General features: G+C 43.0%; 1 protein-coding gene across 1 annotated transcript; it reads left to right on the plus strand.

The window, feature by feature from the left end:
- The first annotated feature begins 21,850 nt into the window (after positions 1–21,850).
- trim71 (tripartite motif containing 71, E3 ubiquitin protein ligase) lies at positions 21,851–48,691 on the plus strand. The gene is made up of 7 exons (XM_071914921.2): positions 21,851–22,591; positions 37,955–38,122; positions 42,066–42,200; positions 46,623–46,865; positions 47,153–47,650; positions 47,830–47,970; positions 48,119–48,691. Exons 1-7 carry the CDS (start codon positions 21,851–21,853, stop codon positions 48,689–48,691), a joined length of 2,499 nt encoding a protein of 832 aa, XP_071771022.1.
- The last annotated feature ends 23,398 nt before the right edge of the window (positions 48,692–72,089 follow it).

Raw genomic sequence — 72,089 nt, forward strand, 5'->3', positions numbered from 1 at the left:
CAGTAGTACAACCATGAGAATTTGGCATGAAGTTATGGAAAAGTTTAGGAATTTAATTGTAAAATAAGTGTGAGAACCCTAAACCTTCTTTTCACTTTGATAGAGCACTTGGTGTAGCTCTCAGATAAAAACAAATCACAAATGATTGCATTTTTGAATTGTAGCACAATTTAAAATGTAAAAAAAATCTGGGGTTACCAGCTTGTAACCATGGTGGTGTCTGGTGTGTGTGTGTGTGTGTGCACGCATGCAGGGTCGGAGGGTGGTGGAGGTGCTGTCCAGGTCAAAGGTCGGCTACTCGAAGCTGAAGGGTTTGTTCGGGAACGAGGACAGAGCGTCACGCTGCTCCCTGGTCACCGTCGCTACCGAGCTCTTCCTCCTGAGCGGCAGAGTGGAGGGTGCTCTGCACACACTCCGAGGTAACAGCTCTCACCTTGAGGCAAATAGACAAGAAGTGCTGATGAAAGGAATGAAAGCAAATGTAGTGCCAGCTGTAGATATGTCTGTGAGAGACTGACAACGAGTGCTAGCAACAATACAATATATACTTACATTAGGGGTGTAACGGTACACAAAAATCACGGTTCGGTACGTACCTCGGTTTTGAAGTCACGGTTCGGTTCATTTTCGGTACAGTAAGGGGAAAAAATGCAAAACATAAAATTGCTTGTCGTTTATTATGAACTTTTGTAAACATCAACAGTTTATCATTTTTTTTTATAAAATTTTAAATGAAACATAATAAAAAATAAAATATATAAAAATAAAATAGAATAAAAAATAGAATACTGCTGCAAACTACTACTAATAAGTTCTCCAATAAATAAAATATTCTCAAATAAATTAAACAAAATATAAAATATAATAAGAAATATATAAAATATAATAAAAAATATAAATAACTATAATAATCTTTTCTTTTTTTAGGAAATGAACTTTTCCACATTGACTAAAGTGCAGCATTTGTTATTGCTTTGGCCTGATCTGAATTACCAGCGAAAGGCTGCTTAAATGACGAAGGGAGCAGCGTTTGCACTACGCTCGTTTTTTTCCTTGCAGCAGTGATATTCACACTCGCATGGTGCCGTTTCAAATGAGTTATCAAGTTTTAACGTGTTGCCAGAAACATACCCGATCACTACTGAACAAAGGAGACCTTAACAGTAAGGGAGGGTTTTCAAGCTCTGGCTTATCGTTTGCATTGGCCATGACGTTTGCTAGCCAGAGGCTAGGCTAGGCTAGGCTAGGCTAAGCTAAGCGTGCTGTCTGTGTAGTGCGCTCAAAGTGCGAGGCGGAGACTAAACAAACTTCCGGTCCGCCACTTAATATGTTCGTGTGGGAACTCTGAAGTATGTTCCGCACGCAAAACAAGCCTACTAAGATTGCATTCGGTACACATCTGCACCGTACCGAAAGTCCTGTACCGAAACGGTCCGGTACGAATACGTGTACCGTTACACCCCTAACTTACATACATTAACTTACAAACTGCATAAATACAAAAACATGGCATATTTAAAACGTGGTTTACATTTGTCTTGGCTCCAAAATAACAAATTGGTTGATTGCAATAACCGTTTCACAACATCAATAGTGAAAGTATGGCAAGCAAGCAGGCAATCAATCTTTCGAGCCTGAGCCTGAGACCTATACTGTTATTTGGGCGGGAGATCTTGTAAGCAATGGCATAAGAATCTTTTTTCAAAAAGGTGCCTAGACAAATTGTGTGTGTGTGTGTCTGCGTGTTCGTTCAGATAACGAGTGGTTCCTGAGTTCGTACTCGTGGCCGTGTGAGCCTGGTGATCTGCAGCGGAGGAGTCATGTGTTGATGCGTCTGTCTGAGAAAACTTCTCACCGAGACACACTGGAGGTCCTCTCTAACCTCCCCGGACTCAAAGAGCCAAGCGGTGAGAAAACACAAACTATGCATAGAAACGGAGTAGAGTTCCAACCAGTGTCCGAAATTAACTTTTTGACTCACCGGCCAAGGTGGCTGGTGGATGAAAAAATCCACCGGCCAAGCATATTTTTTACCGGCCAAAATAATAAATTGCCTTTTTGTGTCACATATTCACATAGATATAGATATATATATATATATATATATGTATATACACATTCATTTCAGTACATTTCATTGAGATAATAAGGTATTATGTTGAATACAAACGTAAAGAAGAGGCCAGAGCAAAATTTGAAGCAAAATTATTTTAATATATTGATCAATGGTTAATCAATTGAATACAACTCATACTGAAGTATTTGCTATTAAATGTACTTAAGGATCAAACATAAAAGTAAATTTGAAGGTTTTGTAAACCTATCGGATGCTTAATCATTTTAATCAACTTAAACCTCCTCATCAGACTCCTCACTCTCTACCCTCTTTGCACGGTCCATGAAGTCTGGCCTCCTGCTCCTGGTGCCACAGCATCACAGCTTTTGTGGGATCATACTCCCTGATCTCTGGAGAGGACAGCTGGACCATAAGGAGATCTGACAGTGTATCAGGCCTTAGGTTGGACCGCCAATCGGTTTTCACTCTTTACTCCTTGTAAATATCGCCACATAATAGCTATTTAGTTAGCCTAACGGTAGCTAGCAGCAGACCGGCGGCAAGTGACAGTGGAGTAGCTGATGTCCTGTACGGTAAACAGTGCTGCTAAACTAGGAGAGCTTGAGACGGTCTGTGGCTGCCGCTCCTGTGTGTGTGTGTGTGTGTGTGTGTGTGTGTGTGTGTGTGTGTGGGAGCTCAGCCCTGCCCTTGTGAAACTCCGACGCAGACGTGATCTCTCACTCTCTCTCTCTCGCTTGCTCTCTCTGCGTGCCCAACACCAAAACGCGGTAGAGACTCTCAGCATAGTTTTTTTATTACATGACCATTTTGGTACAAACATTTACCCGCCGGAAGCAAATAGCCTTCCGAGATTTACTCGTCAAACGGAAAATCTACCCGCATTTGGCGCTTGGCGACTGTTAATTTCGGACCCTGGTTCCAACCCAGAAGCAAGGGAAAGCGTTTCCATCATTGCCAGTAATGTTAAGAAGCCCACTTTGTGTCACCTTCAACTCAGTATGCCATCAGGTTCAGTGAAACATATACTGTAGCACAATGCAAGTGTTGTCGGTGACATAACTTTCTGTTTCTGTTGTCAGACAAGTGCAGGACCATTTAAAAAAAGTGATTTGCCTCAGGGTCATAAAAGGCTAGCAGGCCAGGAATTATGTCACATGGTTGAGAGAAAAACAAACTGATAAAGCTAACATTAGCATCCAGTAACATTGTGAGTTTTTGTAATTTTGAAAAATGCCAGAGTTTTTATTTACCTTTCTGCACTACAAATACTAGCAAAACTCTAAAAACAGCGTGGGAAATGTATGCCCACATCACAATGTGCGACCAGCTTTGTGTTGGCTGCTGTTAGCCACTTAGCATTTTAGTGGTTTAAGAATTGAGGATTCCAACAAAACCGAGGACAAGACAGATGTACTTGTCCGAATGCAGGAAACATTGACGGCTTCATTCTAAAGAGACAGAAAACATGAATTTTAACATTGGTTTTATGGTGCATCTCCTTATTTTGTTGTCTTTCCTGTTCTTTTCCTCCATTTAATCAATAGCAACAACTTTTAGGTTTGTTCACGGTAGGTGTCACAAAGAGAATATGATAGAAGCAAGTGTGTGTGTTTTTCTTCTCAGATTTGGTAGATGTCTCCAAGTACAGTCTTCTGTTTAACTCTCACCTGCAAGTGTGTGTGGACAGACAGACCCTCCCTGTAGCCTCAGACACATTGGACTTCATGCTCTCGAAGAACCTGGCAGTCGACCTCACTCTGCTGCAGACGCTCCTCCACAAACTGGGCAAGCAAAACCTATGGCTCCGGGCACGGGAAGTCTTCAAACGTAAGTATTGCTCCCTGGTTTATCGGCTGCTCCACTCTAATAAATATGGATCGTAAACACAATAATTTCCCATAAAAAGAAATGACTAGCTCTTTACCCAAGTGTTGGATCATTAAGTAGTAAGCCACGCGAGGTCGTGCTTTACAGTGATTTTAAAACGGCTGAGAGGCATTAAACACAAAGCAGAACGGCACTAACAGTATTATTATTTAAAAGAATGCAGATGTTAAATCAATTTTATTTGTAATCAGTAATAATTAAATACTTCTAGTAATGGTATGAGTGGTTCATGTCAGCCTTCAGGTAGTAAATACAACTTTGGAATGTTTTGCAATGGTTCTCAATTTCTAGGGCTGGCCCGAATACCATTTTTTGGGCTCCGGAGCTTCGGTAGTAGTCAACAGCGAATATTCAAAGCTTTGGTGGGGGGGTGGGTGTGTGTCTTTATTGTCATTTCTCAGTACTCGCATACATTGAAACGAAATTTGTCCTCTGCATTTAACCCATCCTATACACTAGGAGCAGTGGGCAGCCGCAGTGCAGCGCCCGGGGACCAACTCCAGTTCCAAATTCGTCAGCTATTAGCCTAAGTCTATAACGTTTTACAACCTGAACCTAACAAGAGTCAAACAAAGATACAAAACACACATATTTCTGTTATAACAACAATACTTTTAATAAGATAGCCGTAACAGTAGGCCTAACAGTATAATACTCCGACATTTTTCTGACAAAGAAATCACAAATCACTCAGAAATACAATTATTATTATTTTTACCAATTACCGACACAGTAAAGGGTATTTAAATAAACGAAGAACGAAAAATAAATGAACGAACTGTAATAAATAGAACAAGGTAGCGCAATTATAATAACAGCAGCACACATTTCAATAAACAAACAATTTAAATGAAAATAAATGAATGGCCTTATATAGAATAAAACGAACTGTAATAAATAGAACAAGGTAGGTAGCGCAATTACCGCAGTTATAATAACAGCAGCACAGCACACATTTCAATAAACGAACAATTTCTTTACAATCTTTCAAATAAACAAATAAATCACAATCAGGTTGCAAGCTTCATTTGACTAAGCCGTAAGCCTATCTACACTCTCTTCATGTTGTGTGCGAGGAAGATGAGTTTGTACACATATTCAGGTAAAAGGGAACTTCTGGTCTTGTTCACGACGTAGCCAACCTTTGAGAAAATGCGCTCTGATGGGGTTGAAGTGGCCGGAATGCAAAGGCAGTGTTTGGCTGCAAATGCCAGTTTAGGGTAGCGGTCGCTATTTTGCTTCCACCATGCAAGTGGACCAGACTGGACTTTAGTCATGTCTCTCAAATATTGCTCCATCTCTTTCTTTGCGCTGTCTCCATCGTGTTCTTCTTCCTCTTCATCATCGGACTCATGCATCAGCATTGAAAAAATCTCCTGCTGTTTCTTTTTGTTTGGTGGTGGCGCGGCAGTCTCCTCTTCTCCATGGCTTGCTGCCGGCTCTTCTTCCACCTCCCGAACGGTCTGTTGCTGGTGCAGATGTTCAGCCAGGCGGACAACCTTAAAATCATAGCCATCTGCTGTCGATCTCCGTGACGAGGGTCTTCTTCACTTCTCTGATGGCAGGGCTGTCATCCTCCTCCGGTGACAGGTGCCGTTTCTTCAGGTTGAAGAGCATTGGCACTGTTGCAGACGACGACAAGTTCTCCTCCTGTGATAGCAGTTCTGTGAGCGTGATTAGGGGCCCCAGCACTTCTGCTGTCTCCTGTGCCAGTTTCCACTGGTCTGCTGTCAGGTCCAGGGTGCGATCTCCTTTCTTCGTGATGCTGGGATCTGACAAAACAGCTGTCACTGGCCATCGTTGCTCCACCAGTCAGTCAAGCATTTCTGCTCTCTGTCCTGTTTTAGAGCTGTATTTATGCACAGCTGTGGCTTGTGTCCTGAGCAGTAGACCCCTTGAACGTTGCCCCATTTCTCCGGTTCTTTCTTCAGCGTCTCCGTACACAGCTTCATATTGCTGGCATTGTCGTGAACAACGGCTACTCACTTGTAATTTGGAATGGCGAAGGCGTCCACCGCTTCTCCAAGCTGTTGTGCAATGTTGACTCCCGTATGGCTCACCTCCATTAATTTGGTTTCCAATACGAAGGCACAGAGTTCCCACTCCTGAGTTATAAAGTGACAGGTGACAGCCATGTACGCCTCCATACTCACCGAGGTCCAAATGTCCATTGTGAAACTTAAGGCAGTTGAGTTTTCAACGAGAGTTAAAATTTGGTCTCGCAGATCGCTGTACTTCAGAGACAGGGCGTGTGAAATACTGGAGCGTTTGGTGACAGTGTAGTCGGGCTCCATCTCCTTCATTAATTTTCTGAAGCCTTCGCCTTCGACTACGTTAATGGGTCTCATATCCATAGCGATGAACTCTACTATGGCATCTGTTATCTCTCTCTTTCTTTTCTCCGTTATCGGTTTTTGGAACTGTAGGGTCTACTGTGTGGTTGAGGATGTTGATGGCTGCGATGCCTGGGGATGCACCTATGGACAGGGTTATTATTAGGCTGGGTTACTCTACGTTTTTTATGCCAATAATTGCCTTAGCCCCAGATGTTCCCACATTACTCCTTATGTTTTATTTTAACTATTCGAATCACTTGCAACTATTTTCCAAGCAAAGTAAGTGCACGTTTTTAGCATGTGTAACGTTACTGTTTAAACGGCGGATAAAAGCAGCTTCATCATGGCGACTGGACAACACACATTAAGCTAAGTTTGCTAGCTAGTATGGTCTCGGTTTTTTACACCGTCAAACAATAGCCTACTACTTACAGCATTCAGGTGATTTTTCATGCTTGTCGTGCCACCGTGGTAGGCCAGTTTCAAATTGCATATTTGGCACACTGCCTTTGTCTTGTCATCGCTCAATTTAAAGTGTTCACACACAGCTGAGGTCTTCGGCATTTTGTCTTCCCTTTAACGGCCAAGGTGAACTGAAGCGTGACGTTCACTGCTGTGAGTGAGAGGGATGTCAGGCACCCAAGCTGAGATGGTATATATTTCCACATTTTAACAGTGCAATTAAAAAGTATAAATATAGTACAAGAATGTGCTGACAAAATGTATTTTGCAGTTCGCCTTTATTGATAGCCTACATTTAGCAAAAAAAAACCTACCCAACGAATGAATAGTCGAATATTCGTGTCCAGCCCTATCAATTTCCCTGAAATTTCTTTTAATTTTGAAGTCACCAGCAAGGAAATGGCTGTAGTCAAGTATAGGGAATGATATACTGTTACAGTAAATGTGGAAAAATGTGATATCTATATTTACTGAAAAACAAACACTTACCCATAGACTGTAAAAAAAGATGGACTTAGTGAGTGTGACGTTTTGAAGCCTGGAGATTGGGTTTACAATCGGTGGCGTGTTGACATGTTTTGGAGCCAGCGCAGCCAGAGCGAAGCTGAGGGTCGTCCACAGGGCCGCAACGCCGCCTACTATTGGCCCGTAATCAGCGACCTGTTGATCACTGGACAGACGACCTGTCAATCACTAGGAAAACAACCCTGTTTTATATCCATTATATCCCGTTAATGACACAATTATTTTGAAAATCGCCACAAGGACACCCGTTAGTGTGTGAAATTAGCTACTGAGACCATAACCTCTTGTTGAAAAAATGTTTTGACTTTATATTTTGAGTGAGAAGTTGGGTTGTAGTCCCATTGACTTGCATGGAGTTGGGCGGGGTTTGGAGTCTTTTTGGAGCTGGTCTTTTGATTAATTTAGGAGTTTAGGATATCCACCAAAAAGTATTGGTTGTGGTACAGTCTTATTAACAGGTTATTGGCCTCATGGAGTTATGTTACAGTATATTCTTTAAAATCACATTTAAAGAATTTAAGAGGCTAGCGTGTTTTGTGTTTTGTGTAGGCTAGTGCATCCACTATTGGACTAAAATCCCAAATCAACCAGGCATCTATTTCCTGGCCAAACTATATTTATGTTGAATACATAGGCTATTAACATGGAAACATCTGTCTACCAAAAATTAAAAGGCACACACACCAATGCCAGTTTGGCAAAAGAAAAATTTGCCTCAGATGTGCTCCATCCTCACTCCATGTTGTGGGTCAGCCGGGATGGCATGCATGAAAACATAGTCTTTGGCAGTTTTCCGATGTTGTAGTGTCACATGAATGAATCTTCCACACCTCACAGATCTCAGTTTACTACTGAAGCCAACCCAAAGATGTAGTTTGACCACGTGGCACGTCGCACCCACAACAAAATGTATTGACAGAACTGTAAGTTCTAAGACTGGTGTTTTCCACTCACATTAAGCAGGAAATGTTTACATTTACTGAATTTACCTAGGTAAATGTTTGCATTTACCGCCCCTCTGGTACATGAATACATTTACCATTTTCCCAAATTTACCATAACATATATAAATCTGGTCTAGGCAAGACTTCTATGTAAAAATGCACCCTTCTTATTCGCCGAAATCACTGGGCTGCAACAGAGGAGCCCCACTCATTGAGACCCTGTAGGTGGCCTTGTATTATAGTAGTAAATTAATAGTAAGGGTGCTCCGATCAGGATTTTTGGGGCCGATCGCTGGAAGCAGTATCGGCCGATACCGATCACGGGGTCTATTTGAAGCCTTCTATTCATCGTGTAGCATTATTTATTTATTTAACTATTCTTAACAACATTGTATATTAAGTATTAAAATTAAGAGATGAGAAAGTATCATGAATTGACAACTGTTTATTGGCAGGCAACATGTGCAACATATTCCACTCTCTCTCTCTTAGAGACACAACTTAAACCATAGCAGCCTACGCTTGGTTATTGGGAGCAGCTAAGAGCTTAACAAATATAGTTTCCTGTGGAATAAAATAAATACAATTTTATAAAATAAAAATTGGAGAGAGCGAGAGACAGACTGCACAAAGAGACTACTTCTGTTTGGATCTCTTCCCAACTCGTCTCTCCCTAACATTTTTGCAGATTTATTGTCTTTTTCAGACAGCTGGTAGAACTGCCAGACCGGTGAAGCCATTTTAGCGGCGTGTAGAGAAATTGTCTTGTGTGTTTTGCGTCATCTGATCGGCGCTTCTGATCGGCCTTTATAGAGACCACCGATCAAACTATTTAGAACGAATATTGGCCGATAATGATCGGTGGCCGATCGATCGGAGCACCCTTAATTAATAGTAGTTGAACCTGCTGCGAAAGTCTTTTCTTCAACATCTCCATGGACCCTAAAGATTCAAAGTTATCTCTCGCTACCACTTGGGGCCGCCAAAATGTGACGTTTCAGTGTCTAGTGCAGCTTCAAAATAAAATGAACAAAATGAATGCATAAGTCATCATGCAAATCATTCTGTGATAACAGTTCTTAAAATGCTGTGGCAGGACGCATCTATAGCTGGATTTTCTTTTGTGTGTGCTTGACAGTGTGTGATACATTTAAGTTCATGTTTGACAGCAAACCAAACATTGCAATAAGTAGATGTGTGTGTTAGGTCTGAAACAGATGATCAGGAGCAGCCAAAGTTTACAGATAACTTCAACCTTGACAGCTTCAAATGAGTTTGGACGCATAAACACTTCCAAGTTGTTACTTTTAACAGTCAAGTGGTTCCAGCGGTTATTCCCATATGACATGAATGCAGTATGAAAATGTGCTCCCTTGTATGGCTATGCCAACGTGTGTTAATCAGATTCCCTGAGCGTGGGGTACTTCCCGGGTGTATTGGCTCCCCCCGGCTTCCTGGCGCTGACCGTCCCCTGTCGACTGGGAGAGATCGAGCTGGCTCTCACCTTCGAGATGTTCATCACTGTCAACGCAACGGTCATACTCAACCTTAGAGATGCCACCTGCTGTCTCAGCATCACTCTCAAAAGGTAACGTGTGTGTGTAAAAACAAAGGCCTGGTGCATTCCTGTATGTGATCTGTATGTACATGACGCTCTCCCCCCCCCTTCCAGGACTCAGAACTGTGAGAGAGAGTACCTCTCCGCTGGCAGCCGCCTCCTCTCTGCAGCATGTATCCCCCAACCCAAACTAACTGTGCACTTCACAGCAGTTAACTCGTCGCGGGAGCAAGTGTTCACACTGGACACTTCCTCGGCTCGACGCTGGCTCCGCCACAACCACTTATGGGCCAACGAGGTGTGGACACACTCCAAGCAGTCATCCCTCCCCACAACCCCATGAAATACGTCATGTTTCAGTCTTTGGAAATGGTGTGGAATACTACCAATGAAATCAGGAAAACTGACATACATATGTATGTGTTTATGTGAGCACTTGGCTGTATATTTGTAACACGTTGCAAAATGGCATAGCTGTCAGCGGAGAAGCCATTTAAAAAAGACTGATACCAGAACTTACTTTTACAGTATTTGTTAAGCTATAATTTAATTTGTATTTATTTTGAAATCCGTGTTAAAGGATAAGTTATTTTTGTTAAGCTTTATTATTGTTGTTGCTTCATCAGGAGTTCTTTTAGCTCACCTGTTTTGACCTCCACTTTGTTTGACTGATGTCACTCAGTGTTGGTGTGAGATTAGGTTTTACGGTTTTGTACAATAATAAGTCTGTTCAGAAACATAGTCCAATCATAAGGGTTGTTCTCAAATTTTCTTGTTTGCTTTTTTTGTAAAGAATTAGCGTGTATATATATATATATATGTATAATGGTGTTAATTCTTTGACAGTATTATGTTAATATGTGATTGTCAAAAACTCAATTGTTGCCAGTTCCATATTAGTGACTCGCATTTCTTTGTATGGTGTTTTTTATAAATGCATTGTTCTACTAGAACAAGTTTGGCTGTGTAGTGTTTCTTGGAAAAATAACCACTATCACTGAATTGAACCACAGATTTTCCTAACTGAAATAACTGCATAGCTATTTCCACATGCTTTGACTGACATGGCATGTTGTCTTTCTGTGACAGCCTGTAGTTTCTTAATTGTCCACTAGGGGGCGTAAATCATCTGTTTGTCATCTCCACAGTAGAATTCAGTCATTTGCTAATGAGACAGTATCTTGAAAAGCTTGATGGATTAGATGAAGCTTGTGTGAAGAGAGTAACATACAGATTAGACAATTGAGTAGTGAAGATAACACAAGTAATAAAACCAACTGAACATAGTGAAAATGATTACAGCAGGCAGATAAATACAGATAGTGTCCTCACTGACAGGTTTACAGGTTGAAGCAGATGTGAAAGTGTGCATCGCTTGCTGTTCCTGTAGCTATTCACATGATCAGATTTACAGGAGGTAGCATATGTACCTACCTATGATATGTACACAAATAGGCCTATGTGCAGGGCATGCCTCAGGTTTATAGATGGAGGTAACATATGTACAGAAATGAGTCAGAACGTGCAAATATGCATTGTTCATATAATATTTATGGTTTATCATAAAGTTGTATATACAAATCCCGGCACCTATTGCACTCTCAGCCGTGCGGTGAGGGATCTCTCTTTGACTGGTTTCTTCCATTTTTATTCATTCCATTCCTTCCATTTTTATTAGGTTTCATTGGAAGGGTCTAGGCTCGGTGATGCCGGGTAGGTTAGGCTATGTAGAGTAGGTATGCTGTTATGTCTTGTTAAATTTAAGTGCATTTTTGTTGTTTAGGGATTATTTAATGACGATTAGATGGATGTAATGAGCAATTCTACTGTCAGGTGGGACCAGGGCTACATAACAGCCAACTATAATACATATACATTACATCACATGCACTGAAAGTGAGGACATGTTTGACACTGGAACAGCAGCCCTGCTCTTCTACATGACTTACTACTCGGGGCTCATGATCTTATAAGGCTGATGACCTGATCCCAAACTGATCAAGGCCTTGGCAACACTCTGTTGCTGCTTTACAAGCCTGAACACTTCCCTCTGCAGCTGTGCCAGGTAGATGATGGCTAAATACACAGTGACATGACAGGACTGAACGGTGCTATTTTTAAGGTTTACCATTTTCATCAGGGTTTATCGCTTATTTGGATATTTTATGACGACTTGAAAATTTATTTATTCCAACAACTACATTTCATTGTATCTGCCAGAAATTTAATGCTTTACCCATTTAAATGACATCTACCTGGTTTGGACAGAATATCAGAAAAAGGACATTCATTTTGAAGTAACTAAATAACAATTACAAAGGCAGCTGCACCAGTGAGTCACATTAAGTTGAATACCACTTAGTACTGTATGTGTCAGCCAGGGGCGTAGCCATAATTTCAGAAGTGAGGGGGACAGATTGTTCAGGAGTAAGACGATTTTTATTGAATTATTTATTGAAAGATCCTCTCCCATTCGATTTTCACAAACATAAATCAACAGATTTCAAATAACTCACAGTATTATAGGCCTATTCATCATAACATAGTATATACACAAACTAAAAGTCTACAGCCCGTCTTATTAGTTGAGCATAATATTCATGGCCATGATCTAGCCTAAGTGAAGCACCCAAACGTGTTTCTGCGCCTCTCCTTAGTGTCAGCAAAGAGAAAGTTGCACGCTCCAGAGAAGAGCGTGCAACTTTTCTTTTTTTAATATTAAGGTAATAGTCTGAATAATCTGCCAATGAGGCTTAAATTGTAAATGTTTAAGTCGTTTAAACCCTGCGATCTAATGACTGCATTATGCTGTGTAGATGACTGTCACTTTGATCTTAGACCGGTTCCAGAGACAGTTCCAGCAGAGCTATCCTATGCGCAAAATGATAAGACATGCTTTGCCGTGCGCAATCAGCAGGTGTTAACGGCCACCGCCTCTTGATAAATCACGTCCACTACCAATTTCCATAAATCCCTCCCTTTATTTTGCGCCTCAGCCTTGGTACACCCACAAATGCATATGCAATTAGACCACACCGCAAAAAATGGCCGTCTTAGGAGATCAGAAAACAAGGTTTTAGCACCCGCAATGCGATTTGCGGTGGCGCAAACCTTTAGTAGATCCAGGCCTAAAGCAGTTATAGGACTATAGGACTGAGTTATTATAGAAATACTGTAAGCGCACTTATTATTGGAAATGACTTAATGATATTAGAAATGGCAGTGTGAGTGCGATTTGTAAAGAAAACAGAGGGGGAAAGGAGGAATGAAATTGACAAATACAAGTGCAAACCGTACAATCATACAAGTATTATTGTTTCCCTTAAGAAAAGAGAGAGAGAGAGAGAATTCTGAGTAGGAATCCTACTATAGAATGAGGAACACTGTCCGTCCGTCTGTCCGCATCCATTTTGCTCCTCAACGGGTTGGCCAATCAATCTCGAACTGCACATGGGCATTGAGCATTGGCATAGGCAGGGACTGACGGAGCTGATTTTTCCATTTTCCCAAATTTACGCTGTTTATGCGCCTTTTTGGCAAGTCTGCGCCGAGTTGTGGCGCGCGCATCCCCGAAAGTCTGCATGTAGTTGTGGCGCGCGCATCCCCGGGTATGGACCATCCATGGTATGGACTAGTTAGCGCTGAATTTTGGAATAAAGTGCGGGGGACAGAGGGGACAGATACGGGAACTGCGTGGGACGTGTCCCACGCGTACCCCGTGTCCGCTACGCCCATGGTGTCAGCTTTAAAAGAGGTCTGAGTCGTCTGCCAATCACCATTTTTCACCAATTTACAGAGGTACAAAGAGGCCAGATAGTGGTGGCCTGAATTCCTGGTGCATCTGCCGCAAACACTGAAAATTATGTAATCTGGCGAGGAGGAGAAGTCTCAAAAATCATGACCACATACAGGGGTTAAAGTGGGATTTGGCAGGTGGGGGAACCCTGTTTCGGGGGGGGAATACATAATTGGTTGGGGGGTCAGAAAAAATTTCCTGCATTTCTACACCACCTAACCTCTTGGATTAAGTCAAGAAACAGCAACCCTGTATAATGTTAACCAAAAATGTTAAATTTTGTTATATTACTAGATTTCAGCATTTAGGTGCTTACATTCATGATTTTGCATAGGCATACTAACCTAAAAACCTATTATTGGGAATCTTGAGAAAGTTTCAGAGCGACAGACAGAGCGTCCCCGTAACCATAGCAACTCACTCTCACTCCTGCCTGCGTGCGCACGGCGCGAGAGGAGAGGGAGAGACGCAGAAGAGCCGCTGACTGAGATTACTCTGAGCACCATGCATGAGAATAAATTGCAATATAATAGATTTGTGTATATTTCTCGCTATTCAGATGGTCTGAATAACTCGCTGCTGCACGGTGCTGCTCTGTCTCGTCTCGTGCGCTGTCAGCGTCCCTTTTCACGCCGCGATGTTATCAGTTATGAATTTGTTTTTCACTGCGTGAGAAAATGGACTTGTGGCGTGAGAGCGTGTGAAAAATGTCAATTGCGTGAGTCTCACGGTCAATGCGTGAGCGTTGGCAGCCCTGTGAACAAGCTTGACATTATTATGTATGAAACTGCCAATCAGAATTATTTACTTATTAATCGAAGGTGCCGGAACGCCGTTCCGGATCGTTCCGGCCCACTTTAACCCCTGACCACATATGCGAAATACAGGCAAACTGCACTGGTAAAGAGGAGCAGTGGTCACAAGTAGACCCTCACCAACACTAACGGAAGGACACTTAACAGGATATTCACTAAACCAGAGGTTCTCAATTGTTTTTCAGCCAAGGACCCCTTACAAGATAGAGAATATACCGGGGACCCCCTCATTCTGATTTGTGATTTTGGGCTACATAAATAAAAATTGACTTGACATGTACAGTATGTCCCTTGGAATTATCTGACGTAGTCTATTTTTTACACTTCTATAGTCTTATCTATGTGAAAGAACAACACAAGAGAAATGTATTAGAAAGATATTAGATATGTATTAAAAATATTTGCACCATCTCAACACAGAATACCCATAAAACAATCAATCAATTAGCTGCAAGTAACACTGTACCTAAACAAAATATCAAAGGGAAATCAAGAGAAAAGTGCTAATTTGAAGTGCATTTCAGAACACACACACACACACACACACACACACACACACACACACACATCAAGATAAAAGTGTTTCACTCTTAGTTAGTACGTAATGATTGATAAAAGTCTAATCATAAAATAAATGCAGGCTATAACAAACTGAACACATGCCTGCATTGCAACATATGTATCCAGTAGATTGCAAAACATCTGCAACATTGCTACAATCCCAAACCACTACTTTGTCACCATCCGTTGTTGTTGCTGACGGTAGTCCTCGCCCTTCCTCTCAGAAAAAGACTGCTCTTTTTTTACATAATCTGGATGCTTGGTCTCGAGGTGCCTCTTCAATTTGGCAGGCTTCATCGCCTCATTGGCAAGACACTGCAGGCATATAAGACATTTCGGCCTCCCTTCCACTTCAATAAATCCATATTGGAGATACTCCTCATCGTATTTCCTTACTTTTGTTTTTTGTTTTTCATTTACTTCATTTGTAGCAGTAACCGGTCGTTTTAAAAATCTGTCCATCTTCGTAGCATGCTAGCTGCCGGAGGCGCTCTCTGACTGAGTACCAGTTATTGTTGTCTTTTAAATTTATAGATTTGTTAGATTAGAACGTAATTTATGAACTATTTTAGATTTAAAAAAGAAAATATTATTCGTTGAACTATGAAGCCTTTTGTAAAAAAAAACAACACTTTTTTTTTATATCATGATAATTTAAATGAATGAATCTGAAAACTTTTCACGGACCCCCTGGCAGAGTGCCACGGGCCCCTGGGGGTCCCCCAGTTTGAGAACCACTGCACTAAACAACACCACAAACTACAGCCTCAAAAATTACCATAGTGTTGAATCAACACCTCTGCATCTGTCTTTACAAAAACTGAACATTATGAGCTGCACAAAGCTGGTATTTATTTAATGGCTATTGTATTCTATTGTATTATATAGTAAGGTGTTTCTGTTATTTTATATATATAAATAACAGAATATGTTATTGTAGTCAGTGTATTGATTTATAAAGGTGATCAGAGACATTTTCACTGGAACTACTTACCAACGTATTCGCCAAGGCCAGAATAAATAAAATCCCACTGCTAGTGTAACTAGCCTACTACTGCTCCTCCAGCTTCTCCATTTGCTTACAGATAGCGCACACATTTTCTCCAGAAGTTTATGTAATTAATTGTTTATTTAGTGTTGGTGTTGAAGTCCTCTGGTTTTTGATGGACTGTCAGTCTTCGGCTCGGCCACAGCAGCGAGAAAAGGCCCTCGCCACCCTGGAGAAAAATCTGCAAATTTTCTTCACAGGCTTGAACCTTTTTCTTCTTCTTGTGACTGGAGACAGTTGAAGCTCCTTCAACAGGAACAGTGTTGACTTCATCTCCATCAGCAGGACCAGTGGTGGCTGAAGCTGCTTCACATGGCACAGCACTGGCTGAAGCTCCTTCAGCGGGTGCAGCGGTGGCTGAAGCTCCTTCAGCGGGTGCAGCGGGGGCTACAACCACATCAATAGACTCAGTGGACACTGCATCCTCGTTATTAGAGTCAGTGAAGGTTGCCTCCTTGTCATTAGACTCAGCGGGAGCTGATTTCTCATCATTAGACTTCATGGATGCTGCCTCCTGGTCTTTACACTCTGGATGCTGAAGAGCTGGCATCAGAGATGCTGTTCCCGTCGCTGGACTCTTCGTCAGTCTGGCTCTGGATGTCACTTCCATCAGTGAGTCCTCCCGCATGCAGACGCACATAGCCTGGAGTGAGGCCTGCACACTAGATGAAACATGACAATCAGTTAATCAATCCATCAATCAATCAATTAATCCATCCATCTATCAATTAATTATTCAGTTAGTCAATCAGTCAATCAATCAATCAATCAATCAATCAATCAATCAATCCATCCATCTATCCATTCGTCCATGCAAACAAGCATCTATCCAAACTCATGTGTTATCTAGCCTAATAACTGCATTAAAACACACACACACAAACACGCACGGATACTTACTGAGCGCTGTCGTCCATGTTGTCTGCCAGGTGGCTCATTGTAATGAAACTGTGATTCAGAGCTTCACTGGGTCCTTGGTGAAAAAACAGCTGGTTTTTGTTCCAGCGTTCAGCAGCTCCTCCTTTGGCAGACGCAGAGTCACAGCGATGAACCTCACGATGTCATACTCGCACCGCCCGGGGTAGAGGTGGTAGCCGATGCTCAAGGCTGCCATGACGCAGCCCAGGGCCCACATATCGATGGCCTCCGTTATTGGGAGGCCCAGGAGGATTTCCGGAGACTTATAACCAAGAGCCTGGAATTTGCTTCCCGGCTTCACTTCAGAGGCAGGAATAGCCAAGCCAAAGTCAATGAGCTTGACTCTGAATGGCTCTTTGGCCTGGTTAACCAGCATTACATATATACATATCTGGGTTTAGGTCGGTATGGATGATACCAATGCTTTTAAGAGCCTTGAATGCTGTGGCCAGCTGCTGAATGATTGGCAGAATCTCATGTAGAGACAGCGGCTCTAAATTTCTCTCAATCACGTAGTCCTGAAGACTCTTGTCGAGCATCTCGAATGCCAGACAGGTGTGTCCTTTGTGCACGAAGCATTCTTGCCAGCGGACCAATTTATTCCTGTCTGGATCCAGAATGCTGCTACATAAAACAGGGTTCATTTTTATTTTATTTCAATGTTAATTTGATGTTAAATCGATTGAATAACATTGGTTGAAATAACATTGAACACTGATTTGGATCAACACTTCAAGGTGCAATATTGATGTTGAATCACTGCTGTGTTTCAACGTTGATTAGATGATAGTTTGCTATACGGGATGATATTTATGATTCAGTTATCAATTACAAAGATCCACATGGTCTGGATACAATGAATCTCTGTTTACATGTCATGTCATCTCTGGGGCTGTCAGCGTCCACAACATGCAGTCAGATGATGCACTGCTATTAGGACAAGACACAGACGCCTGTGCTGCTGGTGTCATCCAAGGACAGAGAGACTCGTAACACAGAGCTGTTTGTATGAATTTACTTCCGTGCAGCGCTCTTAATCATATACACTCTGCCCCTCCCTCCACCCCCACCACCTTCTAAAGCCTCCTCCCATCAGCCTTCACTGCCCTGGAGACCTTGGCCAGGGTCATCTCGGGGCTGAGACCGTGTGGACGCTCTGAAAGGACAAACTGTTCCTCAAACCTTGTCAACAAATAGTAAACACATTGATTCTCCAAACCAGCGTCATATGGAAATCGTCCGCTGCACGCGCGGCTGTCTGAAAGGCCCGTGTGGAACATAATGCTCTACGGGGTGCTCCGTCTGGAGGAGTGTTTTCTCACTTTGACATATTAACGTAACCTCTGCCATGTTTCCAAGCCATTCACCCCTTCATCCCCGCTCGCTTGCTTTGATCACCTGGCGAGGTTGCTGTAAATCAACTCACCATCTCCCTGTTTGTCCATGTTACTGTTGTTCTTTCATTTACCCCGGAGATAAATGGAGTAACTTTTGTGACCTGTGTCAAATTAAGTTAGTTAAGTGTCTCATATGATCCCATTTAGATAATAAAGAGTCTACCCCCACAGTTTTGTCCTCCTCGGTAGATTTTCCTGCTCCACTAACTTACTGTACTTGCATTACTTATGTTAGCCTGTGTTTTTGTTATTAACCTTTTCCCTCACTTCATCCTCCTTAACTCTCTGCTCAGATTTTCCTTTTTGTGACTTATTGGCTATAGATTTTTAGTATACATTCAGACAACTATACCTGTTTCCAGCTTATGATTGTAAAATATACATTATATTTTACAATCATCACAAGCCTAATATAAAGGGTTTAGGGAGCATCAATTTAACCAAAAGGGGGAAATATTGGATAAAGAGTGATATGACCCAAATTAGTGTAAAGGCCTGGGGGTTTGTGTCATAGAAGTTTAGATTAAACCAAGTAAAAGAAATGGAGAAGCTTGACGGTGAAAGCAGCAGAGGAAAAAATATTGGCCAAGAGGATAGAGAAACAGGCTTTTGAGCAGAAAGGTTGCTGGTTACAGAAGTAGAAGACTGTGGTTGTGCTGGGCAGCTCTCAGCTGTGAATGTGTGAAACTGTATGAACGTGAAGCAGGTTGTTCCTGAAAAAGGGCATGGTGCTCAATGGGCTTTTCCTGATATGCTAAAGTGCATGTAGAGGAATGTTGGTGATGGAGTTAAGAGCAGGCTGGGGAAAATGGACATCTGATGGCTGTTATGGAATGATAGCCTGGAGAGAAGGGTTTGCATATTTGTGATTAAAGCTGTAGAACAAATGGCTTGGGGTGTGTTTCAGTAAGATCAGTAAATAAGAGTCCAATTGTAGTGTTTACCCTAAAAGGGAAAACCACTTCATTTCAATAGTCAAATATGTTTTTATAGACTTTGGACTTTAGTTAAGTTTGTATTGGTAACATTTGTAACTGTATTCTGCAGCCAGAAAGGAGAAAGAAGAGTTTGTCCTGCCCGAGTCTGTAATGAAGTATGGCTCCTTTGAGGCTGAATCAGAAATGTATGAAAAAGATGATTGTGAGGACATGTGAGTACATGTTCTGGTTCAGATGGATTTATTAGTGCTATAAAGTGCAGCTTGTTGTAAAAGCTCAAACAAAGTCAATCTCTCCTAAGTCAATCGTCCATTCATTGATTCATACATATACTGTCAGCTGCCGCTTAAAATGTCTCCCAAAGGCTCGCTAGCATACACAGACATTATCCTCTCCACAAAGTCTGTAACATGATTGCTTGACATGTGCCTAATCAAATGCTTTGCTTCTAAGATGTGAGATGGCTGGACCATTAACTGGGAGAAAAACACAACTTCTAGAGTGATATATTAGAATGATGTATATTGATGCAAAATAAATCCTTCCTTATGCCTTACTGTAGATCTTTTTCATAAGGGATCTACTGACAAAAAATAAAACCTGTCCCAGTTTTCCTCTCTTTGTTATTGTAAGCAAGTCATTTAGCCCAGTGGGATCCAGCAAAATGAGGGATAGTTTAATTTTGATTTGTGAGGTTAGCACTGGGAGATAATGTATAAGAATGACTGGTGTGATGAGAGGTTTCACTCTCTCCACTGCTATCTCCCCACCTACAGTGCAGACCAACAACAATACTCTTCTCAGATGGGGGTTCCTCGGGACAAAACCTTTATCAGATGGGGGTCTGTAGTCAGTAAGTGTATCTGCCTGGGGGTCCTTGACCAGAAAAGGTTTGGGAACCCATGATTTAGCCACAGGGGCTAAAGTACTAAAGTATAGTGAAGTCCCCGCATCTAATATCATTTGCCACCAAAACTTCCAGTTATATGAACTAGATTTCCAGGGACAAAGTGGAGCAATGACTGTTGACTGAGAAGATATTATTATTTGGTCAGTGTGATAAATTATTAGAGGCGTGTCACCAAACTATCAGCAGAGGGAATGTGATTTTATTCTAGATAAAATTGTGATAAAATCCAAATTGTGCAATGGGGCCGCATGATGGCGTAGTGACTGGGGTTCAATTCCCTGTGTGGCCATACCTGCTGATGTACCTTTGAGCAAGATACTCAACCCCTTGGGAGATCAATCCCACACACACACACACACACACACACACACACACACACACACACACACACACACACACACACACACACACAATCGGGGACGAGCCTTGGGCGCACACCCCCTCCTCCTCCCCAGGGCGGAAGTGGGTCCATTTTTTTCTCAGTCGGATAAGAGCGGCTGGAGGAGCTGCAGCCCGAGCAACACGCGCCCACCGAGACGGGAGAGCAGCGCTCACGAGAGCGCACACCGCATGTTTATGTTTCTATCACCGAGTGAAAACAACAGCAACAACAACGGAATAGGGGACGTAAAGATAGACCTATTTGGTCGTCGCAGACCGGGGGTTTCCGTTTAGAGGACGCCGTTTTTTCCATGCTGCAGGAGCTAAAACCCCTTGCATTCCTCCGCGCACAGAGCCAGAGAGACCAGCCGAGAGACTGAACGGGGAGGGAGAGCTGGGAAGCGGCCTCTTTACAACCGGGGGGGCCGGTGACCTCGCATGTAGAAGCTTGTTTGGCGGTGTGACGGTTGTTTTCGTTTAATCTCAGGCTCCCGGTGTTTGTTTTTGACGCCATACGGACCCAGGGCATACGATGAGATCGGTGCTTTGATGAATAATTTACGGTATCTCAGCCCGAGGCTAGCGCTGCTACTACCGAGCGACCGTTGGCTGCGCCTGACGCCGCCTGAACGGGCCCCGATGGTGGACTAGAGCGAAAAACCACGACGCAGACCAAATTGGAGGAGAGAAAATAACAATTGGGACATTTTTCGTTACTCGGTGGGGTCCCGTTTAGAAACGCGGAGCCCCGTAGTCATGTTGAGTCCGTGGGGGAGGAGAGACGGAGCTCCCAGTACTTCGACACCGATCCAGTGTCACTCCAGTTTCGGGTTTATTTTATGAGCCTCTGCCTCAGCAAGACACCAACGGACACTTTTCTCCACAGAGGCGCTTATACTGGGCTTGGTGGCTCATTCTCATCAAGTTGGTCTTATTTGAAAGAATGGCGAGGATGCTTACCCCTTATACGCCTTACACAACTGAATTGATATGATCTTTGCAGACTAAGTATAGTTGTTGTTTTTTTTTTACCTCTGAAATAATCTTCAAGTTATTGTTTTGAAGAACTGGCTACCTCCTTATTTTGCATCAGGTCAGTGTTATATTTACAGAAAAAAGAACCGTGAAGCCGATGAGCGCCGTTTTCACTGTTGAACTGACTTTAATGCCTCATGTATCTACCTCAAACACCAGATAATTTTCTACAGAACACAACAAACCGATGTGTCCCCAAATGAATACCTCAACCTCATTGCAGCGCATGTTGTAAACTGAGCCTGTGTTTGTAGCGCTGCAGATGGCTTCCTTTCCAGACTCGGACCTGCAGACGTGCCCGCTCTGCAAAGAGCTGTGCGGCTCCTCCGCTCCCATTTCCTCCAACTCTTCTACCTCTTCCTCTTCCTCCCATACCTCATCCTCCTCCAGCCAGACCTCCAGGAGGCTCCACGTCCTCCCCTGCCTCCATGCCTTCTGCAGGCAGTGCCTAGAGGGCCAGCGCAGCCCCGGGGACCCGCTGAAGCTGCGGTGCCCCACCTGCGACCAGAAGGTGTCCATCACTGAGGCCGGGGTGGACTCCTTGCCCTCCTCCAACTTCCTCTTCAGCAATCTACTGGACGTGGTGGTGAGCTCCGAGGAGCAGATCCAGAACAAGAACGGCCACCACCACCGGGGAGGCGTGGGTGGCGGGGGCTCCTCCGGCTTCCACCACCCCCATGGAGGCCTGCTGCGCCCGCACCACCTGGGAGAGCCCCAGTGCAGCTCCTGTGACGAGGAGAACCCGGCCAGCTCCCACTGCCTTGACTGCCAGGAGTACCTGTGTGACAACTGCGTGCGGGCCCACCAGAGGGTGCGGCTAACCAAGGACCACTTCATCGAGCGCCTGGGGGAGAGCCTCCACCTGGGAGGACGGGCCAACGCCAACAGCAACCCGGGCCAGCCAGGGGTGTCGGTGTCCCTGGCCCAGTCCCTGCAGAACAACTTTGCCCTGCTCTCCCTCTTCCAGGATCGCATGAGCTTCTGCCAGCACCACGATAGTGAGGTGAGTTCGGCATAAAAGAAAGCAGAAAAAAGCATATGCATATGAACACAGAAGGGCTGCATACGTGTCGTAGTATGATGAACAAATTGTGGAAATGATTGGGAAATGTCCATTGTTGGCATGCCACAAACAAACACTTTAACTGGTTTGCAGGCTGCAGTCTTTCCCATTGTGCCAACTCATTTAGCGGCGGCATCTAAACTTGCCCTACTGGTCCTGTAGCGTTGGTGGTGTAATAGCATTATTTGTGTTGTGCAATGTGCGCTCACATATACATACACACACAGTCCTATAGTGTAATAGCATTATGTGTGTAGTATAGAACCATACTGGGGGCCATATGGCCTTAAGTTCAAAGGGAGCTGAGTGGCTCTTCACCTAGTTCCCTGGAGACGACCAGGCACGTGTGCTGAGCTGGATTTACACACACCCCCACATGCACGCACACACACATATGCATAGACACACGCAGAGTCTGGTTAATCTGTACCACACCATCCATCCAGGGCAGAGAGAGGCCCCTCTAGTAACTGCACACATGTTTCTATGACTGTTAGAAGTCCTATCCATGGAGATATTATGGAGGTCTAGTATTTCTCTGATAATGGGAGAGACAAGTTGGAGCTCGGGCCCAAAGTTCTTTTTTTTTTTGTCCATGTGATCTGGGCAGAGTAACTACAAAGGCCTTTAAAACAGGAAACCAACGTTTTTTTTTCTTGGTTTAGTCATATGGTCAGGAAAAATAACAAATGGCATTAGTAGGGGGTCTTGGAATGTCGTTTTTGTACCACTCCTGGTTTCTATTCAGAAACTCCAGGAAGTTCCCTGTGCCGCTTGAGAATACAGCACTCCACTGTTAAAACTAAAATGAGAAAATAATAATTTAGTCAAAGTAGTCCATCAAAAGGGCCTGGGAAATGGCTGGCGTCTGTAGGCGTGGCTCAGTCCTACAGCTTTGCTAACTCATGGCAGTAAATGTCCAGGGTTTCCACACAGAGCGATCACCAATATCATCGTAAACAGAAATTCAGCCGGGTCAGTAAATGAGTAATTCTGTCTGCGGTTTTCAAAACATTCATTTAGCCCTCGCTCACAAAAGATTTCAATTTCAGTTTTTTTTGTGGGGGGTGGGCTTCCCTCCCCTCCTCCCCCTGCCCATTGCCAGTAAATAGGTGGGTTCACTTTTCCAGTAAGGGCTCCATTTCCCAGTAATGCCTCACTCCTGCCCTGGGGGAGGGAATGACACAGGAGAAGGCTAGGCTTTCTCTACCTGTGAGCACTGAGTCATTGTCCTCCCACAGCCAGTCGTATGCGTGGTTAAACTGGTCTGTGGTTCCTTATATACCCGGTCACTCTGATGGATAGACCAGTTTTGGCCTGTCTGCTCCTATCTAGGCGTTTCATGTTTAGTAATGGCATGTCCAAGGATGCCGTCGAGGGAAAACCCACTCCAACTCAGTTTACCCACTTTTTTGTTTGTGGAAAGCATTCACACACTTTTTCAAGCTAAGTGAGTCTTACATAAATGCACAGAATTCATTATATGTATGAGTATGAGTATAAGTATAAGTATGTTTGAGACATATGATAATGAGATGTATGTTTAATTTCCTGGGGACAGTTTCGAGGAATTTATGAAAATCACACGTTTTCTAGAATGTACAATAGCATTTTTTTAAATATATAATTCATAATTTATCCACCTTTGTATTTTTATTTACCACGACATCTGTCTGTCGCCTCCTGTTGACACTCTGGAGGTCGGAGCATTCACTGCAGTGCTTTTCATCCTCCACTCTCTGAAGTCTGTTGAGGGTTGACACACACTGAAAGACTGTGGTCGTATTTAGCCCCAATTAGGCCATCCCACTCAAATTTACTAGATACACAAAATCCCACATCTTAGTTTTTCTTGGAGGCTTTCCCAGAACCTGATGGCTTAGACGGCAACTTGGCATTTCCTCAAGTTTGTGCGCACCCTGGGTGTTGATGGTGTTTTTGTTTTAGCCACAAAAGTCCACATTGTCTTATACAATTGCGTGAGGGGTAAAAAAAAAAAGACCTTGTAACTAATAAAGGCTGTTGCCTGCAAAGCCCCTGCCAGATATTCTTGTCATCAAGTTTTGCGAGTTGTGGGAACTGGTTACTGCAGAGGACAACAGAGGCTTTTTTCTGTGAGAAGTAGTTTATCGCACACAGTAAGGGATATCATCAAAGCGGTGTTTCTTTTTCAGTGCTGCAGTGTGACTTAAGCGTAGAATAATGGAGGTTTTCTTTTCTTCTATAACAATGTGACATTTTGTCTGCATCTGGTTTCAGGCCTGTAGCTGTTGTTGTTTCACTTGCTGACTCTGGCATCACTAGCTGAGTTTCCATCCCACCATCAAACAAATTTTGTGTGAAATGTCTCAAAGAGTAAAATATCCATCAGCTGGTTTGAAGCAAATCAATAGTTACTGAGTGTAGAATAGAGCTGCTTCAGAAAAAACACATCCGTGACAAAATGGAAAGAGTCTTTCAAGAATCGATTAGTTTTGGACAAGTTGTTATTGTTCTTTGGTGTCAGCTAATGTTGGTCATATTTCACGTTATCTGAAGACGAAAATAAATAAATCTACATGGCAATATTCCAATGCCCCAACTAGGCTAATGGTCATTCATCCAGGGCAGGTGCCTTTTTATAAGTAGGAGTAACAGCATTTAGGAAAGGAGGACAGATATTTTACAGACAAACATTACAGCATAATTATTTATTATGCATTTACATCTATCTATTAATGTCTTTATGGGCAAAAAACGTTTCTGCCTCAAGCAAGTGGGGGGGGGGAACATTTTTGCAAAAGTATAGACATTTTATAGATATTTGCCATTTCATTCATCATTTCTAATTCGATACATGATATACATGATACATAAAAATACCTGGATGGAAACACAGCTACTGAGTTTTCCCTCTATAACTTGGTGACATGTACCAGATGGTAGGCTATGACAGACTAAACAGATGTTCTTGGATGCTAAAGAAAGACAACGTCAACTACCACAGTTGTAAAAAATGATGTGCCCCCACCCGCGCTCCCTCCCAATACTGGGGACTGCGTTGTGCGAGTTAAAGAGCTGAATTTTCCAGGAGCTGGGGTCTCTCCCCTCGGTACTGTTACGTAACTCTTCCGAGGAATTCCTCCTCGATGCCGCTGCAGTGGGTCAGGACAGGAGACTGGTGGTGATGATGGCTAACACTCAAACATCTATGTAGTAGGTACGCAGCAGAAAGACGTTTGTGTGTCTTGTGGAAATGGACTGTTCTGTCTGTTGTGTGCAAAAGGGACACACGCACATGTGAGAAACAAAAGATATTTAGTCAACAGTTTTCTAATTAAAAGGCTATTCACTTCCTCCTCCTGTAGTGAGGCTCTGGTTGGACCGCAAACACATAGTCTCCCATAAATGTGGGTGGGTGGGTGGGTGTGCGGTGATGGTCATGATGGGGGAAGGGGTGCTGCAAGGAGAAATGTAGACGGTGTGGAGGTCACAGGGGAAAGCTGCCCTGGCTGCTGGATCCCTTTCCTCTCACAAGCATTCCTACTGGAGCCAGGGAGTGAACACACATACACATATGCATACATGCATGCAAACTCACAGTACATATATACATACATTCATTTATATCTCTCTGTTAGGGAGTGTTAACCCTCCCTTGAACCAAGAGATGCATGTAAAGAGAGGCACATAGGTATTGGAAAAAGAGGGCTAGTGATACTTTTGCACAGGGGGACATGTAAAATCCCCTGTTTCGGGTGCAGTTTCATCAACTGTAACAGAGAAGGAGGTTGTGTTTTTCCTTTATGGAGGCAGCTGGAATGAATATCGCACTTATTTACCTTGGCTTGAGTTTTCTCCCAATTCTGTACGCATAATCCAATAATTCGCAGCTAATTTACCATTAAGGTGCACATTCCAGTTGAGGTCCATTTGGGAATAGAAGGTAAGAATTCATATTCTTGCGTAACTCTCAGATTGATTTGCAAATGATGGAACCGGAAACATATAATTTTTAGAATTTTTTTGTCCACTGTGGCCAGATTGCTGGTGAAACTAAGGGTTTCAGTTGGAAGATAAGGCTTTGTGGGCTGAAAAGGGAGTAGGCTACATACTGATAAGGGTATGTGTGTACAAACATGAGTGAATATGTCGGGCCTACGTGCACAGCGTAAATGTCAGTTGTCTCTGGCAGTCACAGCGGGTCTCATGCTGTGTGTGTGAAGTGGAAATGGAAAATTGGATTACATCAAAGGAGTGCCCTCCACTCACTGTGATGTCACCCCTCCTACAAACAAATCCATACACAGCTCCATCTAAGAGACGGACAAGGGTCTCGCTAATGATATGATAATCCTGCAAAATGTGACTCGGCGCCTCAGATTAAACTGTTGTCACCATGACAACGCGCCTGGCTGTGCACGTGCATGGCTGGCTGCTCAGGCACACACACACGACCGTCTTTATATAGTAGGAGTAGGGGGGTTACTGGAGCAGGCTTAGAGGGGACAGAAAGTGGTTGCTGTGCATCGTGCGCCTAAAGCACGGCACACTATGAGGATGAGTTGATGGGCACAGTTGAACTAATCAGTTTGACAGCCTGCCTTGCTCTTCCATCCCTACAGGGAAGAGGAAGGAAGAGAATAAGGTGTTCAGGTTCTAGGTGTTTTAGCCCAGTTTGTCACATATTTCCACAATTTCAACTTTTTTATTTTACCACTCCATAATCTATCACTCCACAGGAAACAAGTGCATCTAAGTTCCACTTTTAGCCTGCACTGATTCTCTTCTGACGCTCATAACGGGATTCAAAATTTGTAGAGGTACACTCTCACACATACATGTGCTTGGGTTTATGATTACCAATTTTCTCCCTCTCTGGAGCTCACAAGCACAGAATGTTTGTAAGGAAACCTAACCCAAAGCTGCGGCTGATACAAGGCCAGAGGAATTCCTGTAACTTGAGTTTATACCTCCTGGGTTCTCTGTTTCCCCCTCTTGCTCTGTCTCACACACGCGCGCACACACATACACACACACACACACACAAACTGGGTATTTCCTCTACTGGCTCCTGCCTTTCTCATCAGCGCTCTCTGTCTGCTCTGTGTCAGAGACAATGGACATTATGGATGGAGAAAGTCTCCTCAACGTGATTTAGCAGCTGTTGCCGTTGAGGGCCGAGCGATTACATTTCATCACTCGTGGAAGTATCTGCGCGAGTGTGTGGCGGCAGCATTTTCCTTTCCGAGAGCATCTCCCATCTGTGGGTAGTTATCCTCTGAAGAGGGGTGTGTGTGTGTATGCATGTGTGTTTCCAAGCAGCCAGCAGAGTTAGATTATGTGAAGTTGGACTTCCAGGGATAATGCGCAACATGTGCCCAGTAATTAGAGAGCAGTCCCTATGTTTCCTGTGTGTTGTGAATGTGTCTCATGTAGAGGAAGGGGAAGTGTGTGTGTGTGTGTCCCAGCTTTGATGTCCATCTGAGGACTTTGGCCTGTATAAGTTTAATGGATAGAGAGGAAGGCATTTGTCACATTTTGTTCGACAACAGGACTTATCGCCCATTCAGAAACTGTAATCCACCACTTCCTACCTAGAAGCTGTTGGGCAAGGATAGGTTTTTAATTGGCCATTATTTGACCGCAGTCAGCTGCATTGTGCTGTTGAGACGTTTGACATTTCTGCCCTCGACGTTACGCGGGGGACACACTACACGACTAGCAGCCACGATTTGACCATCATGATTGATTTTTCAGGATTAAACCGAGTCAGTACTAGTTGCAATGGATGTTCGGCACAGATGATCTTGTAGTGTGTGAGGGTTATGGACTCGAGCTTCAGACCAGTTGCTACAGTCATAATTGTTCTTTTTTTTACTCCTGAAGTGTGAGCGGGTCAAAGACTTCAAATCTGAATGTAGAACGTCAATGGCCAATGAGAAAGGGGTGTGAGGAAGTCTAGAAACAAAAATGCTCGTGTTTTCACCTGTACCTGGTTGTCAAGTGTTCCATCCCCAAATCCAACCCGGTGTATGCGGCTCCACAATGGCAAGACAAAAAAATCTGCATTAGCAAGTTGTTGTCCAGTGTGTGCAAGTGTGTGATGTCCAATCTTTTTGGTCTGTTCAGTGTTCTGCTTGATCGAGGGCTTGTGGGCCTCCAGGTAACTCAAGTGTCTTTGCATCTTGGACGATACTACATGTATGAGGCATTTACTCATGTGGAAGTCTCGGCTTGCTTGTGTAAGCAGGCCATTTCCTCACAAAGGTCATGCTCTTTAGGCTGCCACACTGGTATGCCAGCCATTTGTGTGTGTATGTGTGTAGCAAACAATCTGTGAATATGTGAAGGCTTTGGGAGGGAGCAGTGTAGAGTGTTTTTTTTTTTTAAATGTCCTTTTAATGCACTATTGAATTGAAAACATAAGGCTTAAAAAACGGGATACATGACCATTCAAGAGAACACGGAGGGCTCTATGTGAGAATACATTGTGGTGGAGGCTGAAAAGAGCAATGTGTGTTACCTGTGCTCGGTGTGATTATGGAATGAGGGTCACTAAGCATGTGGGTTGTTTATCAGCCTTCCTGGTGTCACAGTAACTAAGGATAGCTGGTCCGTGACCATACACAGGTCCACACATTTGTCATATGTGCAAAACAGAATACGTCTCAGCTGCCTCACATTTCGTTCACACGCCTTCTCCATTTCCTCTGTCATTTGCCTTCTAAAGCTCTTACTCCTTCTCTCCCTCTCGTGTTTCTCCCTCTCTTTCTGCTCTTCACCCTCTCATTGTTGCTCAAACTCCCTTTTTCTCTTTTCCTTGACTTTTTATTCCCTCCCCTTTCTCTCCCCGCACATCGCTTTGCTCCGATTTCTCCCTCCCTTTCACTTCTTTTTTCCCTTTTTTCTCAGGCTGAGCATTTGAGCACACGACACTCCGTCACATGCTCACTGGGTAAGGAGGCCAGCTGACTGTGGTTTGTTTTCCTTCTCCGCTGCAGGGTCATCCAATCAGATCGCTGGCTTTCGGCCACCGCCCCCCCTCCATGTAGTATCTGGCAGAGTTTCAAAACATCGGCAGGCGTGTCCATGTGTGTGTGTACATCCGTGGCAACTAGCCAACAGGGGTTGCCATGGGAGAGGGGCAGGGCGGCGGAGGAGGAAGAAGGAAAAGAGGGATGGGAGAGTAGAAAGAGAGCGATAGAGGGAACAGAGAAGGACTTTCTGGAAGAGAAAAAAATATGCGCGAGGGCCAGACGAGAAGTGAAACAGGACATGGAGGGAGTTTGAAAAAGAGGAGAGTAGGTGTTTGTGACATCCATGAAAGGAGCTTTGTCTGGCAGATGGTATTGCTGGGATTGGTAGGAATGTTGGGATTGGGTATTGCGCAGATTATCCACCCTGGACATTCCAGACTGGCTTTAGCCCGGCGCTGTCTCTTTGGCCTTTTATAGCTGGAATAACACCCAGTCGCCCCCCTCCCCCCAGTCTTGCTCTCTTTCCTTCGCTCCCAATCCCCTGCCCCAACTATCATACATGTGCAGAGTTGAAGTGTGTTTATTGGCAGCCAGATAAAGCAGAGAGGGAAGTTTGTTGGTTCGATCTGCCCCATCAGTGCTTGCCCCCCCCCCCCTGCAGTTGGTGTAGCCTTTTCTATCAAGTCTACAATATGGTCACCATGGTGCAAGGCTGTAGGTTACTGTTGGGATTATTTCCAGTAGATTGCAGGGCTAACATTTTCCTCATGACGTGAAGAAGGCGTGTTTGTGTGTGTGACTGTTGTTACCTAACCCTCTTGACACCTGCTTCTGCCTGATTTGTTGGAATGGTGTGTGTGGGTGTGTGGCTGTCAGTCCACTGCTCATGCTATGACACTATGGCACGGCCCTTTCTCTTACAGCAGAGACTAACAAAATGCCTGGAGTTCTTGTCTGACAAGACTAATCCATTAATCAATTTTTAAAGTGTGATGTGATGTGAAGCCTGGAGCATCATGATATTGACCAGAAATGATCCTGAAAACTGCAATTGCAATGTGAATTGTGATACATGTGGCTTCTTTGACCTAATTTCAGTTCAGAGCTTAAATTATGTTTTAAAATTTGTGCTAATGAGGGTAATTAGGAATAGCTTAGTTTGGATAAAAGGACAAGTGTTTGTCAGTGTGCAGCTTTTTTAAAGACCAGGGATTCTGCCTTTTTCCAGGAAGCTATCTAAAACATTGTTCCCTCTAAGAAAAAATGCAGCATCGTAAATTGTTCTAGTCATTATTGTCTTTTCAATATTTTTTTTTTATTAATTGTACAGCCCCAGTGAAAACTAAAAATCAGCTCACAATTTTGATTTATTATGACACAGTGGACATTTTGTCACTGAACACTACTGTGTACAATTGTCATAGTGATGCAGATAATTACACACCTCTTTGTTCTCTGATGTTAGGTGAGATAGCAGGTATTCAGAAGAAGTTCAAGAATGTTGGATTTTTTTTACACTCAAAACTTTCTTTTATTGTTGAAATTTCCCTGTCAGCGTCAGTATGCGTTTAAACATTTTCCATTGCAGTAACTCTGCTTAAAACACTATAGATTTTATACTATTTTATACTTCGTATTATCTTGTCCTTTTATCCAGTTATATTATAATAACACACTAAGGAGTGTATAAGTATTGTCAGTTCAGTGTTACTTCATTCAGTTAAGCAGGAAGTCTCTAATGCTAAAACAGGAACTACCATTCTTCACCGTGTTTGGCTCAGGTGCCGAGCGCACTGACATCAGCCTCCAAGAACAGCCCTATAGTGTGTGTTTGTCTGTGTATACATTTCTGACCTTTCTTGTTTCTGTCTGTTGACAGGCAGAAAAAGAAAGAGCACACACACTTGTGCCTGAGGCACTGACATGCTCTAGAATGGATTATGAAAAATAGTCTCCCACACATGAATTCCCATACTGCCAAAAATACATATGTTTTTAAAATTATGAAAAATTTGGCTGTAAAACGCATTTGTACATGTAGATGATGTCATTAAAAATATATTTTGGACACTGGAAACACATTTCCCTCATTAACAAATGAATTATGCAGATAAATCCTGTATATGTTTAAAATGCTCAAATATATTTTGAATTAATCTACAAGTACAAATAAATGTTTTGGCCAGTTTTGTATATTTTCAAACATATCGCTATTCTGAAGTAAATATGAAATAATTTTTTTCTCCAATATGTCACTGCAAATTTATTCAAGGTATTCTCTTGAAGTGAAAAGCAGCCTTGATTGAAGAATATATAGAATTCACAAGCGGTAGCATAGCTCGGTGTGTTCACAATCAGGGACAAGTAGGCAATGTTTGATGGGTATGTTACCCTTCTGAGAAAATGATGTCCAACTCGCTATGCAGCTTAACAAGGAAACTGCTGGAAAGTGGCATTTGGACAGAGCCACTGCTGATCTCAGAACTTTTCCTTTTCACAGAAACACTGTCGGTGCAGAGGGGTGTAGTTCCTTCAGAGAACGTGCTTTCACAGTTCCCAGAGCAGCCTGGGTTTTTCTAGCACCACAGTGTGATGTTACTTGGCCCTTGTCCCTTCCCCCCACTTGGTGTGCATGCAGGCAGCGAGTGCTACAGCGAGTGATATTACTGGCTAGTCAGGCTCGTGCCCTCTCCCCCAGTTCCCAGTACCTATGGAGCGCAGGAGGGAGGGGGTGCTGATCCCACTGCAGCCTGCTAGCTGTGCCTACCGAGTAAGCTGCGCAAGCACAAGGCCAGTCACCCCATAGCCATCATGCATTTGCTGTAATGTTGTTTACCACAGAATTTCATTATTTTGGTCTTTGAAGATGTAAAGCTGAAATGGGGGTTTGGCCTATATAGTCATTTTAGATACAGCAAGGAGATTAGTATGGTAATATGGGTTTATTATGTTTGACACGATCGGAAAATCACTATAATATTCCTATCGGGACTTATTTTACTTTAATAGTGAGTCTATAGTGACATTATTGTACTTTATTGTATTTTTTATCTCCTATGGTGTCACTGTAATGTTCCTGCAATATTCCTATAGGGACTTATTTTGTATCTGTGGTACTCAGTAATGAGTTTATGATGACCCATCACCTTATTGTGCTTTATGGTACTTTTTTTATCTCCTATGGTATCACTATAATAGTACATTAGGGACCTATAGTTTTGTTGTGATATTTGTATAATATCCATCTACAATTATTATAGGGTTATCATAGTTCTTTTTCGTAAGAGACTATATTAAACAAAGATAAATTACTGCAAAATCAGCTCTGGCCCAAATTTGAATGGGAACTAATGGAAATGAGATGGTACTCAAATAGTCATGCCCGTATCGTTCCTCAAGTCCTCCAGCAGAATCCCTTTGTGTGAACCAGTAGCCAACATAGGTGTGTGTGTGTGTGTGTGTGTTTGTGTGTGTGTGTGTCTAAGTGTAAAGTAGTGGGGGCAGAGCATAATGGGGAGGGGGGAGGACGAGTAACATCCGGTGCACTAATGAAATACAATAACTCACTTCCCCCAGCGTAGCCCAGCACTGCTGCACAGGGCTTTATGGCTTTTGGTGACATGTTGGATCCAGCCCCCTCCCCAACAGCTAGAAAACCCAGCACACATGCTAATCAGGTTTCCGGTGTGTGTGTGTATATCTTGTTTCAATGTCTTGTATGTTTTGCATGCATGTGAGTGTGTGTGTGTGTGTGTGTGCGTGCATGTTTGTTTTGCTTCAGTGTCTTGAATGTATGTTTTGCATGCACGTGTGTGTGTGTGTGTGTGTAATGTAAATTAATTCTGTAGGTGAATCACCTCACCCTGAAGGCTTCCCCTCCAGCATGTCTTCTGTGGAATTTACAACTCCTGTTAGCGTGACACCACACCTATTTCATGTCTTTTTAAGTTGTTTTTCACATTTCTGTGTCATGTGCTTACTGGAAGTCTTGTGTGTGTGTGTGTGTGTGTGTGTGTGTGTGTGTGTGTGTGTATCTAGCGTGCTCAACGTATGGCATGCTCATGAAATGCCTGGTCTATTCTAGGAGGGCGTGTGTGAGTGTGTGTGCAATGGAGCAGCTGTATTCTTGGATTGAGAAGAATTTGCCCTGTGTGTGCGCAATGTGTTGTTGCTTCTAGGAAGTTGAATTAAAATTTGTGGCATGTTATCGGAGGCTCCTAAATGATGGGTTTGACAGAGAGAGGGAGGCAAAGAGAGAGAGAGATTCTTCCTTGAAGACCTCTGGGAAGAACCAGTATCCTGTGTGAGTCAATAATATTGACCAGCGTTCCAAGAGGCCAGTGTGTTATGTAATCCACAACCGTATATATGTGTGTGACACCTCAAGGACTCTGGAGCTGTTGATGACACATAAGCAGCACATAGTAGTAAGTCTATCGTAAGCCCATTGCTGGTATCCGTCATAGGATCTAGTGTCAGTGAAATGCTACTCCAGTGTTTTCAAAAACAAGGCCTCAGGTCATCTGTTGTTTTTCATCTCACCATGTCGTCTCCACTTCACATTCACCAACAGTGACTGAAAACATAAGAGATAATCAGAACAGTAATGATACTTTATCGATCCCTGTACAGCCAGATGATGAAATTGGACAGACGTGGTCGAGATGGGTAGCTGCTTGTGCTCATTATCTTTTTTGCTGTATTTTATGGTTTGTCACCAGAATTAGAGGTGTACCAGAGTTATTAAGCCTAGTATTGAATTATAAAAACAATAACACAAACACAAGTGCAGCGATTGCATTTATTCATTTGATCAAATTATGGAGTGAACATTGTGTAACAGTCTTCAGTAAAAAAAATGATAATAAAGACCATAGACTAAGTAAAATAGGCTAGAACATATACTGTAGCTCCCCTCTTTTTGTTTACGCTGGTCAAGCACAGCTTATTGACGGACTCTCAAACAGCTCATTCAGGGTGCGGTGCGGTGGGTTAGGCCTAATAAAACGGATCGGCATTTAGCCTGAATAGTCAACAAAGGCTTTACTTCCAAACAATAGGCGCTGTGCCTATGAACTTCACAAATAGCAGCACTTTGGCGCGTCGGGAGACATTTTTCCTCCCGCCATAAAAGTTTTACATTTCACCAAAGCGTAAGGTATCGAAGGTACAGCTTCAGTTCTGAGTATTTGGGAGCTGGATTGGTGGTGATCCTGCTGCTACAGATGCTGTCGTTAGACCTCCAACCAGAATCTATCCCATCTTTGCACCATCAATCCTTCACTCCCCCTTCTTAACCTCCCCTTGCTTCAGCCCTCTGTCCATCATCTGTCTATCTCCACCTCCCTCCACCTCCTCCTCCAGTCCAGCCCAGCTGCATTCCTTCCTTTTGTTTGTCCCTTCCCCTTGGAATTTGGGAGATGTCGAAGAGGGGGATGGGATGAGAGGGCAGGGAAGAGGAGGGCATTGAGTGACAGAGTGGTGCAGAGACAGAAGTGGAAGACAGGGTTCAATAGAAGGAGAGGCGGCAAGAAAGGATGAGAAGAAAGAGATCCAAGAGGAGCTTAAGGAGGAGAGGGGAGAAAAGAGGAGGAAGTCAGATAGAGGGGTGTGTGTGTGTGTGTGTGTGTGTGTGTGTGTGTGTGTGTGTCTCATTAGATTATTGTACTCCCCTGGGGAACAGCCATTATTGATGGATTGATTGCAGGCCCCTCCCCCTCCGCTCAGGTCTCCTGCTATTGGAGGCCATTGATCTGGTGTCTCTCTGGGATATGATGGTCAGCGCATATTTAATTAGCCTCCCATTACAACCAATCAGCATTCAGACATGGGGTTTAAAGCAAGGCTTAGGTTTGAGCAAAAAGGTTAACGGTGACATTTCCCCCTTCTTTCCTCAAGGGACAGAGGGATGTTTTTCCTCAACCATGATCAGTGCTTCTTTTTTCAGCCATGGAAATACCAAAAATATCTATTAAAATAAAAAATGTTAAATGTTCATATGAAAAACGTGGCAATAAATGGGTATTTCAGATAAAGGAAAACTTTAAAGGGGAATTCTCAACAAGCATGATACTATGATGGTTTCAAAAATGTGTAGGCTAATGGGAATATGAAATCCCTTTACGACCCTACTCTCCAGATGTGAAAAGAAAGTCCAAAATCAGTATTGATCTGTTAGGTGGCTTTTAATCCCTCTGTGCTTCCTCAGGCATTATGGTTGGGAGAGAAGCTCTCTGGGGTGTTGAGGCTTATGTGTCCCTCCCTGGCCATGCATGCATATGGATGGCCTGTTTGTCATTCATGGTCTTTCTCATTCATTAGCTTTGTGTGTGTGTGTGTGTGTACGTGTGTGTGTGTGAGTGAGTGAGAGACACTAAACTTTGTGATGCATGTATTGATCTGGCCAGTCTCATTTCACTGTCAGATGATGGGGACTCAATACAGTCAAACACATTAGCTTTCATGCAGCTGGGTTGACCTAGTGAAATCATAGGTTGGGCATACTTTCATTCAGACACATAAGATGGGCCAACATGCATCCATTTACCTAGAAATAGGGCTGCCGCAATTATAGGAGCCAACTGCAATTATTTTGTACGACGCGATCACTGTTTTGTTTTCACCTTAAGAATTTTCCTCATCCATATTAACATTCAAATCAAGGCAAATATGTTTGCAAATAGGTCAGAGTTTATATGCTGCGGCCCACTAGGTCATTACTTGGATTTAGATCACGCTGCCTGTTAAATAGCGTAAAGCCTGGGTCAGACTACAAGAATGTTAAATTCTTGCCCGACTAGGGCAGTTCAGACTAAACGCTTGCCCTCCGGTCAGAAAGCTGTTCATGCTAGGCGATGGGACAAAGATGGGCATCATGGATGAAGACGAGGGATCACACATCATAAAAAATGTCATTCAAAAATGTTTACCCATTCCTCCAGAGGAGTTCACTGTAAATATATGTAATCGGTGTTTCTTGCTCCATGGTACAGGAGCTACATTTACATTTACATTACAGATGTATTTTGAAATGACATCATTACAAGAATAATGTTATTGGGGGATTTTGTATGAGACTTATATTGCTTAATTTGTAATTGCATACTCGCATTTAGCAGTGGTGTACCACCACAGCAAGGAAATAACCTGCTAGAGAAAATGTGAAATTAAAATTTGCATTGTAATTTGGTCTCTGGTCTATCATCTAAAACAGTTTAGTGTGAGTGTTTTAGAAGTAATGTATTAGTAATAGTAATATAATATATTATTATGATTAAACATTTTTAGCACTGCAACTTCAACATGAAACATAACTTGGACCGCAGCAGTAGATATGGGATAAAACTATAATTAGCCCCCCAAGCAACAACACTGCTTACTTATGTGGACTGATCTAGGCACGCTGCCATTTTCTACTATTTTATATGAGATTTATTTCTCAAAATGAAATTGTATAGCAATTTATCAAGAGTGGAGCAAATGGAGTTGGGAGTCTTGCTGATATAAACTATCTACGTGAGTTGTTAAACGTGCCTTCTTTTCTGGTCCATTCTCCTTTTCTTCCCCCTGTAGCTAAACTCCCATTGTCTTGGTGAGTCTTTGAGTGCTTCAGACTAAAAGCCCAGCCAGACTCAGCATGACAAAATCAAACATGTTTTGAAAAAATTGCATCGGGCCAAATGGCCAGAGTTGTCAGTCTTCAGCTCTTCACACTAAAGGATAATCTGACCGACTGTCAGGCCCGAGTATAACCACTTCCAAGAAGGATTAAATGGACTGAGCTCATTATATATGAATCCATATTTAAGCAAATGTCAGCTATTTCCATCTTATTTCCTATTGTTTTATACAATGTAATACTGCAAGGTATCAGAGGAAATGTGAGGAGAGCGTAAAAGCGCATTCCAAGAATTCCATGCAGTAAATTCATGATGATTGAAAAGGAAGAATGTCACGTTTTTTAAATACCTTAGACTTCGCTGCTGTTTATCAGTCAATTGCTCAGTTCTTTTTCGTGTTTTGCTTACTCAAGCGCTTTTGGCATTGTACCTGTAATGTTATATAATCAAGTACTGATATGGTTGTGTGTTTCTATTCCAAAGATAAAGTTTTAAAGCATGACATTTCATTTCCTTTGTATATTAGGTTATTTGGTTGCTGTGGATGCCGACATCAGCTGTAATGCTGTGCCGGTCTATTAGCGTTTCATCCATTTGTGAGTGTGCAATTTTTGGGCCTCCGCACCCCTGTTTTTACACGTCCAGCCAGGGCAATAGGTGTTGAATCAGTTTGTGCTATTTTGAGCACAAAAGCAATGTCTCCCTCTATCTCCCTGCTTTCCCAGGTGTTCCTGTTCTTCTGTGAAACATGCTCGGTGCCTATCTGCAGGGAGTGCAGCGTGGGCCGTCACATGGGCCACAGCTTCGTCTACCTGCAAGACGCCGTCCAGGACTCCAGAGCCATCACCATCCAGCTGCTGGCTGATGCACAGCAGGGACGGCAGGCCGTGCAGGTGAGACAGGCACTGGGATGGATACACACACAGGAAAAAAAACATAGATCTACATTATTTATTTAGTTATTTAACCTTTATTTAACAAGGTTAGTCTCATTGAATCTCTTAAGAATCTCTTTTTCAAGGGAGACCTGGCCAAGAAAGACAAACAAAACATGCAGATCAACAATAGCATACAAAGTCAAAATACAATAGTCAAAGTCAGATAAAAGAAAGAGCAAGGTAAAACTGTGTAAGATCAAAATGCATCATACTGATTTAACAAAGCAGAGACAGCTTCTTACTGAATTTGCCACAAGATCCTTGATTATCCGTTCAGATTATACGTCTGAACAAAATGGGATTCCCTAAAAACATCAAACCAAATCCAAACTCCTCCATCTCTTAGCAAGACTCAGCCAGAGGGTGAAGCTAGCAGCTGTGTCATCCATCTTCCATCAGCGCAGTGCATGCGGCTATTAGAGATGATCAACTTGGATGTGTTTGAGAGTGACCAGGCCTAGGCCGCTGAGAAGCCTGGGGTTAGAGGTGGCCAGCTGGCCCGAGAAGGGGGTGGGTCGCATGGGGTGAGGTCTGGAGGGGGCAGGGCTGAAGGTCAAAGGGGAGGAGGAGGATGGGGGGGGGCAGGGTAGATGAGGTATTTAAAGGATTTCAGAAAAAGGAAAAGGTCCCCTCCTCTTTTAAAGGAGTAGAACACTTGGCCCTCCCCCTACTGACTCACTCACTCTCTCTCTCTCACACACCCTGGAGCCTCTCCTCATTTACATAATTGTAGATTGTGTGGCAGCTTCCTAGACCCCCCCCCCTCCCCCCCTGGCTCCAGCTGTGTTGTATAGTAGAAGGTACGCATGTGAAGAAAGAGGAGGAGAGAGAAGAAAGGATGAGAGGGGAAAGAGGATGGTCTCACTGACAACAGCATACAATCTAATCTATTATATCATGGTGTTTATCTACGCCATCCTGTGCGGCACACGTGCTCATAGCTGTATATCTATACATCTTGCTGGTTAGCTGTGTTTCTCTTTTTAATGTTGACAGGAGCAAGCAAAGATGCTATATATAAATCTGTATTGCTGTGATCATGGTGCAGAATGTACTGCAGCAGAAATTGGACCCACAGTGTTTTTTTGGTTTTTTTTTTCAGCATTTCATTTAACGATACTTGTACCCTGCCACTGCAACTACTCATAAACTCCAACAAAGCAACCAAAACATTGCCCGAGCCCGATAAGCAGGGATGTAGGGGATGGGTTACCCACCTTTTTAGGCTAACACGAATCTTTATGACATAAATTCATACTATACTTCATAGTATTAGTATCAAACTAATGTAAGTTTTGAGGATAGAAATAATTTAGCACTATGGTTGCATATTTTAGCATGTAATTGATTTGTGTTTGTAGTAGTAATGGATATTTGCCTTGTGATGACCATAGTGGAGGTCATAGTTATTTACCACCAGATCTCTGCCTATAAGGTCTTATTTTGCCCTCGTTCAGTAGAGCCAGATGAGTTGCATTTGCTGTCACTGAACTGTGGGGATTCCCAGGGAATGCTTTTAAAACAGACAAATGTCTTAATTGAATTGTCTGTTTGAGGTTAACGTAGAAACCACAGCTAACTGGGGTAGGTAACACACCAGTGTTTGCCTGGAAGGTGGAGCAATGTTGTGACCTTGGGGAAGACTCACCCGAAACCTGAAACACTAGCCGCTCCACTAAGGTCACGTGACACTAGCATGTACTCCCTCTATCTCCTCTGCAGGCTTTGAGCCTCGCCGATCCCTCTCTCGCATGACCTTTGTGTGATTGGGCCACACTCTGTATCTGAGTGGGTGGGTGCATGTGTCACCCAGAGTTCTTGAAATTCCAATACCACATTTCACTTCGGCCCCACTAGCACACCTGACTCAACCAAAGGACTTCCTAGAACTGTCTTAGGCTGTATCTTGAATAACAGTAACAGTAACAGTAACAACACAATCTGGTTGGTTATATGCTGGACTCTTAACAAAGTTGAAACTCACAACCTGGTTCCATAACACACATTTGCTCTCAACCATTGGGAATCTCCATTTTATCTAACCAAAGCACCAAGGTCCACGCAGGCATAGGAAACACCACCTACCATCTGGCAATGTGTTACGGTGCTGTTGTGCTGGCGCTTGGTGTGTGTTTGTCCATTTTGTCCAGGTCACCTCGGGAGTAAATGCTGACGCCAGAGAATATGTAAACACACACACACACACACCTATCCCCTGGGGTAGGAAATTTCCGCCCACTCCACACCCATTATCTTCCCTGACCTCTGACCCTGAACTTGTGACCTGCTGGTTGGCCGGAGCTCCCTCTCTCTGCGGTTTGATTGGTCAGTTTGACCTTCTTTGTGTTCCAAGCTGCCACTCTCATGAGAATGTTGAGAGACAGAGCGAGAGAGAGAGGGAGAGATCATGAGACTGAATGAGACCAAACAAGAGACAGAGGACACATAATGAGAGAGAGAGACAGAATGAGCCAGAGTGAGAGAAAGGGAGATCATCAGAGGAGAAAGAGAATTAATGAATGATAGAGAACAAGGCATTAAGAGATTGAATATTGGAGATGGAAGATGAAGAACCTATCCCAAAAAAAAAAGAAAACACTGAGGAAGGACTGGGGGAAGGTGTTGGCTATGAAATTTCACCCCGCCTCCTCGCTCACTGTGTATTGATAACAGTCCTCCCCCTATTCCTCCAGGATTCCCTCCCCGCTGTTCCCTTTCTGGGGGCCTGATTTAGCTGACCCTTTAGCTGCCCGCCTCAAATGGCCAGGCGGAAGAGAAAAGGGCCCTGCTGCCAGGTTTTGTCCTCCTAAGGGTGGGGTGGGGGTGGGCGGTATGTGTCTTAAGACAGGGGTCGCAGATCATGACCTGTAGGGGTTTAGGTGACCTTTGATCCCTGCGGCTGATATCACAAAGGCAGCCTTATCCCACCTCCCCTTCGTCCCTGTGAGGTCCGGCTCACCCCGTGACCTCCCAAAAAACGCCAGAGGAAAAGCTAGATAAAACAGATGGGGGAAGGGAAAGATACAATGAGGAAAAACATGGGCAGTAAAAGCTAAAATCTATTACTATAAGGTTTTTCAGGTTTATATGAAACAGTTGCTTTTAGTACGGTACTTTAGTAAGGCACTGAAGTAACTCACACACTTTTTTTCAAGCAACGGTTTTCATCATTTATTAATTTTCCCATCACTTATGTCACACAGCAATTTCAGTAGTCTTTACTCTATTTTCCAGTTTCTTCAGTTACTCCCTATGTCTACGTATTCAAATCTGGACAATCATCGCAAGTTAAGTATACTGCACTGGGAGGGTAAAAGCGTCTACTAAACTTTTTTCAAATTTAGCGCTCTGACATGCTTATAATACTTGCGAGACACAATTTGGACACAGAATGAGTAGTTTTGGGATTCAGCCCCAGTAGGAAGTCGCAGCGTATTGTGTGGCGTGAAGTGAACTTGCTATTCCTGACCCCCGTGTTTCCTATTTCCCCTCTGAAGGAGCGGCCAAACGTGAGAAAGGAATAGGCCACAATAACTGAGCAGGTGTCTGTGCGTTCACTTACCAGGAAGATGTGACATATAGAGTCCTTGCGTTTTAATGTTTCCTGCTCTTCTGCATCCTGTTTCCTGTCCTCATCTATATACCAGCTGAGTAATGAAACAGGCCAGGCAATGGTGCATTAGTACATTCAGAAATCCCAGTGTTTCTCTGTCCACCCTCCCTCTGTGTTGGACTGTAGATTAAGAGCTATTCATGTATCCTTATCAATCCACATCTATATGTATACATCTCTTTCTATCTGTAATTGGCCCTTAAGTACTGCAGTGGACTTCCTAGGTTGTTTCCAGCTGTTGCCATATTTATAAGCCCAAATCATCGTTTTTTCTTGTTTCCCCAGCTGAGCATGGAGAAGGCCCAGGCCATGGCGGAGCAGGTGGAGATCAAGGCCAAGGTGGTACAGACCGAGGTGAAGGCCATTGTCCTCAGACACAAGAAAGCGCTGGAGGAGAGGGAGTGTGAACTACTATGGAAGGTGAGCTACTCCCCTGAAGCTTTCTCCAGTTGTGATCCATTTCCACAATATGCTGGTTTTACACTCTCATCAATGTTTTCTTCCAGCTTCTTTTCTTATCTTGTTTTATGGTTAGTGCACCGTGTCTGTAGTGTCGGCATCAGCTCCGATCCAGCTCCCAAGTACTCGGATCGGCAAATAAAGCTGTCCTGATATCGATACTGTAATGACAGGCACTTTGGCGCAATATAAAACTAATATAAAAATGTCTCCTGATATGTGAAAATTATAACATTTGTGAAGTTTATACGCGTAACACCTATTGTTCAGAAGAGCAGTATTTCTGTGTTTAACACTCTCCACACACCAGTTCGGTAGCCCCTCCCCTATGTGTGCTATTATTTTTCCACAAGGGATGTAACGTAACAACTGGTTCCCCCGACACATTTTGTCCATTGAAGGTGTTTTATGGTAAATGTGCCATGAAAGGGTGTCTGAGGTCATATTTTGACAAATAACACTCGTGGATGTAACGTGAGACAAATTCATGTGTGTTACAGAGGTATGGTGGCTATGAGGCGTGGCGGTGTTGTTTGTGTGTGTGTGTGTGTGTGTGTGTGTGTGTGTGTGTGACATGCATGTGATCGCATGACCACCCGGCCCCGAGGCCACAGCAGCAGGAAGCATGACCTGAATCTGTTCTGAAATGATGGATGTGGACAGTGATGATGCAGGTCATATTTATTGTGTAATTGATCAATGCAACACTGGTTGTCTGTGGGAAGCCCTTAACCTGAATTGATTCTAAGCCCACATTTTGATCAGATTCCACAAAAGTATGCATGAATAGTAGTGGTAGTAGTAGTATCCTGGGTTTTAATGGAGTGTCCTGTGGTCTGCATTGAATTTTTTAGCCTGAAAATGGTCTTAGATATTGAATGGTGGCACAAAATATCATCTTCAATCCAAAAGTAACTGTATCAGCCTTCGAAAGCCTATATCCAGTCCCTCCAGGAACTTGCGATTTTGCGATCGCAATAATTAACGCAAATTCAAGAAATCTCCGCAATATTTGCGAGAGCTTGCAGTTTTGCAAAATTGCCGCAACTTTTCCGCATGAAATGGCCAAATCAACAGAAATCAAATCACAAGCGAGGATTTGGACCATGGATCAATTGTCGCATTCGGTGTCGTAGTAACTTACGTCATCGCAGTGCGCATTCAGGTGGAAGATGAACAAAACTCACCTGCCAACAAAAATTACTGCCATAGACCGTGCAAAACAAAACAAAAGCAGCAAGAATCGAGGTGAGTGCAAAATTCAAGCTCTTGGAAGAGTTAATAGCTTAAACGGAGAGTGGGAGAGAATAGGGGGAGGCTGTATGTGTGTGTGTGTGTGTGTGTGTGCGCGTGTGAGTGAGAGAGAGAGAGAAAACATTTTTTTTTCCTTTGCTTGCAATTTTTCCCAATTCCTGCAATTTTACCACAAAAAGAGCACATAAAACCTCACAAATTGTATCGCAATTTTTGAGAAAAGCCGCAGCAAAATCAAGCATTTTTGGCTGCAATAATCACAAAAAAACTCCGCGAAATCCTGGTGGGACTGTATATCGGTCCAACCCTAGCAAAACGTGTGCACAGGAGGAATTTAAGTGGAGATTTGAACATAACTAAAAAAAAAAATGTAAATGGCTGAGCTGAACGAGGTTTAGACCACATCTAGGCACTGCGGTAACTGGAAAGCCACACAATGCAGTCAAGATATAATGGGGTGGTGTGTATATTATGAATGAGACACCTAGGGCCTCCCAGGTTTAAGGTTACCCAGAGAGAAAGAGGGTTTTTGGGGGGTGAGATAGGCCCTCAATCCTGAGGCCACTAGCCCCTGGCTAAACCATGCGTCAAAAGTTTGGGTCTCATAAATTGTTACAATACAAAATACTGCTGGTAGAAATATACCACAAGTTGAGAAAGCCTGAGAATGTGCTATGACACACACACACACACACTTTACTATGTGGTTTTAGTCATACTAGTTATGATGTGGATTTAGAGTGTGTGTGTGCATGTGTGTTGATTTGGGCTAATACGTCAAGGGGGGCAGAACCGTTAATTTAACCTAATACTTGCCAGTCTACCATTAAAGAAAACCCTTATTTCTACCCTTCCGCTTGCAGCGGGCTCAGTGACATCGTAAAAACTGCCCTACGTCTTACTCCCTCAGATCTGACAGCTTCTCTGTGTGTGTGTGTGTGTGTGTGTGTGTGTGTGTGTGTGTGTGTGTGTCCGCTCAGTGTAAGAACTGAGGTCAAAGTGTCACACAGGAGGTTTTCACTTACCCGTGTTCCCACTTTAATGCCCCCATGCAAGACTTACAGAACACACACTTTATCCCCAACCTGACTTGGCTCTCTGATAAAGTCATCACAGGCAAACCTAACCCTGTACACACACTGAGACTCTTTCTGTCTTTCTTTCTTTCTTTCTTAGGTTTGTGCCTGTTCTGTGTGTGTGTGTGTGTGTGTGTGTGTGTGTGCTCGTGCATGCGTGCGTGTATTTCAAATGAGCCTAACTTGGGTCTTTGTCCTCGGTGACCATAAAGTGTAACTCTAGTCCCACAGATGCAAATTACAGTTCTACTTAAACCAAGGATTAACAAAGGACCTCTCTCTTTTGGACCCTTTGTTTCATTCAGGACTCCCTCCCTACCATCAAAAGTCCTTCTAACCAAAGACGCAGTTGAGCTATTGTGTTCTATTCTTTTTGTTAGGTGACGGCAAGTAACGGCCCAACCCCTGCTTCTCAGGTCCTACCACCCGGTGTAATGCTTTATTCTTTCTGCCTGTGCTGTAATTGTATCTGTCTTTTCCCTCTAACTGAAATGTATAGTGGTTAAGTGAAGGTCTTGGTTTTTTTGTGATCGGAGTTGATTCAGTTGTCCCAGTGACGCTCACTTTATTACCCTTTTTCTTTCTTTGTCTCCCTCTTTCTCTCTTTTCCGTCAGTCCCCCACCCTGACGTCTCATTGTGTAGTGTATTTTGTTGGTCAGATGATGTGGAGATGATTTGTAGGAGGGTTATTATTGATGATGTAATGTATTCTATCTGTAAGCCTGTTGCACATTGTTGCCTTATTGTCTGTTATCGCTTTATGTAAGCAATAAGCCAAGAGAGGATGTGGCTTACGGTGATTTTACAACAGTGAAGAGGTGTTGTTCTGCACGATGCAAAATGTTCTAAACTCAACATAAATTTAGCCCTCCCATGGCTTACTGATTTTCTAAAACTGTAACACACCACAATAATAGAAAAGGCCCTCAAATGTTTTAATAATTCAATATTTGAGTAAAAGTTTTCCACCTAGTAATATACTGTAGTTCTTTAAAAATAGCTAAACAAAGTAGTTTATAAGCAACACAAGTAGTGGTATGAGCGGTGATTTTTGGTTAGCTCATTAACATTTAACTCACCTGCCTACCTACCTACCTTACTTACCTGTTTTGCGCAAAGACATGCATATATATTTTTATAATGTAATACACATACTTATTTATCAATCCATATTTAACTAAGTAATCAAAACTGCTGTAACATCTGTAACAACAAGTAAAGGTTGTCAGTAGTGACTGCATAACAGCATATTAATACATAGCACATGATACATAAGATGCAGGGAGCATCGCAAATAATCCCCCGTGGATTAATGTAGAGGTAAAGACCCTCCAGGGTGCATATAAACAGAGCAGAATCAAAGCAGGTGGAGGCTGGGGTGGAGGAGGCTCTTGCAAATAACAGCAGCAAAGCACATCAGCGTACAGAGTGAATGTGAGTGAGAAGGCCTTTAGACTGCCAAGTCGGTGCAGTGAGGTGCAGCAGTCAGCTGACACAGCATAGCATGACTTGGTGTCCTGCCAGAACTAGGTCATTCTATTTTATTGCTTTTATTATTTTGTATTATTCTTACTATTTTTATTGCTTATTCTGTTTTTGTGTTCATATTCTTTCTTTCATATTCATTTTTTTTTTCCTGGTGAATCATGTTAAGGCCATGGTATACTTAGGTAGGTTACAGTTACCTTTTTATTCTTCATGCGCCCCCATTGGCATGGTGGAGTGTAAATAAACAAACAATATGAAGCCTCAGTGTAAAGTATACAGTAATTTATATGTATACTTTGATTTACATGTGTATGTATAATTTGTATGTGGCGACATGTTTGACTTTTTCTATTTCAGGCAAGTTTGACTTCATCTTAAGCACACCGACGCCTTTACTTTTGCTGCTGAAACAACCTTATTTCCCTGTGTGGATCAATAAAGTTATCTTATCTTTTATCAAGTGTTTTATCTGCTGTTTGTATGACAAATTCCACATCGGGGATATTAAACATCTACTCCCGTTGTTCCCTCCCTCAAACCCTCCCACCCTCCCCTCCCTCTCAGGTGGAGAAGATCCGTCAGCTGAAGGCCAAGTCTTTGTACCTGCAGGTGGAGAAGCTGCACCAGAGTCTGACCAAGCTGGACAGCACCATTGCCGCCGTCAGCCAGGTGCTGGACGAGGGCCGCCACCTAGACGTGCTGCTGGCCCGGGAGCGAATGCTCACCCAGATCCACGAACTCAAGACCCTCAGGGGCCTGCTGCAGCCACAGGAGGACGACCGCTTCATGTTCACCCCTCCAGACCAGGTAGGCACTGGAACCAAGGTTCTTAAATGAGGGGTCAGGACCTATAACTTGGACCTCTGTATGGATCGTCTCCACATGAAACTACTGATGTGTTTAGTGAGTATCAGCAGTAGCAGCAGTAGTAGGAGTAGTAGTAGGCCAGTGTCCCCATGGGGATTACTGAAGTTTCATCTAATCTAGATTCCGAGTTGACCTGTTAAGATAGCTGTTATGTTGATGTTAGGACTGTTATGCTTAGTAATGTTATTGTAATAATATCATGACTAATTCCATCATGGTTCCCACAGGCTCTGTACATAGCCATCCAGTCCATGGGCCTGATCAGCAGCGGAGCCTTCGCCCCTGTCACCAAAGCCCACGGCGAAGGTCTAAAAAGTGCGCTTCGTGGCAAGCCCGCCTCCTTCACTGTGATTGGATATGACCATGACGGAGAGCCGCGGCTTTCCGGCGGGGACACGGTGGCTGCCATAGTCATGTCGGGTGCTGATGGTAACCTGTCTGCGGCGGAGGTAACGGACCATCAGAACGGCTCGTACACCATCAGCTACCTGCCGAAGTGCGAGGGGGAGCACCTTGTGTCGGTGCTGGTGTGTAACCAGCACATCCAGGGCAGCCCCTTCAAGGTGATGGTGAAATCAGGGCGGAGCTACGGGGCCCTGGGCTCCCAAGTGTCAGCCTTCGGGTGCGAGGGGGAGGGAGACGGTCAGCTGTGTCGTCCTTGGGGCATCAGTGTGGACAAGGAGGGATACGTGGTGGTGGCCGATCGCAGCAACAACCGCATACAGGTAGAGTGCTAGCTTACTGCTCTATTAACACAGTGCTGTGGTTATCAAAAGACAAAGTCAGGTCAATCTCTCTCTGTTCTTGCCACATTCTTGTTTCTCAGGCTGACGGCTATTAGCATGAATCACTGGTGAGCAATCTCTCAGGTTTTTTATCCTCATTTTGTTCCACCGTCCTTCAGATCTTCAAGCCCTGCGGTGCCTTCCACCATAAGTTTGGCTCTCTGGGTTCTCGGCCCGGTCAGTTCGATCGTCCAGCCGGGGTCGCATGTGACAGTCAGAGACGAATCATTGTGGCTGATAAGGACAATCACCGTGTGCAGGTATGAAAATCCATTTGAGCACAATGGATACAAAAAAAAAATGCTCCAATGCATTGCAGCCACTATATTCTATTGATTTAAATAATTGTTGGAATTTCAATGCATTGATACATGCATCGAAAATCCCTCAATTTGTTTTGTCTGACAGGTGTTTACTTTTGAGGGCCAGTTCCTGCTGAAGTTTGGGGAGAAGGGTACCAGGAATGGGCAGTTCAACTATCCCTGGGATGTGGCCGTCAACTCTGAGGGTAAGATCCTGGTTTCAGATACCAGGAACCACCGCGTGCAGCTCTTTGCCCCCGACGGCTCCTTCCTTAACAAGTACGGCTTCGAAGGGGCTTTGTGGAAACACTTTGACTCTCCCAGGGGAGTGGCCTTCAACCACGAAGACCACCTGGTGGTGACCGACTTCAACAACCACCGGCTCCTGGTCATCCGGCCGGACTGCCAGTCGGCCCGCTTCCTGGGCTCCGAGGGCACCGGGAACGGGCAGTTCCTGCGGCCCCAGGGCGTTGCCGTGGACCAGGAGAACCGCATCATTGTGGCTGACTCCCGCAACCACCGAGTCCAAGTGTTTGAGCCCAATGGAAACTTCTTATGCAAATTTGGCACGCAGGGGAGTGGCTTTGGACAGATGGATCGCCCCTCTGGTGTGGCTGTGACGCCTGACGGAGTCATTGTGGTCGTTGACTTCGGAAACAATCGCATCCTCAAGTTCTGAAGCGTTATCTGTCTCTCTATTTTCACATTCTCTTGCTCCGTTTGCCCTTCAGCATCTTAGTTGGTGAAGGAAATGGAGGAGAGAGTATGAATCAAACAGACACAACGGGAGGAGAGTTCGAAGGGAGAATTGAGAGCAGGTAGAAATGAAGGGAAAATAAAACTATAGATCATTATTTTTTCGTTTATATTAATATTCTCTAAATCAGATATCTGTGGTATATATGACAAAGGGGACCTCTACAAATTAATAATCAGTAGAAAAAGAGCCATTTTTTCCTTCCCCAGTCTCAGCTGCTCTTAATTCTCTCTGTAAGCTCTCCTCAAGTATCCATCTCAGGGAATTTCTCACTTTTCTTGAACTCTTGTACCCTCTGCTCCACACCTACCTCATTTAGCTCTTTATGAATGTACTCATAGTCACTGAGCAGAGGTTTAGTCCGTGAAGTTTTACAAAGAAGAAATGAAAAAGTCTACCTCAATACTTTATTTAAGAGAGACAAAAAAAGAATAGACTCTTCAGTTGATATTTGCACAGGATTAATGGAATTCTTGCTGTGCAGTTGGAATATGAGTTAAGTGAACCTCCTGAATGTTGTTGCTGAGACAATACTCAGACCGCTGTAGAGGCTGCATGATTCATTCTGATTAGAAGGGTTTGCTTGGAGAGGAAGCTAGGGTACAGTGGTGTCCTTTGATGTTTGTAGGCTAGTTAGTTTATCTCTTTTTACTTATGCATCGACCCTTGTCTCTGTGTGGCTCTGTGCAGTATGTAGTGTCACGGTAGCCCGAGAAGAGTGCTTGAAGCGATGCCAAACTTGATAGAATCAAAATTAGCTCAGGTCATGGTAGGAGACTGATAGATTGAAATGATCAGTAGTTTCCAGGCTCTCCCTCTAGCTTTACTGGCTACTTGATCATAGTGGATGCTGACTTTTCCAGGATGAATTCCTTGATGATTGAAATTATAAGGTTAGGGAAACCCCGAAATTATCCCCAAGATGATCCCCTGTAATAAAACTTTCTTTTATATCCAAAGTATTCAATTATCCATGCACCCCAACCCCATGCCTGCCCCATAAGGCAGAATGAATACCAACTAATGTTAGTGACTTTTCTAAAGTAAAACAACCTGGGTCATTACAATCCAGTTTGTTGCATTAACAACTAAAATGCAAAGATCAGTATGCAAGGAGAGCTTTGTCTCCTCCAAAAGGGAGGACCCACCAAAGGATTTAGAGATGAATTTTCCAAGATGTGGATCTGATTAGTGATCTTAACTTAGAGATGTAATTATATTTGAACGACACCTTTGTTAATGAGAGCTGTGTAACAAAAGCCTCAAAAGTAGACATCTAATTTGGCCGTCCAGAGGACATGATTGACATCAAATAAAGGCCAATCTAAACAATCCTTTGAATTAAGATTGTGGTTGAAAGCCACTCCGTTTGGCTCTTGGGGCCAATGATTTAATCCAATCCATTGAGAGGGCATGATCACAAAGTCCTGCCCTATTTATTGATGCTTGGAGTCCAGGAGAGATCTCCAGATTGAGTGCTAGCAGACCAGTCCTCTAAAGATGGAGGTCTATAGACCAACTAGTGGAGTCAACCAAAGGTAGAATTTCTGCACAATGGCCAAGTGTAGATTTGGCATTTAAAGAAACTATAAATCCCCTTTAAATACATTTTGTTAAATAATCGATGTTGGGAAGTCTAAAGCTCCCAAAACTCATGGAGTTGAGTTCATAGCACTGTCGTTAGGCTTAAAACTAGAAGAATAAAGAGAAAGTCTGCTGGGGTCATGATGGCTGTTCACATGTCCTTTCACATCTTGCTCAGACAAGGTCACTAGCCATGTAAGGCTGGTCTTGAAGGAAGACCCTTTTGTCCTATGTCTGCAGAGATGTTTGCTGAGAAGAGAAGAGAGAGCAGATCTCACAGCACCAAAGAGAACCCCTTTCTCCCACTGGCCTTTTTTCACCTCAGCCCATCAAATGAAGCCCCTGTTATTCAGTTTAATCCCCTATACTTATCAATATTAGATGGCCCATAGGCATAAATAGCATCTCAAATTAGCCTTTGCATCCAAAACTAATTACCATCAAAAGCTAATAGATACTAACCCTGTCCTTACACCTTTGTGGTGCATGCATTGTGGGGTTTTGAATCCCCTTACCCTTTGCTCAATATGTGTCCCACTCGAAGCACTAGACAATTAAGGTTCTGTTAGCCACTTCCTTAGCATAGCAAAGAATCATGGGACCTATTTTAAGATTGACTGACTGACTGTCACCTCAGAGTAGGGGGCCAGTCTGCACATGATCAGGATTTACATCCTCATATCTCAGATATCCTTTACCTCAATGGTCATTTTATTTTATTTTATTTTTTATATATACCTCAACTCTTGAATACCTCAAGTATGTCACATATACCTACTGTGCGTTTGAACCTTCAAATACCTCAACTTGTAACTCTCATATACCTCATTCTGTATACCTCAATTTTTACTCTTCTCTTATTTAAACATACCTCTCAGATATTTATAAATTACGAATATACCTCATTCTTTGAATCCTCCTGTGTAACAGTACATGTCCCATACCTTTTGGACCAAAGATCTCAGTCACGGTGGTTCTATTTCCAGTTGAAATAAAAGCTGCGTTGTGGTCGTCGCTCTATCTTGCATCCCTGAACAGTTTTTGTTTGTTCAATCTACTGTAAATTGCCTGGTAGACTATGCCTTTTATCATCAAGAAACCAAATGTCTCAAATGTAAGCATTGTGCCAAAAAAGATATCTCTGAGAGTTCTGTGCCAAACAGGGTTGGCACTTGGACCACACTGTTGTAGACAACAAATGTCATTGGACCATTATATCATATATATATATATATAATAATATATATGTAAGTGTTAAACAAATCAGAGTACCTGAGGATAATTCTTTTTTCTCTGATTGGATGCACTTAGGAGGGCTGGGCCCGATTTATCTTACCTCATGATGATGAACATGTAGATTCCACTTGTACTTTGTTACTGTGCGCAGGGGGTTAGGGGGTGGGGGGAGTGGCCTCTTTTAAAGAGTTGAGAAGTTCACCAGTCCGCCTTTGAATGCACAAGAATTACCTCTTACCTCAGCACAATTTACCATTATTCCACAGCGAGGAGTGTGGATGTTGAGATGCTTGGTGTTGGTTGTGGAGGACTGTAACTTACCTTGAGACGAGTCTAAACTCAACCTTTTTGACAATGCAAGCTGTGGTTTAAACAAACACATCAAGTGATTTCGCCTAATGCGTGACGATAAGCCTGTTTATTATTAAGTGGAGATATTGGCACATTAAAGGCAAGCCAGTGTGAGTCCACAGACCCTGCTGCTTTGAACCCAACACCTAGCTTCACCAATAAGATAGTTTTTTGTGTTTCAGTATTACTCTGTGAAATGTTCAGTCATGTCTGCATCAGTCTTTTTTTTTTTTTTAAGGTTGCAGAATTCTATCTTTGAGATCCTTAGGTCTTCACTCTTAAAGAGGAAAAATGTATTTTAAACCTTTTTTTTGTTTTTCATTTGTTGCATGCTTTAAAAAGTCCTTGTATTATACCGATGTCTCTCAGATAGGTGTTGAAAACTCAGACGGGGTGGGTAGCTGAATCTTGGGATGGTTTTATCAAAATATATACCCAAAGATGTGTATGTGTGTGTTAGGATTGCGTTGGATGGAATTAACCTTTGACCTTTGCGATTGTATTTCCTATTCTCTAGAGGCTCTGCAGAGCACAACCTGCTCAGCCAGCCACGCCTCCATTCCTGAGATGGGATATAGGCAGACTTTTCAAAGCATAAAATACAGACTTTAGAGATGCTGGTGCCCCTCGACCATTAGTGCTTAATTTTCTTTTACTCCCCTAATATGCATATTACGGATAGACACATTAACATGCTTTGTCCTATCACACTGACCTGCAAGTCTTCTATAGGTATAGCAAGCTGTAAAAGCACTGCTTCCTATTCTCAATCACTCAGCATAGATTTCCTTTCCAAGGAGGATGAATCCATAAGGCAGCCATTTTGTGTTTGACCTAGTTATGGGAACTCTCTCTCGGTGTCATGTGAGGAGAAGCTAGGTGGTTCCAGCACAAACTTAGCAAGTCGGACTGGCTTTTCCCCCTCTCGTCTCGTAAGAATCCAGGAAGTGTAGTGATGGCTGCTGAGCACGTGATTGGTTTACTGCACTCCTGTTGGGCGGGTTTTTATTGGGCCCCTGTGGTTTTGTCCATTTTATTTCTGGCCTCTCATGGCTTTAAGGGGGAAAAAAAAGCAAAACTGCACCAGGTGACGTGTGCAAGGTCATAGACCTCTTTTAATGATTGTATACTCTAAAGAAAAAAAAGTTGGAAAATTTAGAAAGGAAAAAAAATAAACTCAGGTAGTTCTCAGCGGCCCTGCCCTGCAGGTGTCTCAGTGAAATGTGTCCCGTAGTGATGATGTAGTGATTTTTTTTTTTTTTTTCTGTTATGACCTCTCATTACTAGTCTGATTCTTTTCTGTGTGTCCATTTGCATATTATGAAACACATTATTTCTCAATCTGAAAGAAAAAAAAAAAAGAATAATGCTTTCGATTAGTTTTCCCAGATTAATGTTTTGGTTTTTTTGGCCAACTATTTGTTTTTCTAAACACAAAAGTACAAATACTCCACACCACTTGATGCTCATTGGCCCTTTTAGAATGTATTTTTTTGAAGAAAAGGGCTGATTGGGATCTTGTTGATGCTCACTCGCCACAACCAACTGCTCGTCGCAATACAAGACAAGAACAGAGGCCACATGAAATACTCTACAGAATAAACATTAGTCTAACTCTTGTTTGGTGCTAAATGTTCCAGATCAGCGGTAATTTAGCTGTTCGGTGGAATCAGATGGTTTTGGAACATCTAGCACCGTCTTCACATTAAAGCCAAGATGGGAAGTGTTTGGCTCGGCCAGCTCATCTTGTCCAAAGTCTAGTTCTGTTCTGTCATCTGTTCTCACAGCAGCGGGTTGTGTGTCGAGTGTGCGTTGTGTTTGTGCGCTGCATCTGTGTTGTTGTTGAGCAGAAATCCACTGAATGTATCCTCCTCACAGTCCAAGAGGCGGGGCGAGCCAACAGGGGCCAGCTGAGTTTAGATGGGTGCTGCTGGCGCTTCCACGTCCTTGCCGCCACGTGTGTGTGTTTCCTAGTCTGTAACAAAGTGTGTGTTTGCCACCACACCCTCCCTCCCTCTTAACACACACACACATACACTCAAATGCACACACTGTGCAGAGTGGAAGTGCAGATGTCAGGTCTTCAGTCTAAATAAGGCAGAGGAGACTATAATATATTGGCCGCCTGCTGCTCTCCCCGTCTTCTGTGGACTTTAAACATTTCCTATGCAGTTTTTTTGTTCACACTTAAATAAACTTGTATTTCTTTGACTTCAGATTGTGTGACTCTTTCTTTGCTCTTCATAAGTTGCACAAATACTAAATGCACTTCATGTATTAATGTGACTGTTTCGCTGAGGTGAATTGATGCATCAGTTTAAAAGACAGGGATACAGTCATATTTGTGCACAAGAACATCATTCTTGGGTTCAGTGCTGCCTTCATGCCCCGCGGAGGCTTTGAATGCCCCAATTCACACACACACACACACTGTTGAAAGTGTAGCCATGAAATTACAATTTAGAATAAAAGCATAACTTGAACTCTGGTGTAAGGAGCCAGATCTGAATATTTATCCCACTCAGGCACATTGGGAGTTACTAGGGAAAACACTTGGTGGGCACAACTTGTATTATAAACTGATACTAGAGAACCTTAAATTGTGCTGATTCAGAGTCTAATGGTTTCCTCAGGATACACACTGTCATGTTGGGTACATGGAGAGGCAAGTCCTCCTGTGATATAATCTTTATTTATGTATCACTTGTCAAGCACATATTGTACACATGGACTTGATTGATTGTCGATTAGTTAGGTCTAGGTAGGCTTGTTCTCTGTAAAGTCCTTTGAGAAATGTTGGGTTGCAGTAAATCATATGGCTGGGATGAAGGGATGTATAAATGAGAAAAAGAAGGAAAAATGATGGACCCGTACACAGTGTACTATCATCCCCCCCTAGTGGAGATAAAAAGAAAAAAAATAGAATAATGTCATACTTCATCGCTCCCTATAGGAACATGTCTCTTGCCCCCCCTCCACAGGGAGGTCAAAGGTCAGTGATCATGGAGCTGGTAGGGATTCAGTGTCTTGCTCAAGGACACTTCAGCAGTGTGTTATTCAAAGGTAGTCAAAGGAAAAACCCACGCTCAGATACTCTTCCACTGTTAGATATCATCAGTCTGTGATGTTCAGTGCATTCCAGGAGTTGTTTTGTGTTTTTGTTGTACCCACTTTCCCTCAACCTGCCTCCTCTAAGTACTTCAGGTAGTGATTTCCTACATTTCCCAGAATGCCTTCCCACAGAGAAGGGGGATCTCTGTGCTGTATGTTTAGGTGGAGAGATAATACATTTTATTTGTTTAGCACTTTTCAAGAGACTCAAAGACACTTTACATGAAATAGTAAGAAACTGTGGGTTAATTTGCATTATTGTTATTATATATTATAGAGTGGAGAGAGAACAATGCGGTGATGTGCCGCCTGGTTGATCAAATTACAAAAAAAAATGTTAGAGGGTGTTCCAGAGGGTTTCACATGCTGCCAACAACAGATCTGCAAAGATGCAAACTGTGGCTGCACTGCATCATGGTCCACTGGGGCTACTGTCGGTGGAGAAATTTAGGTTCTTGATGAAATTTTTCTTCTATCAAACTCCATTGTAGGAGCTGGAAATATCACAACATGGCATGACGTCGTCTCTGTTTGGCCAGTTATCTGTGGGAATATGAAAAATCATCAAACAACTAAACAGAACCAGAAATGACAGGTACATCACCAATAGCATTTCAGTTTGGTCTCTCCATGTTGTGGATCTTAATGAAAGCAACAGTTTCATATCAGAGTCTATCAGGGATTTTAGAAATTGTAATCAAGGAATTAATCACGGAAAGAAAGGTTTTACCCTGCAGAAGCTCAAGGCACCCCTGACCTTATTGCTTTGAAGAAGCCTGCATTGAACTAAACACTTTATCCCCGTTTACTTTTTGGCCCTCTTATGACATGCTGTCACTCTGACTCATTTGCTGACGACCCATTTAACATCATCCTCACTGTGTTGATGAGATGTCAGCAGAGGATTTCTAAATCCTTCACAGTCCCAGTTGTAGTTCCCTACCTCTGCAACTTGATGTCAGCAGCGCCACATCTCACATTCACCCTGAGAACCACACACCGTATCGATATCCATCACATGCCGGCTAATTCTGTTAGAATAGATCTGTAGTATGTTTATGCGGGACTTTTATCAAATCAAGAGGAGAACCACATACATTGTGTCAATAAGAACACAAGCTGTGAAATGCAGGGTGGAGGTGCATCGATCCGGTTGAGATCCCTCACTGTGAAATGTATTCATCCAGTGCTCAGGAAGTGTAAAGCAGTGTGGGTGGGTGGGGGGGTGTGTGTGTGTGTGGAGGTAATGAGAGAGGTGGACGGAGGACAGAACTGAGCTGTAGGTGTGTGAAAAACGACGATGACAAGCGACACGGCGAGGTGCCGCTGATCAAACACAACAGCAGGCTGGTGGGACCTCAAACATCTCCCCGGCGCAGAGATTGGGAAAACAGGAGCAGAGGAGCACCTGTGTGTGCAAGCCCCAGCAGATGGCTGGGAGGTCCTTGGTTTGGTTGGTGTGTGTGTGTAGGTGTGTGTGTGTGTATGAGTGGCTGCGTTGGCTCTCAGAGGGGCCAATTAGCTGGAACAGACTGAGAAGACAGCACGGAGCAGCGGTACCCAGGTTGTTTCACTTTGGCGATGGCCGAGACTTTGCCGCTTTGCTACAATCAGTCGACAGCAGCAGTCACCTTTAGTCACCAAGGAGCTGCGTTTCATGTCTCCCCCCCCCCCCCCCCCCCCCCCCCCCCACAAAATAAAGACAAGATTGCATTTGTCATGAAACACTGTAGACATCAGGCTCATTTTCATTAGAGAGTGAGTGAATTTCCTCATGGTTTGGTCTAAATGAGGCACAGTATGTTCCTTGATTCTGTAAAAAACAGTGCAGTACATGCCACTACAAGCAGTTTTTTTTTGGGGGGGGGGGACTGAGATTTCCTGTTGGGCATAACTGAAAGCGGATCCCACTCGTCGTGTGATGCGGAGGCGTGGGCAGATGCGACCGACCTGAAGTACCTGACAGAGAGCGGGGTGGGGAAGGCGGCTGACGCGGTCTTGACGTCGGCGTGACGTAGGCAGGACTCCAGAGACTGCTATGGCCCGGGGTGCTTTCACATCCAATAAAAGTTCCGGTCCCGACGAGGATCAGCCCCCAAAGTTCAGGAAGTATCAGCAAACAAGGGGGCAAATGTGTGGGAGAGAGAGAGAGAGAGAGAGGCATTGATTTTGTCTTGTATTCCGCACTCTTCAAAGACTTTTCTGGCATATCGACTGCACAGCTGAGAGGCTGTTTACACCCTCCATCCCATCACTTGACTGGCAGGAGGAAACAGGAGCTGAGATAATGCAGCTCTTTCTACAGATAACAAATTCACAGTGAACACATGAAAATTAACTTCTAACTCTGATTTATTTCTTGCTATTGCTGCTGCTGTTATTACTGGAGCCGATGGTCAGGGTTCCCATGGGCATTGAAAACCCTTGAAAGTTTGTGGATTTGAGAAAAATAAGGCCTTAAAAACCAAATTCATCAATATGCCTCGGCTCTCTCCATCCTAGCATCAACGCTTCACATCCTGAGGAAAACCCTGCGATGGAGAGTCTTTTGAGTCCTTGAATTTCACCAAACGACCCTTGGAAGTCATTGAAAAGTCACTGAATTTGATGTCCAAGCGAGCGTGGGAACCTTGAAAGGTCGTTGCGGCTGTCCCAGTCGTCTCGTCTCGCTCTCTGCGCCGCAAAGACGCGCATACAGTGAATCACTACTCGCACCGTCACGTCACCTCGAACAACACGTACATCACCTTGACCTCTGTGGCATATTGTCAGTGATGCTGCTGTGTGCGAGTTCCCCTCATTCGCTTAGTGTGATGTTGCAGGAGGCAGAGTCGGTTGTCCGTTGCCTCTTCCATGCCCGCTGACTGTCACAGCACGAACAGAACTGTGGACAGACGCGTACGGGCAGATTCAGCCCTGCAGGGAGCTGAAGGGAAGGTGTTAAAACCGTCCTTATGTCTTGCAGGGACTGTTGTTTATTCTCCGATTTGTTGCAAGCCAAGTGACCTCATGTACAAACTTTCTTTTTTCACGTACCTTCCTATTAGTCATTTTACTAGCACCTAAAAAAACAAGTATTCTGAGTAACTCACGCATGCTACGGTTCAGCCGATTGCTGAAGTTTTGTGCCAGTATTCAATTTCTTAAACCTGCAATAAGCGATATCAGTCCTTATAACCAATCCTGAGACTGACGTGTGCCATGTGGAGATTTCATTGAGACATAATGATATAAACCAATATCCACACAGCAGCAGCTGTGTTGCTGTTTTCACCTCTTTTCTAAAGCTTGTTGTCAAATTCCGCTCCGGAACGAAGCTCCTCCCGCTCCATTCAGTAGATTTTGAGTTGATCTAAACTAGCTTGTCTCCTCCCTTGCTGTTTTAAAGCAGCACCCATTCCTGAAAAAAATTCTCGTAATGGCAGAATCGATGAAGTGAGCGAGTAAACTTGTTCAACTAGTAAACTTGCTACATATACTACTCACAAAAGCTAACATAGCTACGATGCTAACGCAGCCGCGGTAGTTAGCATTAGCGCTAGCGTCTACTAACATCGTACCCAGATGTTATCACTTCTCATGCGACACTACTATTTCCCTCCAGTGTTCTGTCCAGTACCGCCGCTCAGCATCGGCTGTTTCAGAGGGTTTCATGTTACGTTTCATGTCGATAGTTTCGTTGGAGCTTGGAAAGTCCAACTGCAACACTAACAGCAATTAAAAGTGAATGTTTTACCACAAAAAAGTTATCACATAGAGCTTTAAAATTTGACCATTTTCGTGACCAAAACATTACAAGGATTCAGTGCTTCCTCTAGAGTTTCACTCTTATCAGGGTAGAAAATTATTTAGACCATCATGGGACACTAAAACTCTCCATTGAAAGCCAGACTAATGAAATTCTACATTGCAGGTTTTACAGACAGCCCTGAAGCAGTTGAGTAAAATCCTCCCACACCACACTGGGATGATTTCTCTGGTCAGCCATTCTGAAATAAAACAATAGAAACACTTTCATTAGCTGCGGTCAGGGAGGAATCTCCATGCTATCAGAGGTGGATGTTATGAAAGACCAACATCCAATTCTAAACCAATACATAATTTCTACGCAAACAGCAGTGATACTGAGCTGAAGCGATGGACAAAACTCAAAACTCCATGGCCACTCTTCTGCCAGGGAAGATCGAGGTGACACGGTGAGTCACCGCAGCAACATCAGCAGTCATATGCATAGTCTCTCTGATACTTTGGCTCATGTTCTCCTCCAGGAAATAGAAGTTCAACGTCGGAGTATTGGGTGAAACCTTTCGAGGAGACGGGGCGGACGAGCTTGAATGCTACCGCGTTGACGTAGCAGCGCTGGGACACGCGGTTACTTATAGCCACCGTATTACCTGATGTTCTCTGATTCATTTTTCTTTTTTTTCCAGATCCTCCTGACATCTTCATCTTCGTTCCTGCCTTCCTGCCTGCCGGGGAGTCATGGCAACCCCAGTGTGGCACCGTCGCCAGGCAGGATGTGATTGAATGTGAATAATGCGGGGAAGAGCGTAAACGAAGATGGGATTATAGACTCGCCGCGGCCTTGTAACCTCCAGTTCTGTCGAGGCTGACCAGGGAATACACCCTAGTCGCCGCGCATCAGAGATGTTCATTGGACGCACGCACGCGCCTGCGCACGCACAGCACCTGACTGAGCCATTATAACAGCCAGCGGAGCGATCGCCATGCAAACAGACAGACGCAAGATGGAGTCGCGTAGAGCTCATTGACCTCTGCTCCGTTCCGGGCGCTGTGCTCGCTGGCGCAAATTACCCGTCCATCCATCCCATGCATCCTCCAAACAAAATGAGACCAACCCTGGATCACCGCATCATCTGCACAGATATAGCCCGCTGCTGTCCAAAAATGTGAAGTCCTTTCATCCGTGTGTGTGTGTGTGTGTGTGTGTGACAGAGAGAGAGAGAGGAAGTGAGGGCAAGAGAATAGGAAGTTCAACAGTGAATTCTAATAAAACACCACAAAGCGAGGAAAAATATGTTTGGAGTTTTGGCTGCTCTGATGGTCTCTCTCTAGGCACCTTTTTTTTTTTTTTTAACTGAATCAAGTCAGAAAAACATGAGGAAAAATCTGTATTTTATGTGCATTTGAAGACATTGCAAGACAAAAAAAAACAAACCCAAAACAACCTGTGCACACAACACTTGCCCGAATGTAATTACTGCAACAACTTGTTCCTGAGGAATATCCACATATTTTAATTATAAGTGCAAATATTCATCAGATTTATTGGGGTTTTCTGGGCGTCTGTCTTGCTTCAAGAAAAGCTTCCAGCCTCCCTGAAGAGAGGTTCAATTTCACCTGTGGTGTGTGTGTGTGTGTTCGCATGTTTGTACGTAGTTTAACTAGCCAGTTTGCCATTACCTAACACCTCTTCTTTGTTACATCAATCTCCACAAAGTCAGCCAAGCATAACAGGTATGCTAATGTAAATATGATAATTATATTCTTTCCCCATCTCTCTCTCTCTCTCGCTCTCTCTCTCTCTCTCTCCTCTCTCTCTCTCCTCTGGAGTGGCAGCTAGTGTCACAAAGGAAACAGCCAGAGGGGGTTCGAACTAAGTCTTGTGTCAACATGTCAAAAACAGATTTCCCATACCACCATGGCTTGAAAAGGGCTGTGCGCACACACACACACACACACACACACACATAAACACACACATAAAAACACGCACACACCCACACCACAAATCATTACATGAAACACCAGTGACATACATCACCCACTAACTTCTCTCACGACAGCAATCCCACGTCTTTCTATGTCTCCATCCTCCTCCTCTATTTTCTTCTTTTCTCTCTCCCTCCCTCTCTTTGTATTCCTCTCTTGACTTTCTGATCACCCCCCCTACTCCTTCATGGAGTTTTCTGTTTGAATGAAATGAAAGGATTTCTTTTCCTTTCTGATGCACTGGCGGCAGCTGAGGACCCAGTGGTAAAGTGCATCAAAGTTTGTTTCATGTGGGGATACAAATGCCTGGCTTTTTGTTCAGGATCCCTCATCGACTTTAAAGGAACGCACCAAGTTTTTGGGCGATTGTCCCACGGGTTAACTTACCTGATGAAGTGATGGGAACATAGACACCAAAATCATCCATGTGTCCCTGGTAGGTGATTCACTCCGGTGCTCCATGCTAACACTTTAGCATACACTGTGTTAAGTGATAGTGGGCCACTAGCATTATTTAAAGTAAGAAGACTGACATTAAATGTAATAAAAAAGTTATGTTTTTTATTATATGGCCTATAGATTCATACATTTAAAAAATAAAATATCAATAACTCGCTGATATAGCTAGGTTTATTTTGGAACTATTTCAGGTGAGCAACCACGTATTCATCCGCTGTGCAGTGATTTTTAGCTGTACACAGTCTCCCATCACCCACCACCTTCCCTGATGAAAACAAGGAAAGTAGTCCATATAGTTCAAAACAGTACGTTATTTTTGTATCATACTTTGTGTACATTTTTACCAATCTCCACTACACTAAACTGCCACACTTAGCTGCATATCATAACTTACCATTTATGTTTACAGCTGCTGCAAGTTCTTATTTTCTCACTTCTGAGACAATGCTAGTCGCCTACAATCACTCAACATAGTGTATGCTAAAGAGTTAGCATGGAGCACCGGAGTCAATGATCTACCGGGGACACGTGGATAATCCATAGCACACAGACAAACAGCACAATAAGCCAAATGATGTGTACACAACATTTAAAAGTCATCTGATAGAGAGATAAGGACCGGAACGGCGACATTGCTTCTGCTGGGATAACGATTTAGTCAATATCCACTGAGGAAAGCAAACACAGTGCTATTGGCAGAATAGATCACTGATCGATAGAGTGGCACGCAGCCAGTTAGTCATTCAGAATCAGGTGTGTGATGGATTATTAGGCTATGAGACACATGCACAGCTACTGTATAGATACACATTTCAGTGGATACAAATCTCTTTAGTCTCTTTAGTTTTACAGTAGTAGACTTATTAAGTTGGAAAATAGAAACATTTGAGGTAGATATACTAGCAGCAGATACTCTTCTAAGTGAAAAACCCACGGCCTTCACCAGGTTAGAAAAACTACTTTGTTGTGTAAGATCAATGGGGCATGACAATTAAAGAAAAATGGTCCACACACACAAAAAAACACAATATCACATTCTTTGATCATCAGTATATATCTAGTTTACGTTCTTTTTTAAAATAATGCGCAAAATTGAGATATAGAGTTTTAAGCTCTGAGATTTCCCCCAGACTTCTAAAGCCAGCATCTGTCAGCTGTCAGCTGACGCCATAATATCTGTGAAGCCTCTCGGCCCATCAAATATTGAAGCGCCGGACATTAAAAATGTACGAGGTTAACAATACTGTGTTGCTTGTCTGATCCTCCTTGTACTGATCATCTTTAAAGCTCCAGGCGAGAGCTGAGCCCTTTCACACACGGTCATGCGTCAACACCCAAATGTTTTCTACTTTTTTGTCTCCAGGAGAACTTGGCGGTTATGTTGGCAAGAAAATAGAAAACAGGGAGGTTTTATTGCTTATAAGTTATAGTGTTTCATTATGGTGAAGGCAATATCAAAGGTAAATTTCTACACTTCCTCATATGTTTGTAACTTCTGTCTTTTCCGTCCACTTTCCTCTACAACCTCATAATAATAATAATAATAATAATAATAATAATAACTTTATTTGTATAGCACTTTTCATACAGACTATGCAGCTTTGACAGTTCAGTTCAATAGTTCGGCACAACCATATCACAATAATGAGTAATGAGTAAAAACAATAAATAAAATAAAATAAAAACAATAAAATAATAAAAAAGTAAAAAAAATAAATTAAAAAAAAGCAGATACTGTGGCCATTTCTCAGTAATTATCAGTTCTGGCTATAATTAGCTATAATTATACTCAATCAGTTTTACGCATAATTAAACATAGACACTCTGTTACTTCTTTATCCCGAGTTATTCTCAGTCAGTTTTGCCCATGGTTGGACGCAGTTATACTATCAGTTCTACCGTTGGTAAGAATCACTCTCATACTGTATGTTAGGGTTGAGGAGGGATAGAGGAGGAGTATTTGAAGTGCAAATCTGCTCTCATTTCTCATGTCTCTCATCCCAAGCATCTTTCCATGTCCCCACCTCTCTCTTTTCTCTCTCCAACCCATTTGCCTTTCTGTCATTCCCCCCTTCTCTCTCTCTCTCCAGCTCTTCCTCTCTCTCTCTCTGCCACAGAAGTTGTGACTAAGAACTCTAATGAAGACCAGAGAGACATTATCACACGTCACCATAAAGGTCCACAGACATGAATAAATAAATACAGAGTGAACTGTGACAGAAAAAGACTTTCAGCTTAGAATAAACCTCATTATCGTTATTATTATTCGACTTAAGACGTCGCAAGCCATTTCAGAGCTGGAGATACTTTTGATGTTGGAGTATAAGAGAGGGGAAAGCCCGCATTTCAACTGTAGGATCCACAATGCATCTGCACCATATAGCCTTTAAACCTCCACAATGCTTAGACCTCTCGACAACACGGATCCCCCTCTGAGCAGCAGATAGACTAACATCTGCTGTCATGATCCGTCTCAAGGCCACCGTATTTTGACATGCGGTGTTGGCAGCTACATCCATCAAGTTGATCAGGATGGGGTTTGAGCTGTGGGACGTTTCACTGCTGTCTCGGCTGTCAGGACCAGCCATGAAGACAGGCGATGGGTGCGTGCGCCCACGGCCGCCCGCGCACACGAACACGCACGCACGTCTTCTATCTTTCTGCGGCTCTGTCCGCGCGGACTCGCTTCCCTCCACTTCCCTCCACTTCCACGGTAGCAGCGCTAACGATCAGTGGCACTACAATCACATCATCGTCAAGGAAACGCCACGGGGCAAATCTTAAAAGATTTACAGTGTTGATATTGAAGTTGTTCTCGACGGAAAGCCGCGATCGGACTTGTGTTTAACAGAGCAAGAGAGTCAAAACGATTGTTTGTTACCAAAGTGGCACACCGATCAAGTATAGGTGACTCCTACCACATTTTTAAAGGACTATACTGACTTTTTGGGAGTTTCGGCTCATTGCCTTAACTAATATGTGACAAGAGGATTGGCATCAAAATCACCTCTGTGTGTCTGGTAGATAGATCTGTCTGGTGCGCATGCTAGCGCTTTAGCATACAGTGTGTTAAGTAATAGTAGACGGAAGTTGGTATTGGGTTGAGAGTTTCATAACTTCTGAAAAGTCTTCATCAGTCTTCAGTCAATCCTCAGAAGTCCATTATGAATCAACAGTGCAAAAACTTTAGCTGTCTGTTTAACTTGGCTCACTTTCTGTGTAAACAAGTTATGCTCAAAGGCTCGCAGGAAGAGAGATCTTCTGCATTAAACGAGCGTTCTTTTTGTTGAATTTTATGTCTATTTTACTAGTCCCCTAAACAAGCCTGGCAGGTTTAGATGCCTGTCATTAAAATTAACAAACCATGCAGCCTTAGAGCTGCTACAAGTTCTCATTTTCACACTTTTAAGAGAATGCTAACCACCTACGATCACTTAACACACTGTATGCTAAAGTGTTAGCATGCACACCAGACAGATCTATCTACCAGACACACAGAGATGATTTTGGTGTCAATCCTCTCATCACATATTTGTTAAGGTGGCAATGGGCCAAACTCCCAAAAAGTCGGTGTAGTGCTTTAAGTAAGTTTGGTCACTTGTGTGCCATTGTGGTCGCTTTTTTTTCTTCTGTCAAACACACAAAAGGGAAGGGAGAAAAGAGAACAAAACCAGACGGCGGTACAGAGATAGACCCAGCGCCAGACAGAGAGATGCTATCATTCCCACTTTCTAATTAACAGCCCCTCAAACGGTCATCAGTGCAGATTGAGTTTGGTCTTAAGTGCCCCAATGTCAATTGACATCACCTTGTCCTACACGGGCTGATAATCGCCGCTGCCGGAACATTTCAGTGTGACTCTCAGATGACAAGTAATCTGTCTAGAGAGGCGTTCGTCTCCAAATAACAAAAACATTTGAGACATTTTCTCATTATGGAAGATATTTTAGAAATCTTCCAAACACCTCGCTTGGATGAACTGAGGTCATTACAGTATTGTGAGGATGTCTGATTTATACTGACATCCAAGTGGCTTTTACTGCCCACCCCATTAGATAAGTGATCAGACTCTAGGCACACAATGGCTTCCATGCCTCACCCAGGGAACTTGATAGTGAAATTTAAGGATTTATTTCCCCAGGCGTTATTATTTGTTTCCATGCAGAGCTCAGACCTCCCGGCATGCACTGGATGTTTCTGTATATGGGATAATGTGTGGATGTCCTCTATGAAGTATGTTCACATATGAATAGGGAGTCATGGTCAATGTTCATAAAATACCCCTATGGTGCAGGATATAGCTGTAACCTAATGACAGATATCCTTCATTTTTGTTGTCTTTTAAGATGCCTCAGTAGAAATAAAAGCATCTAAAGGGCTTGCATATCTCCAAACTGTAATCGGGCATCTGGGGACAACTTACAGCTTTTTATTTTCCCTAGAAAATGAATGTTCCACTTTATACTGAAATAACTTTAATCACTGAAACATCCACCTGTTCCCCCAAATCATCAGGATTTGTACAAAATGAGTTTCATAAATTATTGAGGATAAAATGATGTCTAATAACCAAGTAGCTGAGTGTGTGATACAGCATAGCATACTGTCTCTAAAAGTCATTGCATTCGACCTGTTATTGGTCCATTACTTTGATATGAGGCAGCTGAATGGTTTAAGGTAGGGCTGGATGGATTATAGTCAGATCATGCTGTGAAAAGTATTGCATTTGATTTTGCAACATTGAGATGCAACATGCAGTGTGCTGCTACCCAGTGCCCTCCAGAATTACCAGCGCCTTTATTAAAGTTGACCCAAGAACATAATGTCATGTAAATGAACGCAAGTAATATGCTGACACAAAATCAGAAAGTTATTATTTCATTCAAAAGTCATTTTGGAGAAAAGGTGTTTCCAGTGTCAGATAATAATAATAATAATAATAGCAACAATTTATATAGCACTTTTCAAAGCACAGTTACAAAGAACTTTACAAAGGATACAAAAAACAAAATCAACAGCAAAAGCAATAAAAACAAGTATAGTAATATAAATTCAAGGCAGGAGCCATAAAAGGGAGGTCAAAAACAATAAGAAAAGATCATAAAATAAAAGCAAGTCTATAAAAGTGAGTTTTAAGATGATACAGATTAGTTATTGACATGTTGGGTTGTGAGTAGTGCAGTATAACTCTCCTGAGTTTGCTGGTGTTTATTGTGTGGACACACACTAGAATACTTAAACAGGATTTAGCCAACTGAATTCAAACAAATTCAAATTTTGAAGTCTACCTCCACCCTTGCGTTTGGCTGCATCTCAACGGGATTCTCCCTATATTTCACATTCATTTTTTTCCCTTTACTTTGGCATCGTATGGACCACATGGTTGACTAATGGGATGCCCTTGGAATGACTAATGGTGACTCTGCAGAAGAATATATCTCCATTAACCATCACCCTGCTTCCACTGTGCATAAAGACGCAATTAGAGACTTTACAGTGAGCTTCTCACTTGCAGATTTCTCCTAAAGGTCAACAGGAAAATAACCTAAGAAACCCTAATTTCACCGGCATAGAATGAAGCGCATTACTTTCATTGTTTGTTTGTTTTTTACAGCCTTTTGACTCAGCTTGACCAGAGATTGTCAGTAATTCTGGGGAGAGGCTCAGCATACGTTGGCTTGGTTTTGTTAGTTAACCACCTGAGGTAATAAGATGAAGGGTCGTTGTCAGCTTTGCTTTATAACCAGAAGAGCAACACATATATCCTGCGGTGAGTAATAACCCTGTCCACTCAGTTTATTGAGGACATTTTTCTAATGCTTTGTCAAAGCAGACTTTTATTACAGCTCATAAATTGTCCAGCAAATGGGATGCAGTGTCTATGACTGGCAAGCCACAAACAAGGCCGGTGTACCAAATAATAAATCCAAATGAAAAAGATAATAATTTGTTGCTGGCTCGGAATAATGATGACTTTAATTGGCATTTACAAAGGGACAGAGGACAAACTGTTGCACAAATTCATATTCAATTTCATACTTTTAGGAAAACTGAAATCCACAGTAACTGCTGCTGATATTCAAGCTTCCATTTGGGAATAACAGAAACCAAAATGCAGTGAAAAAAATCTCTGTTCTCATGTTGTCTAACCGAATGAATCAGACTCAGACACTGAGTGCATTCCACCATTTTGACGAATTTTTTTTTTTTTTGCAGCATAGGAGTATGCTGCCATATAAATCTGAATGAAAAAGAGGCAGAACATTTCATTTCCAAGATGATCCTCAGGAGAGACGGGGAGACAGAGGGAGAGAGAGAGAGAGAGAGATAGAGAGAGAGAGCAGACATTCCTAAATGCTAATATGTGAACAGGGTACAGGTGCACAGGAGACAGGCAGAAGATGCACCATCTGCTTATCCAGACAAGGCATGCCAAAAATGTAATATTCATTATGATTCATAGAAGTGCACAAACACACACACACACACACACACACACGCACGACATACGCACATATTTGCGTGGCACCAGTTCCAGACTTCATAGATACTACACACACAAGCATACTGTGCATATAATATTCCAGTAGGGCCCGAGGCTTTGTACATCCATATGCAATCATTTGGTGGGTGGGTGTACCTGCGTGTGTGTGTGTGTGTGTGTGTTCGCATGCGTGCCTGGATATGTGAATATGTGTGTAACCCTAACCCTGGGAGACCGCTCAATCTGTTCTGAGTGGGTCAATATTGAAGAGAGTATCTGGAGTTTCTGTCAGTGTTGACGTCAGTTCATTTCCAGGGTAATGACAGTAGAGTCTGTATGCTCTTTTTAATGAAATTGGAAGTGGTAATCCACAAGATCCTCTTTTTTATTTTTTATTTTTTGGGGGATTTTGACTCCATTTTTGGTGCGAAGCACTTGTCAATTAAACATGAAGTTGATGAAGTTTTAAGTTTTCTTTGTCTGTTCAGTCATGGTGGCTATCGCTGCTCATGCTAACTACCCAGTTCTTCTTCTATTTATTCGAAAACAAACCAGAAACATAAAACGCATCACTTCCTGTGTAGCAGAGGATTTTTCCCAGGAAAGAGCTGCCAGACACCAGCTGTTTAAAAGCTTTGATGAACTGGATATAGGTTGAATCATTATTGTGATACCAAGTAGCAAAACATTTTATTTATATGAAAATGTCAGGGATTATTTCATTTAAAGTAATGTGACAGTTGCATTACAGCAATGACATGGAAGTGTTCACATGACACCAAGGCATATTTCACCACTGAAACAAAAACAAAGCCAAATCAATATAAAATGATACATGAAACAACACTTTACATAAACATATTTGATGTTGTAATCTGCACAACAACTGAATTTTGCATAAGGCACTTGCCTACCTTTGCACCATGCATCTTAGCCACAGAAAGCTCCATATTAAAGGCCTAGTGCAATGAGAATTGCATTTCTCAATTTCATGGTATAGTTTAACAAAGGACCTGTTAATGTAAAGTTACCCAAAATATTATATAGTCACCTACAAATTTTAATGAAGGCTCAGATTGGTCGACTGTATGCATAGTTAATGAAGTGATAGTAGCCAGCCAGCTACTTGCCAAACTAGCCAAAATCTCTGTGCCTCTTAGGTGCTGAAGTTCCAACACTAGATATTGTCCACCAATAGAAATATTGGCTGCAGTGGAGGCACAGTCATAGTGAAGGTTTGGCTCTCATTCAGTCCTACAAGCTTTGTACCATCTAACCAACAAAAACTGAAAAAGAAAGATGCTCTTTGTGTTTGAAATCAACATCAAGCAGTGCTTTGAAATCATTGCACTGGATCTTTCATTGCATCATTTTATGGAAACCTGTAAGGCAGCAGGGTGGCCTCATGGTTAGAGACACTGTCCTTCAACTACAGAACTCCCTACCGACAGCAATAAAGTATCACATTATAAGAAGTTTTGTTTCCATTCTCACATAGAACAAGAATGATGTTAGAGATACACAAGACATGAACGCCATTTGGGTCCAAAAAAAAAAGGCTTGTCCCATTTTTTTCCTCCCCCTTTGGGTTCGATAGACTGTAATGGCACCAGTTAGATGCTGTAATGGACGGTTTCCCATCACACTGAGTTTCTCAGTCACAGTCAAGGGCATCACTGATATCTGTAATCTAACCCACTACCCCTTACTCCCCTCCTGCAATCTCTCTCTCTCTCTCCCTCTCCCTCTCTCTCTCTCTCTCCCTCTCTCAGTAGAGTTGTGATAGACTGGAGAGAAGGACAGTGCATGTCTCTCCTCGGAGTCAGCTTGGACACGTTTCCTCTGGTAATTGCCAAATTCGTGTCACATTACAGCTCTCGACTCTCACGGAGCCAATGGCTGCCAAACTCCACTAACGCCTAATGAATTATACATCCTGTGGGAGGGAGAGAGAGACAGAAGAGAGGAGTGTGTGTGAGTGTGTGTGTGTGTGTGTGTGTGTGTGTGTGTGTGTGTGTGTGTGTGTGTGTGTGAGCGTGCGTTCGAGAGCGTGCACGTGCGTTTGAAATCGTTAACCCCACTGCTGCCTTCAACATTCAACAAGTGTTTAGGAACGGATGACAAGTCGAGGATGAGAGCAATATAAAGAGGGGAGACTGAAAAGTAATGTTATATGAGTAGTTGAGAGAGAGAGGGGTTTCTGGCACACACACACACACACACACACACACACACACAGATGAATGACATTGATTAAATTCTTCAGTAACGGGTATGAGGCAGGCAAAACAAGTCAGGATCTTTCACAGATGGGCCGTCTGTCACTCATTCAAATTCAGCAAAGCTGGCTAGCAAACATTTACCACTGCAGTACAGACATACAGTGACATAACAGAGCAGTCTCAGGGTGCGATCACACCTACAGTTGGTTTTCTTTGGTCTGAACCAGAGTGGAAAAATTGATTTTGTTGCATTTTTGTATTTGGCTAGTTTAGGTTCACACTGTCCAATTAAAATCTACCTGAATTTCCCTTTCCTGGTGTTCATGCCAAGTAAGAACACATGAAGAAATAGCTGAATATGAGCATCGCAGTTCATTTTGTTATATTAGGCAAGCATGAGGAACTGCTGGCTATCAGATGTCAACATCCGTCTCCTTATACCCACAATCCCTTGCGTTTTGGGGTCGTTTCCTGTAGTTGTTCAGATTACGTTCTCGCTCATAACACTGTGGTTTGCATGTTAGAGGACTGGGACTCACATTTTCTGCTGTCTCGGTGCGGTTATTTTGTCCCACCCAAGTTCAAATGGCGTTGTTCTCATCTAGTCAAACAAACCAAACTAAAGGAGGAAACCTTCCAGAATTAGAATAAACCGCTTAAGATATGCTTGGTGTAAATACGCCCTTAGACATAACACAGGGACACATACAGCACATACACAGATGTACACAGAGGATTGTGCCTTCCCTTTATCAAATGAATGGACCGTATCACTCGGAATGAATTAAATGATCATTTCTGCCGAGGTGATCGATACTTGGGTGTTTTGTTAAGGTTGCGTTTGATATTTACAACTACAGGGATCGATCTGTATCTGTGTAATGGTTTCCCTTGATGAGCGATAATGATAGTTGTTCATCTCCCTTTATTGGCCAATTCCTTCCTGTAACGCAGATTTACACATACATGCACATGTTATGTGCATACGCGTGCGCACTCACTCACTCACACACACACACACACACATTGATTGACGAGCGCTCATGGGTCATGTTTAATATTTGATGATTTGTTTTGTCTAATGGATTTGTACTTAACTGTCATGGCATGAATTATGGAGGTGCATAGGCGGCTGCGTTTAACGTATCAATCTCTCTTCAGAGGATCAGAGGAACGCTATGAGGTAGGAGAGAAACACAAAAAAAAAACCTCCCATCATGCCAAGCACCTAGAAAGCAGGTTGAAATAGCCAAATGTGCCCCCGACTATGTATTGCAAGGTTGCTTTCAACAAAAAAAGACATCTGAATACAGAAAACAGTACAGAACATATGTATAGTTTCTCACACTGCCAAACTCCACACCTCTAAATTTTGTCTCTGCCTCTACATCAACATGATTATAGTCAGTATTGTGGTGTTAAATTAAAAAGTGGGCAAGCTGTCATCATCATAAGACAGTCACCAATACACACAAAAATCAATTATATTTTCAGAAAAGCATCCATTTATGCTTCCCCCCCCCTTGAAAGACCCTATCTTCATATAACTGACATTATTTTGATGCTACATGAGATGATAACTATAAATTTAAGTCATGAATATTAATTCCAACCTAAAAAGGTGGTAAACTCAAATAAAAAGCTGGTTAAACTGGGATGAGGTGGGTTTGCCCTGCACTACATCCCTGATTACAGTGACCTCCAGCTTGGAGGAGCTGAGGTATTCCCACTAAGCCCATGTTACGGTCAGCATTTCCATATTTACCCCTGTTGTGTCCCAACGGAAAAGAATAACAGCTTGCTCTTGGTGTGAAAAAAAAAAAAGCAAACATGTTTTCATTCTTGAACGCAGCGGTTTATTCATTGTGACTTCTGCACGCACCAGCTGCCCCCACAAATTTCACCTTGACATTGTGTGCACAATAACACAAATAACGTCTTATTTTATTTTAAACACTCAAAACTCATCAAAAATACAGATACAGGCTCTTCATTTGCCTTTTTACCTTGTTGCATCATGCCTCTGAAGTTCAGTATAGTCATTATTAGCCTTGTCTTCACTTTCACCAAGGCTGACCCAGGTATTACTGTCTGATTGCAACTGATTTCAGAGTCACGCTGTAAAAATCTACGTCACACA

Source organism: Centroberyx gerrardi, chromosome 19, assembly GCF_048128805.1.
Source record: "Centroberyx gerrardi isolate f3 chromosome 19, fCenGer3.hap1.cur.20231027, whole genome shotgun sequence".
Taxonomy (NCBI): domain Eukaryota; kingdom Metazoa; phylum Chordata; class Actinopteri; order Beryciformes; family Berycidae; genus Centroberyx; species Centroberyx gerrardi.

What these genes read in the sequence shown, in the direction of transcription:
- trim71 (XM_071914921.2), top strand. Translation starts at nt 21,851, where the DNA reads ATGGCTTCCTTTCCAGACTCGGACCTGCAGACGTGCCCGCTCTGCAAA. An exon ending in GCCAGCACCACGATAGTGAG is followed by an intron (nt 22,592 to 37,954) that starts GTGAGTTCGGCA and finishes CTGCTTTCCCAG; the next exon opens with GTGTTCCTGTTCTTCTGTGA. An exon ending in AGGGACGGCAGGCCGTGCAG is followed by an intron (nt 38,123 to 42,065) that starts GTGAGACAGGCA and finishes TTGTTTCCCCAG; the next exon opens with CTGAGCATGGAGAAGGCCCA.